Source organism: Megascapheus bottae, chromosome 5, assembly GCF_031878675.1.
Source record: "Megascapheus bottae isolate mThoBot1 chromosome 5, mThoBot2.hap1, whole genome shotgun sequence".
Classification (NCBI taxonomy): Eukaryota; Metazoa; Chordata; class Mammalia; order Rodentia; family Geomyidae; genus Megascapheus; species Megascapheus bottae.
The window spans coordinates 74,587,191-74,652,404 of record NC_143513.1 but is presented as its reverse complement, the minus strand read 5'-3'; the positions used below and the strand labels follow the sequence as shown (position 1 = coordinate 74,652,404).

The following is a 65,214-nucleotide window of genomic DNA, read 5'->3' as shown; positions in this document are numbered from 1 at the left end:
CAACGCCTAGTCCTTGGGGTAGGGCAGTAACCTTGAACTGAAGAGCTCAGGGATGACACCTGGGTCAAATTCAAGCCCCATATCACACACACACACACACACACACACACACACACACACACACACACACAATAATAGAGAAACTTCTGTAGAATCATAGTTTTAAATTTTGTTGTGTTATATGGGAATTTGTTTGCAAGATACAGAGAAGCCACATTTTGAGAGGTTGAATCAGTAATATTTATTAGCAAACTGGCTGGCGACTGCAAGTGGACAAATGTCCCCCAAACCTTGCAGCCCCGAATAGGCTTAACACGATAAGAAAACTGAACTGTGACAAGTGGTGCTGTTGCTCAAAGCCTTGAGCTGTAGATCTCAGGGACAGTGCCCAAACCCAGAGTTCAAGCCCTGTGACCGACAAAGAACACCACTACCACCACCAAACTGATTAGTGAGGTTAGGAAAGTGAAGAGCAGAAAACCTCAACAAACCAAAACCAACTCTTAATGGAGAGCTGAAGAGGTATGCCATCCACGGAGACCTGAGGAAAGTCAGGAGATAGGAGGCACGATGCCAACTGGCAGTAGAGTTGGTTGAGGGTATAAATAGAGTTCATGGTTAGGGGGAAGGGTCACAGGGAGCTTAAGAGGTCAAAGAGTCTTGTGATTCATGGTATAGTCTGGCATGTCCAGGAATGAATTTTCTAGGTCCTCACCCCTGCCTCTAGGAATCTGGGCATGCTGATCACCTCAGGATGGGTCTCTACCTTCAAGTGTTTGGGAAATTTCCTATCGTCCAAGATGCCAAGATGGTGTCAGTTAAACTCAAACTTATTATCATTATTACATAAGCACATATTAATTAGATATTTCTTTCTCCTTCCTCCCTTCCTTCCTTCCTTCCTTCCTTCCTTCCTTCCTTCCTTCCTTCCTTTCTTCCTTCCCTCCTTCCTTTCTTTTTATCCCCGCAGTTCTGAGGCTTGAACTCAGGGCCTGGTCACTGTCCCAGAGCTTCTTTCGCTCAAGGCTAGTACTCTGCCATTTGAGCCACAATGCCAATTCTGGCCTTTTCTTTTCATGTGGTATTGAGGAATTGAACCCAGGGCTTTACACATGCTAGGCAAGCACTCTACCATAAGCCACATTCCCATGCCCTCACTGTGAAATTTCTTTTTTTTAATATATTTTTATTGTAATTAATAAAACGGTTACATGATATTTGCCAGATAGAAGGTGCATTAATTCACATATATTGATACCCTTTCACATGTCTTGGTTCCCATTACCCTCCCCCACCCCGTCTTGGTTTTCCCCCCTTCCCTATCCAATTTCAAATAACCAAATACAAATATATCCAATATATCAGATAACAAAGTGAGATACTGTAACAATATGAGATAACCAAGGGACAGCAAAAGAGATGAGAGATAACATAGTACATTAAGGACAACAATCATTCATTATATGGCTTTTGTTTCAATATCCTGGAGATCTTTTCAATTAGCTTCATACTATATGGCCTTATGTATCAAGGTTTTGCTCTATTGCAAATCTCTGCTAGGAGAGCCCAAGGTTTCTACTGATTATGACAAATGAGGGAAACCATTGAGCCTATGTTCCTTTGAGTCTGGCTTACTTCACTTAATATGATTTTTCTAAGTCTTTCCATTTCCTAACAAATGGGGCAATGTCATTCTTTCTGACAGCAGCATAGAATTCCATTGTGTACAAATACCACATCTCATGCTTTGAGCAATTCATGTTTTGTGCAAACTTACCCCATTCTTACTTTTTAAAAAAATAGTGTAAAGGTGATATACAGAGTGGTTACAGTTACATAAGTCAAGTAATGAACACATTTCTTTTTGGACAGTGTCATTCCTACCATCATTTTCTCCCAGCTTTCCCCTCCTGAACCCCATCTCCCTCAAGATGTATGGTTTATTTACAACATAGTGTCTAGTAAGTATCACTGCTGAATTGGTTCTTCTTTTGTCCCACTGCTGCTGTACTTTCCCTTCCCCTCCCCAAGCAGGTGAACTTACATATAAGACAAAGGGTATGGAAATAAAAAAAAACCAAAACAGCAACAAATGAGAATAAATCAAAGGAACTGTGATCCTCAGATCTCAGCATTCTGAGTAGCTAGGATCATAGTCCTGAGCTACCAGTGTCTTGTCTGGCCCATTACTACTTCTTATTCCCTCCTCTGGCCCATTTGCTTTATAATTTTAATAAATTTCTTTATTTAATTTTCAAGTATATAAAGTACATTTATTATATTCATCCCCATAGCCTTTTCCTCTTCCCTTACACAGTTTCTCCTCCTACCAATATTCTCTCACAAAGTTTTGCTAATTTTCTTTTTAGTTATGCTGAAGGAGTAGGGCAGATGAGATAATATGTCTTAGAAATTCAAACCGGTAGTTAAGTGTGAAGGTATATACCTGTAATCCATAGCTACATAGCGGGATTCTGTATCAGAAAAGAGAAAGAACAGACAGGAAGGAGGAGGGGGAAGAGAATAGGAAAGAGAGAGAGAGGAGGAGGAAGGAAGGAAGGAGAGGGAAGGAAGAAAGAAGGAGGGAAGAAAGGAGAAAAAAATACAAGTATCTGGGAGGGAGTAGGTGGAGGGAAGGTGAGAGAAAAACATGAGAAGAAGTATCAATGTTCAAGAAGTAATGTAGCCACTACCTGATGAATGTAACTGTAACCCCTCTATGTGTTACCCTGATGATAAAATGCAATTAAAAAATACAAGTATCTGTCGTGATTGGTAAATGTCCTGTACTCTTTTAGGTACTCTGGCTTGGCATCCAAAACAAACTTACAACAGATCTAAAAAAGGCCTGCAACTTTATTTCATATAAAAAAAATTGGCATGAGACAGGCAGGAATATATTTCATTGAAGAGAAAACACTCAAGGAAAGGCCCAGGCTTGGAGGCTTTGACACCATTCAGGGAAGGGGATGTATTTAGAGAAATGACAACACCAAGAAAGGGACACTGAGCTTCCAGGGGTGACCTATTGTGGGATGGCAAATAGATGGAAAACGAACATAGGAAATGAAGGGTAGATGAGTGATGTTAGGCAAGTGTATTCATGTAGGGCCCTTTCCTGGTACCATCTTGTCTTGAATGATATAGGTTGTTAATCCCTCCCTATATGGGAAGTGTGGGTTGGGATGCCATTTGCAAGGGGGCTACAGTCTGTCTCTAGGCAGATGGGATGCCAGAGAACTCCTTCTGTGTTTCAATTTCCTTAATTGCTTTCAGCTTGAAATAACCTATATTCTAGCATGGCAAATTTGGGGGTGACATATTGTGATATCCTATATATCTATAGGTAAAATTTGGACATTTTTCTTAAAATAGGAATGTGTAGGAACTGATTGGTTATGTATGGAAATCCTTTCAAGCAAGGTAATAGCTAGAGGGTTATTATGATATCCTCTCCAATTTTGTATTTCTTTGAGCCACTGTAAATGGTTGTGTTGTAAATCCATAGTAGTAAGAATTGGATCAAGAACCTTTTGCATGCTAGCCCAGTGCTCTGCTCTGAGCAATCTATGCTACTGCAAAGGTGGTTATAACCACTGTAACCAAATGCACTGGGTTTAATTCTTAGTTAAAATAAAACTGACAAGCATAACTTGAAGATAAAAGAGTGAAAAAAGATTTATTATTTGGGAATACTAGAGATAATTCCCAAGGCTGTGTTCTCCTCAAAGAAGGAAAATAAAAGCGTTTTGTCTGTCTGGCTCTCTCTCTCTCTTTCTCTCTCTTTCTACTTACCTGCCTACCTACCTATTTCTCACAAAAAAGGTGAGCATGTTTCTATGCAACTTAAGGATTTACATCATAGATTAAGAAATCTGGCATGATTTGGGAATGTGACTTAGTGGTAGAATGCTTGCCTAGCATGCATGAAGCCCTGGGTTTAATTTCTCAGGACTACACAAACAGGAAAATCCAGAAGTGGCACTATGTATCAAGTAATAGAGCACTAATCTTAAGCATGGAGAGGCTCAGGGACAGTGTCCAGACCTTAAGTTCAAGCTCTAGGAGTGGCCAAAAAAATGAGGTTCATGCCTAGCTACTCAGGAGACTGAGATCTGATGATTGCAGTTTGAAGCTAGCCCAAGGAGGAAAGGCCATGAGACTTTTATTCAATTACCTATCATAAAAATTAAAGTGAAGCTGTGGCTCAAGCAAAGTGGTAGAGTGCTAGTTTGAGACCCTGAGTTTAAGCCCCAGGATGAATAAAAACTAAAATTAAGAAAACAACAAAATGGGCCGGGAGTTTGGCCTAGTGGTAAAGTGCTTGCCTAGCATGCAGGAAGACCTATGGTACCACATACATAGAAAAAAGCCAGAAGTGGTGCTTTGGCTCAAGTGGTAGAGCTCTAGCCTTGAGAAAGCCCAAGGACAGTGCTCCATCCCTGAGCTCAAGGCCAGGACTGGCAAAAACAAAACCAAAAACAAAACAACAACTACAACAAAAGACAAATTATTGGGTGCAATGATTTATTTGTATAATCCTAGTTATAGAGGAGGCAGAGATTCGGAAGGATTGCACGTGAAGGCTATTCTAATATAGAAAACTAGGACACACAGGACAGAAGTGAGCAGAGAGCAAGGGCACATAAGATAGGTGTACTTGCTTTGGCAGCACATATTCTAAAATTGGAATGATACAGAGAAGATTAGCATGGCCCTGGAACACACAGGATAACACGCAAATTTGTGAAACAGTCCATTTTTTAAAAAATAGGTGTGAAGTGAGTCATCCTAGAACACCCAGAAATGCCCTAACACATCCTCTTTGTGGTTGTTCTTTTATGGTTGTCTTGATTCTTAAAACACATACAGCTTAGTCCAATGGTGATCCTAAGTACCCTTTTTGATATTCCCCCCCACACTTTTTTTTTTGCCAGTCCTGAGCTTGAGGCTAGAGCTCTACCACTTGAGACTCAGCACCATTTCCGGCTTTTTCCTATGTATGTGGTACTGAGGAATCGAACCTGGGTCTTCGTGCATGCTAGGCAAGCACTCTACCACTAGGCCAAACTCCTGGCCCATTCCCCCTCCCCCCCTTTTCTGAACAGCTCATGAATTTCCCTTACATTTCATGATTCTGATTCAAAATGCATTTGAGCATTTAACATGTGCCCAGTATAGCTTGAGTTATACTTTGACCTGTCAGTCAAAGTCCCTAATTAGCCTAACTATTCCCATTAGGGGAATGTCTCAAAACTCACCCTTCAAGAATAAAAAGAGGGACTAACCAAATCTCAGAGTTCCTGAGTTTCTTGACTACAAGTTTTGACTAATTTTCATGGTTTGCTTTTGCATCAACTCTGTTCCTCCTTGTCTCTCATATAACTTTATTTTTGTCCATCCTGGGGCTTGAACTCAGGGCCTGGGTGCAGTTCCTGAGCTTTTTTTTTTTTTTGAGTTTAGAAGTATAATGCATCTGGATCGATACTACGCCTTTCATCTTTCTCCCCTACCCCTCCCAATCCAGCCCTTCTCTTAAATTTTCCTAATTTCATAAGATATGCATTGAGTTTTATGGCTGCATTCTCCTTTCCCTTCTTTTCTTCATTGTTCTTCCCCTCTTCTTTGACCTCCTTCCCATACCTCAAATGCCAGTTTCCTGGTATTCATTTTGCTGGGCTGCAAACTCATTTCTCTAAGGAATTACACTACTTGAATTCTCCCCTGCATTTACTATACTTCGGTTAATATATATGTAAACACTTGCAAGTGATTCTGTATGTGTTTATTGTATCCATATAAATTAGATCAAACTTCCATCTATGAGAGAAAACATGTGTCCTTGTCTCTCTGGGCTTGGTATACTTTTGTTAATATCATTTTTCCCCCAGGACCATTCATTTCCTGCATATGACACAATATTATTCTCCCTGATAAATAAATAAAACTCCACCATAAATATGCAGTATATATTATATGTATAATACGGATCAATCTATTCATCTATCTATCTAATTTTTTGGTCTGTTCATCCCTTGTAGGGCACCTGGGCTATTTCCATCACTTGGCTATGGTAATAGTGCAACAGTGAACATAGATGTTCAAGTATCTTTACTGTATCCTGACTGTAAGCTTTTGGATAAATGTCAAAGAATGGAATGGCTAGATTCTGTTGAAAATTTTGAGGAATCTCTAAAATGCCTTCCATAGTGGTCATATGTGAGAGCCCACAAACATCGACCTGTGTGACCTGAAATGATTAGGAGGATGGAACCATTCTTCCCAGAATTCTCAGAATGCTGAGAGTCTCCTGAAATGGAGGCTTGGAAGACCTCAGATTCCTATCCTAGGTGTAGGCTAATTCTACATCACACTTTCTGGAAATTTAGAGATAGACAAAAATCTACATTAATCATAAGTCATCTGCTGCTTGAGGCTGTTCCTAAAGTTACAAAAGGTTGCTTATCACTTGAGTGTATCACATGATTGATGTTTGTCACTTCAAGGTACTGTCACCTTACTTTTTCTGCATGTACACCCCTTATCAATAAATACCCAGGACACCTGAAGCTGGAGGACAATTTTAGGCCCCTGGTGCCCTCAACTTCAATTCCATGGTCTGGTGTCTGTTATTGTCTTGTCCTGGGTCACCACAGGTCATCCAGTGGGACGTCCACTAGGGCCAAGAACCTAGAGGGAGGAATGAAAGGGATAGGAGACATGAAGAAGGCAGCAAGACAAGCATTCTGATCAAGCTGCAAATTTTATTTTTCACACAGGGGTTTATATGCCTCTTCAGGAGAGGCAAGTGGGGTTGGGGTACTGCTCGGGGTAGGAGGTCCGATGGTAGGATGTTTGCATATCAACACAAGCAGCCATGCTTTGCTTAGTGACCTAATTACAAAATGTTGCCCTTAGGGCAAGGAACTATGCAGGCACATTCTTATGTTAAGAATTCAGGGAGGGGGAGAATGTTCCCGGCAGAGACAGTTATACCAGTTCACCTTTCCATGAACAGCATAATAGCGTTCCTTTCCCTCCATGTCCCAGGCAACATTTGTTATTGTTCATATTTTTGATGATGCCCTATCTTACTGGGGTGTGATGGAATCTCAGTGTTGTTTTGATTTTCATTTCCTTTATGGCCAGAGAGGTTAGACATGTTTCATTGTTGGCCTCTTTTATTTCTTATAAGTCTCTAGTTAGTTACTTTGTCTATTTATTGATTAGGTGATTAGTTCTTTTTGGGGGGGGCGGGTAGGTGTCAGATGTGAGGTTTGAACTCAGGGCCTGGGTATTGTCTCTGAGCGATTTTTGCTCAAGGCTAGCCCTCTACCACTTTGAGCCACAGCTCCACTTCTGGTTTTCTGATGGTTTATTGGAGATAGGAGTCTCATAGGCTTTCCTTGCCCTGGCTGCCTCTGAACAGAAATTCTAAGATCTCAGAATCCTGATTAGGTAGGATTACAGGTGTGAGCCACCAGCACTTAACTGGGTTATTAAATCTTTGTAGAACAATTTTTTTTTTGCCAGTCCTAGGTCTTGAACTCAGGGCCTGAGCACTGTTCTTCGGCTTTCTCAAGGCTAGAGCTCTTCCACTTGATCCTCAGCACCATTTCTGGCTTTTCCTACGTTTATGTAGTACCGAAGAACCAAACCTGGGTCTTCGTGCATGCTAGGCAAGCACTCTACCACTAAGCCAAATTCCCAGCCCTGTAGAACAATTTTTAAATCTTTTAAGTGTACTGGTTGATAATTGGTATGGCACTTCTTTTTTAACCTACTTCAGAAACTTGTTTAACTTGAGAAATAGATGTTCCCTCCAAAGAATAACCTAACTTTTATTATAAGAATGGGGCTAGAGCTGTGTGAGGTGGCTCATGCCTGTAATACTAGTCAGGAGGCTGAGATCTGAGGATCACGGTTCAAAACCAGCTCGGCCTAAAGTCCATGAGACTCTTATCTCCAATTAACCACCAGAAAATTGGAAGTGGCACTGTGGCTCAAGGGGTAGGGTGGTAACCGTGAGCTGAAGAGCTCAGAGACAGTGCCCAGGCCCAGAGTTCAAGTCCTACAAACTGAGAAAAAAAAGAATGAGGGCTAGGAGTGAGGCTCAAGTGATAAAATGCTTGCCTAGCAGTATCAACCCTGTGTTCAACCTGCAACATTGCTAAAAATAAAACAAACAAATATAACAACAAAAATCCCAACATAATAATAAAACAGTATTATACAAACAACTGAAGACTGTAGTAGTAGCTACTTGGGGCTGAGATCTAAGGATTAATGTTTGAAGGTATCCCAGGCAGACAAATCTATGAGATCCTTATCTCCAATTAACCAACAAAAAGTCCCAAATGGAGGAATGGATCAAAAGACAGCCTGCCAGCCTTGAGGAGAAAATGAACAAAAACAAAACCAAAAAACTAATTTCCATAATTTCCCTAAATGTGAATGGGCTGAACAATCCAATCAAAAGACACAGAGCAGCAGACTGGATTAAGAAACACCACCCATCCATATGTTGCCTCCAAGAGACCCACCTCACCGCCAAAGACAGAAACAAATTCCAAGTGAAAGGATGGGAACGAATTTTCCACTCCAATGCACCATGCAAGAAAGCAGGAGTAGCAATCTTAATCTCTGACAAATTTAACTTCTCAGCAAAATCAGTACATAAAGATAGAGACGGCCATTATATATTAGTAAAGGGTACAATCCATGCCCATAATATTACAGTTATAAACACTTACTCCCCCAACACAGGAGCATCCAAATATGTCAAACAAACTCTCTTAGAATTACAGAACAAGATAGACTCAAACACAATCATAGTGGAAGACCTCAATACACCACTCTCAACAAATGACAGGTCAACTCAACAAAAGTTAGGCAAAGGCACCATCGACTTAAAAAACACCATAGCCCAGCTGGGCTTAACAGATATACACAGAGTCTTCCACCCAACTGTGAAACTTTTTACATTTTTCTCAGCAGCACATGGCACATACTTCAAAATTGATCGTATAATAGTTCATACAGAAAACTTAAGCAGATACAAGAGGACTGATATGATCCCATGCATTCTATCAGACCACAGTGGAGTCAGACTAATTCTGAACAATGCAGTCAAAGTAAAAAAACATTCAATCACTTGGAAACTGAACAACACACTTCTGAATAACTCCTGGGTAACAGATCAGATCAGAAATGAAATTTAAAACTTCCTTGAATGTAATGTGACAATCAAGAAACATCACAAAGGATCTTGTGGGACACAGCAAAGGCAGTTCTAAGAGGCAAATTTATCGCACTAGGAGTGCATATTAAAAAGACAGAAGAAGAGCATGTAAATAACCTAAAAAAAAAAAAACTGAAACACCTAGAGGGGCAAGAAAAACTTAATTCTAAAACAACTAGAAGGACAGAAATAACAAAAATAAAATCAGAACTATCAGAGATTGAAATAAGATCTACTATACACAAAAGTGATAAATCAAAAAGTTGGTTCTTTGAAAGAGTCAACAAAATAGACAGACCCCTGGCAAGATTAATCAAAAAAAGGAAAGGGGGAGACTCAAATAAACAAGATTAGAGACCCCACGGAAACAATCACAACTGATTCCCAAGAAATCCAGTCCATAATGAATAGGTACTACCACGGCCTATATTCAAAGAAACAAGAAAATCTGGTAGAAATGGATGATTTCTTAAATAAATATAGGCTACCCACACTGAACAACGGTGAGGTAAACAAACTGAACAAACCAATCTCTTACAACAAAATTGTGAAAGCAATCAGGGAAATGCCAACCAAAAAGAGCCCAGGTCCAGATGGATTCACTGTGGAATTCTACAAGACATTTAAAGATGAAATAACACCTATACCCTTGAAACTCTACTGAGAAATAGAAACAGAAGGAGCAATACCAAACTCATTTTATGAAGCTAATATTACTCTCATCCCCAAACCAGGGAAAGACCCAACAAAAAAGAAAACTACAGACCTATCTCTCTAATGAACACAGATGCAAAACTCCTCAATAAAATTTTAGCCAACAGAATCCAGAAACAAATTTAAAAAATCATACACTATGATCAAGTAGGCTTCATCCCACAGATGCAAGGCTGGTTTAACATTCGCAAATCAATCAATGTAATACATCACATCAATAGAGCTAAGGATAAGAATCATATGATAATTTCTCTGGATGCAGAGAAGGCATTTGACAAAATACAACATCCATTCATGTTGAAAGCACTAGAAAAAATAGGAATAAGAAGTACATTCCTCAAAATAGTGAAAGCCATATATGAAAAACCTACAGCCAGTATTATACTAAATGGTGAAAGACCGGAACCATTCACCTCAAAATCAGGAACTAGACAGGGATGCCCACTCTCTCCACTTCTCTTCAATATAGTGCTGGAACCCTTAGCCAGAGCAATAAGGCAAGAAAAGGACAGCAAAGGGATCCACATAGGGAAAGAAGAAATTAAACTATCCCTATTCACAGATGACATGATCCTCTACCTGAGTGACCCAACAAACTCCACTCCCAAATTTCTAGAATTAGTAAACTACTTTAGCAAAGGGGCAGGATACAAAATTAACCTTCAGAAGTCAGTAGCCTTCTTGTACACCAACAATACACAAACAGAAGGCAAATCAAGAAAATGATCCCATTTGCAATAGCCCCCAAAAGAATAAAATACCTAGGAATATACTTAACCAAAGATGTAAAGGAATTATTCAATGAAAACTATAAAAGCCTAACAAAAGAAATTAAAGAGGACACTAGGAAATGGAAAGACACCCCATGCTCATGGCTAGGGAGAACCAACATAGTGAAAATGGCTATACTGCCAAAATTGATACACAAATTCAATGCAATCCCCATCAAAATCCCAAAGACATTCTTTACGGAAATAGAAGATATAATCCAAAGATTCATATGGAACAAGAAAAGACCTAGAATAGCCAAAACAATTCTAGGCAAAAAGAGCAATGCTGGTGGTATTACAATACCAGACTTCAAACTCTACTGTAGAGCCATAATAACAAAAACAGAAGATCAGTGGAACAGAATAGAAGACCCAGAAATAGAACCACATACCTATAGGCAACTTGTATTTGACAAAGGAGCCAAAGACATACAGTGGAACAAACAGTCTATTCAATTATTGGTGCTGGCAAAACTGGGCAGCCACTTTCGGAGACATTCTCCTCCTCCCTGAATTCTTAGCATAAGAATGTGCCTGCATAGTTCCTTGCCCTAAGGTCACTAAGCAACTCTTGCCTGCTTGTATTGATATGTAAACATCCTACCACCTGACCTCCTACCCTGAGCAGTACCCCAACCCCCTCTTGCCTCTCCTGAAGAGACATATAAGCCTCTGTGTGAAAAATAAAATTCGCAGCTTGATCAGAACGCTTGTCTTGCTGCCTTCTTCGTGTCTTCTGTCCCTTTCATTCCTCCCTCTAGGTTCTTGGCCCTAGTTGACGTCCCGCCGGACGGGACAAGCCACATGCAGAAAATTAAAAATTGACCCTAGCCTTTCGCCATGCACAAGCATTTACTCAAAGTGGATCAAAGACCTCAACGTCAGACTGGAAACCGTGAAACTGCTGACACCGGAACTCATAGAAATAGGCAAAAGATTCCTGAACAGAATCCCAGGGTCACAACAGATTGGAAAGAGACTCGATAAATGGGACTACCTAAAAATAAAATGTTTCTGCACAGATAAAAACATAGTCGCAAAAGTAGAGAGACAGCCAACCAACTGGGAAAATATATTCACCAACAATACATCTGACCAATGCTTAATATCCAATATCTATAGGGAACTTAAGAAACTAATCCCCCCGAAACCCAATAAACCATTCAGTAAATGGGCAAGGGAACTAAAGAGAGACTTACCAGAAGAAGAGATTAAAATGGCAGAAAAGCATATGAGAAAATGTTCATCATCTATGGTCATAAAGGAAATGCAAATAGAAACAACCCTCAGATACCGCCTTACCCCAAGAAGAATGGCCAAGATTTTGAACTCAGACAATGACAGTTGCTGGCGGGGTTGTGGAGAAAAAGGAACCCTACTACACTGCTGGTGGGAATGTAGACTAGTTCAGCCACTCTGGAAAGCAGAGTGGAGGTTTCTTAAGGAGCTGAAAACAGACCTTCCCTATGATCCCTCCATACCACTTCTGGGCATCTATCCTGAATATCATGACCCAGGATATGATAAGGACACCTGCTCAGATATGTTCATCTCTGCACTATTCACAATAGCCAGGCAATGGAAACAATGCAGATAGATGCCCTACTGCAGATGAATGGATACAGAAAATGTGGTATATATACAAAATGGAATTCTACATAGCCAACAGACAAGATAAAATAATGGCATTCGCAGGGAAGTGGATGAATCTAGAGCGAATCGTGTTGAGTGAGACAAGTCAAGACCTAAGGAACAAAAGGCGCATGGTATCCTTAATATGTGGCTATTAAATCCAAAGAGTACAAGAGCGAGGACTCAATAACTGCATACCCAAAGCTATGGACATGGTAATGGAAATATAAACATAACTATATAGACATAAAATCCTATGACTCTATAGACATAATGTTTTATTTCATAAATTAATATATTTCTACATCATACAAACCCTTAGCCTAATTTTGATTAAGTTTTAAATACTAAGTCCTAGTGATTATAAATAGAGATTCCCCCCTTGAACATTTGATTGTTAAACTTCTCATTTAAAATATGATCTAAAAATCAATGTTAATAAATTCTTTAATAAAAAAAAAAACTAAGCAAGAGACACTGAGTTCAAGCTCCAGTACCAGCACAGGAAAGAAGCCAAAGAATAAAACACCAGACCAAAAAAAAAAAGTGTCCAAAACAACCACAAAAATGGATGTTTTAAAATATTTACCAGATAGTGTCGTTTCTCTTCAGATGGTATAAATCTTTTGCCTTTTTGAATTATTTATCAGCAGTAACTAGCCTGGTTTTAGGGGATATTCAAACATCTGTCTGAGCATAACTAAATTGGGTAAATTTAGAATCAATTCCCTCTGAGCATCACTAGTAGAAAAAACCTCCATGTTTCAGAAAGAGAATAGATCTTTGAGTAGTTATAATGTATGTCTTGCTAAGCAGACCTTGTGTAAATGTGATTCTTGGGCAATCATTAAATCTGTTTCCTTATGTACCTTGAGAAAATGAAATATTTTCCAGCGAAACATTCAGAGATTCTAGTTATTTTAAAAAGATTGCATTTGATGTTTAATTTAGAGTATGAAAGATGTGTTCTGTCCTTCTAAAGCAATTATATGAATCAACTATTAAAATCACAGTTTATGTATCCAAGTGCTTCAAAAATTTTGAACAATTATCAAGATTTTATAGCTGATGAGTAATTAATAAGAGTTTTTTTCAATAAGAGATGCAAAAATGACAAAATCATGGTATTTGTAGTTTTGTTGGGATGCAGAAATTGTATAATTTACTATATGTAATTAATCTTGAGGACAGCTGGGAAGCATAAAACTCATCTAAGAAGGGAATGCATTTTTATTCATACTGGCATACATTTTCCTGGAGAGTGGATTTTTTTTTTTTTTTGTCATTGTGGGATTGTGGGGCTTGTACTCTGGGCCTGGGTGCTGTCCATGAGCAGTTCATCTAAAGGCTATGCTCTATCACTTGAGCCACAGCACCACTTCCGGTTTTCTGGTGGTTAATTAGAGACAGGAGTCTCACAGACTGTAGTGCCTGGGCTGGCTTTGAACCATGATCCTCAGATCTCAGTTTCTTGAGTAGCTTGGATTAATTTTTAATTGTAAATGTATAAGCACTTAACATTGACTGCAGACAATATGATTTTGGATTGTAGGCTTAGCAGTTTGTTAAAATTATTGTACGGTGATGAACAGAGGGATCACAGTTACATAGGTCAGGTAATGAGTACATTTCTTTATGAACAGTGTTACCCCTTCCTCAGTTTCCTCAATTTTTCCCTTCCCGACCCCTTTCCTCTGAGTCATATAGTTAATTTCCAACACAGCGTCTAGTGAGTATTACTGCTGAATTGGTTTACCTCTTTTCTTCCTTACCCAAATCAGGTAAACTTATATATAAGACAAAGGGTACAGAAATCAAAAAGAGTCACAAATAGGAATAAACCAAAGAGGGGAGTGGGTGGGAAAGAAACACAAACAATACCAATAAAAAAACCTCTTGTTGTGGTGGCTCATGCCTGTAATCCTAGCTACTCAGGAGGCTGAGATAAAAGGATGGTGGTTCACAGCTAGCTCAGGCACTAAAGTTTGTAAGACTCATCTCCAGCTAACTACTAGAAAACGGGAAGTGGCACTGTGGCTCCAGGGGTAGGGCCGTAGCCTTGAGCTGAAGTGCTCAGGGACGATGCCCAGGCCCAGAGCTGAAGCCCTAGGACCCACACGCGCGCACACACACACACACACACACACACACACACACACACACGAAAACAAACAAAACTCTTGTTTCCATGGAGTTCATTTTGATAAGCATCATTTCATATGATCATATGCCCATAAATATTTAGCCCTTTTGATCTTCTCCTAAGAATACCTCCTTTGTTCTCACTATGTGAATGTTAGAAGTACTTTTTAATTAATCATGTCCAAGTATAATTTGTCTTTTACTATTCTTTGGATTTACTTGGAGAGTTAGAGACACATTCTAATTATTATAAATGAAGAAACCCTGCAGTCCATGTTTCTTTGAGTCTGGCTTACTTTGCCTAATATATTTTGTCCAAGTCTTTTCCTTTCCTTAGGAATGATGTAATGACATTCTTTCTAATGGAACTATAGAATTGCATTGTGTATATATGCCACATTTCCTTGATTCATTTGTTCCACTGAGGGACATCTGGGTTGATTCCATATCTTAGTTATAGTAAACAATGCTGCAACAAACATGGTTGTGCTGGTGGCTTTAGTACAGCCTGGTTTGTGGTCATTTGGGTAAATGCCCAGGCATGGGGTTGCTATGTCATAGGGAAGCTCTATGTGTAGTCTTCTGAGGATCCTCCAAACTGCTTTTCAGAGTGGTCCAATAAGTTTGCATTCCCACCAACAGTGTAGTAGTGTTCCCTTTTGGCCACATCCCTGCCAGCATTTGTTATTGTCAGTTTTCTTGACAATGGGCATTCTAACTAGGGTATGGCCAGAGATGTTGAATGTCTATTGGACATTCTTATTTTTTTCTTATTAATGGGGTTGTTGTTTCTTTGAGGATTTGCTTTTGGGGGGCTTAATTCTTTGAGCTCTAAGTATATTTTAGATCTTAGGTCCTTGTCTGATGTATAGCTATCAAAAATCTTCTCTCATTCTGTGTGCTTTCAATTTATCTTTCTAGCTATGTCCTTTGCCTCACAGAAACTTCAGTTTGATGCAGTCTCATTTATCCAGTCTTTCTTTAACTTGTTGTGATTCTGGATCTTTACTCAGGAATTTTGACCTGTGCCAAGGAACCCTAATATTTCTTCTATCCCTTTCTGTAATAGTTTCAGGGTATCTGGTCTTATATTGAGGTCTTTGATCCATTTGGGATTGTTTCTGTTAAGGGTGATATATAAGGATAGCTTCAGTTTTCTGCACATATATAGCCAATGCTATACATTAATGCTATACAGCATCATCTATTGAAGAGAGTGTTTTTCTTCTATGTTGTTGTGTTTTTGGCTCTCTTATCAAATATTAGATGGCTATAGGTCTGCAGGTTCAATTCAAGGTTTTTTATTTCATTTGTCCTCAGGCCTGTTCTTGTGACAATGCCAAGCTATTTTTTTTTTAAATCACAATGGCTTAGTAATAGAGTTTGAAGTTTGGTATTGGTATTCCTCCCTCAACATTCTTTTTTTTTTCCAGTCTTGGGCTTGAGCTCAGGGCCCAAGCATTGTCTTTGGACTTTCTCAAGGCTAGAGCTCTACCACTTGAGCTTCAGCACCACTTCCAGCTTTTTTCTATGTATGTGGTACTGAGGAATCGAACCCGGGTATTCATGCATGCTAGGCAAGCACTCTACCACTAGGCCAAACTCCCAGCCCAACATTCTTTTTTTTTTTTTTTAAAGAATTTATTAACATTGATTTTTACATCATATTTCAAATGATGCGTTTAACAAATAAGAATTCAAGAAGGGAATCTCTATATACAATCACTGGCACTTAGATTTTAGAGCATAGTTAAAATTAGGCTGAGGGTTATGTCATAGATACATATTAATCTATATAATAAAACATTCTTTATGCCCCTCTGTCACATGTGTTCCCTGAAAGACTTGGTTTCCATCCTATCCAAACATTCTCCCAATTTTCTAGAAATTCAGGTATTTTGGATTCTTTGGCAAGTAGGAAATGAATTAGTCCAGTGTGCATCTTTTAACATAAAAGCATGCAATACACATAAACTATACATGTAAGCATATACAGGGTCATATACACATATGCACATACATATTAATTAAAATTGGGTCTGTGCAGGAAGGACTGCAATGGTGGAGCTCCTTTAAACAGCTCACAGTTTAACAAAATGAATATAGGAAGTTGGAACATGTGGGGAAAAAATGAGGTCAGGGGAAGTGGAGTGACAATTGTAGAGAGGAAGGGTGGGAGAAAGCAGTCATAAGTTAGTGAAAATTGAGCCATATGTTTGGGTAGAAAAGATGGGGAAGAACCATGAAAAGGGTACATTGATCAAGAATCATCAGGCTGAATTGAAATCCCTGTACAACTACTTAAGGATAATAAAATAATATTTTAAAAAACAGGAAGTTGTAGGTGACAGATATACCGATTTAAGAAATACCTTACTGTTTTACAGGAGCTCAAGCATGCCTAAATATCTATACAGTGTCACATCATAGACCCGGGAGTTATGAGGAAGGAGCATGAATTTTCTTCAATCCCCCAAATACCTGAATATACTTTCTCAAAGAAACATGGCTCTGCCCCGACAGTTGCTCAGTTTCTGCCCATCTGTTCTGGTAATTGCGTTTCCTTCCTCATGGTAGTTTCCAATGTCTGGACAGGCTTATCCTGTTTCCTCCGGATGAGGGCTTTTGTTTGGAGTCAGTTCCTGATTCCTTTTCCTTTTCCTTTGTGTCCACTCCTACATGGCTCAAACATTACAGACTTACACAGTACATTCCAAATGAGATTTCACCACCACCAATCATAATCCTCCCTAACACTTACGTATGGTGAAGCTCTGGAACTTTCATATCATCATTATGTACAATCACATGCACATGCACACACACACACACACACACACACACACACACACACACACACACACACTAACAATTTTATGAGAAGACCTTGATGGGTAGATTAGGGTGACAGAGTTACTGTGTCTGTGTGTGTGGGTATACATATATATATATGTGTGTGTATATATATATATACACACATATATTGTGGTACCTAAGCTTTACAATTATATATAGAAGATGATTGAGAAAATTCTACTTTAAAAAAACACAAAACACTGAGATATGATTTAAAGTATCACAAAAATGAGGTCACAGCATTCTGTGGCTCTGGGGAAACATGAGGCAGGAAATTTCAATCACCTTGGTCATTTGAATCTGGCATAGCAGGTTGCTACAGTCTCATTGATGCTTTAAAGATAGCAAATAGCCCTGGTAAATAAAGACATTCCTAGATGATCAAAACTCATCTCTGGAATGTATAATGTGACTGACAACCAATCAACAACCCATATTGCTCACATTGACTAATGAAATTTCTTATCTTCAAGATAGGACTTCATTATACGGATGAAGCTGGCCTGAAGCTTTCTCTCTACTCCAGGATAACCTGGGACTAAAATCCTCGTGCTTCCAGAGACTGCTGGCATTACAGTGGCCATATATAATCATACCTGACTTGGATCAATGTAATTTGAACATCTGGGAAGTCTTTTCACGTTCTTATTTTTTTAATCTATAAAATTTTAGGCCCATTTTTGGGAGCATAGCCTAGTGGTAGAGTGTTTGCCTAGCATGCAGGAAGCCCTGGATTTGATTCCTTGGAACCACATACAAAGAAAAAGCCAGAAGTAGTGTTGTGGCTCAAGTGGCAGAGCACTAGACTTGAGCAAAAAGTGTCGCAAGATGGTGCCTAGGCCCTGAGTTCAAGCCGTAGGATTGGCAAAAAACGAAAGAATTTAGGCCCATACAGAAAAATGAAACCATGCAGTAAAGTGGATAGAATTGGAAGACATTTAATTGAAGGAGATAAGCCAAACTCATAAAACAAATATTGCATGTTTTCATGCATATGTGGAAACTGAACTTTAAGACATATATGTTTATGTATATATAATATCTCTATATAAAACCATATGCATAATGATATATGCCTGTGGTATCTAACTAAGGGATTATTAGGAGGAGAAGGTGAGTGGGGCAGTGGAGGGTGAATAACTTCCAACTTGATTGGAAATGTATATGAAGACAGGGTGAAGAACTTCAGTGAAAGCTGTTGGCCAGTAGGAGAGTGGGAGGTGGGGAGAGAGAAGGAATTGGGACAAGAGAAGAGAATGGCTAACAAGGAGGATAGAATAAGATGAATACAGATGAAATCAAATGTTTCAGCTATAAAAATAGAAAAACAGGGCTGGGAGTTTGGCCTAGTAGTAGAGTGCTTGCCTAGCATGCACGAAGACCCGGGTACCACATACATAGAAAAAACCTGGAAGTGGTGCTGAGGCTCAAGTGGTAGAGCTCTAGCCTTGAGAAAGTCCAAGGACAGTGCTCAGGCCCTGAGCTCAAGCCCAGGACTGGCAAAAAAAAAATAGAAAAACAAAAACAAAACAATAAGAACCCAGCCCAGTTGGATGCCATTTCGGAACCATTTATCCTGGGTAAATAAAATTTGTGTGTGTGTGTGTGTGTGTGTGTGTGTGTGTGTGTGTGTGTGTGTGTGTTGTGGTGTGTGTGTGTGTGTGTGTGTGTGTGTGTGCGTTTACCTGTTTTGGGGCTTGAACTCAGAGACTGGGCACTGTCCCTTGCCTTTTTTATTCAGGACTGGTGGTTTACCACTTAAGCCACAGAACCACTTCTGGCTTTTTGGTTGTTAACTTGGAAATAAGAGTCTCACAGACTTTCCTGCCCAGGCTGGTTTGGAGTCATAGTCCTCAGACCTCACTCAGCCTCCACAGTAGCTAGGATTACAGGCATGTGCCACTTGCATCCAGCAGTGATGTTATTTCTCCAGCTACTGATGTAACAGTAAATATTCCTTCATTTCTGACACAAGAATCTCATGTCCTCTACTATCATCTGTGAAATTATGGCTGACTAATTAGATGACAGGTTGGGTAGTAGTCTTCTACATGGGAAGTCATTAATAGATTTGTAGCCCATATATTAAGCCAGCTAATGTCTAAGTCTGTATTGTGCTGCCATGATAGAGCACTTGTTTTTCCCCTGTATTTGTTTATTTTTTTTGGAATTTTTCTTTTTTGAGACAAGATTTGCTGAATAGCCCAAACTGGCCTGGAACATTCTACCATCCTGGCTCAGCCTATGGGGTGAGTACCTGCAACTACAGGGGTGTGCTTTTAATCATACTTGGCTCAGACTGGGGAATTCATTTATTTATTTTTTTAAAAAGTTATTGTAAAGATGATGAACTGGGGGATTACAGTTACCTAAGTAAGGTAATGAGTACATTTGTTTTTAAACACTGGGACCCATTCCCTCATTTTCTCCTGTTCACCCCTCCCCACACCTCTCCCCCTCCAAGTTGTAAAGTTCACTTCTAGCATAGTGCCTAGTGAGTATCTTTATTGCATGAGTCATCATCCTTTGTCCTGCTCTTTCCATGCTTCCTTTTCCCTTCCACTGATCAGTTAAACATATATACAAGGCAAAGGATACAGGAAACTAGAACAGAAAGAAAAAAAAAAGAAGTGGGTGGGGTGGTTCATACCTGTAATCCTAGCTATTCAAGAGGCTGAGATATGAGGATCACAGTTCAAAGCCAGCCTGGGCACAAAAAGTCTGTGAGACTCTTATCTCCAATAAACCACCACAAATCAGGAAGTGGAGCTGTGGCTCAACTGGTAGAGCACTAGCTTTGAGCTGAAGAGTTCAGGGACAGCACCCAGGCCCAGAGTTCAAGTCCCACAACTAGCCAAAAAGAAAAATAAAAAGAAAGAAAGGAAGAAAGAAAAAGAGAAAGTAAAAAAAAAAAACTGCACAAATAACGGCACACATGACATAATAAGAAACTTTTGTTTCCAATTCTTGGAGTTCACTTTTATATGATTTATTATATATGGTCCTATGACTTAGTGATTGGGCTGCGAAGGCTATCATAGACACATTCTAGTTATTACGAATGAGGGAAATCATGCAATGTATATTTCTTGCTTTACTTAATATAATTCTTTCCAGGTCTTTCCATTTCCTTAAGAATGGGGCAATGTCATTCTTTCTGATGAAAGCATAGAACTCCATTGTGTATATATACCACAGTATATTGATCCATTCATTTACTGAGGGGCATCTGGGTTGGTTTCATATCTTAGCTATGGTACTGTAATGAACATGGTTGTGCTGGTAACCTTAGTGTGGCCTTGTTTATGGTCATTTGGATAAATAGCCAGGAGTGGGGTTTCTGTGTCATAGGGTTTAGTCTTTTGAGGCTTTCCAGAGTGGTTGAACAAGTTTACATCCCCACCAACAGTGTAGTAGCATTCCCTTTTGGCCACATCCCCTGCAGCATCTGTTGTTATTGGGTTTCTTGATATTGGCCATTCTAACTGAAGAAGTAGAATTTCATTGTTGTTTTGATTTGCATTTATTTAATGGCCAGAGATTTTGAGCATATCTGTCTGTCTATCTGTCTGTCTGTCTGTCTGTCTCTCTCTTTTTCTCTCTCTCTGTCTCTCTGTCTCTCTCTCTCTCTCTAACTCTCCCTTTCCCTCTCCCTTTCTCCCTCGCTCTCTCCCTTTCTCTGTTTCTCTCTTTCTTTATTTTTCAATTGTATTTTATTGTCAGGGTGATGTATAGAGGCGTTAGTTACGTTTGTCAGATAGTTTGTACATTACTTTTTAAACATTGATACCCCATCCCATATTTATCTCCCATTTTCCCCAGCTTGCTTGCTTGCTTGCTTTCTTTCTTTCTTTCTTTCTTTCTTTCTTTCTTTCTTTCTTTCTTTCTTTCTTTTCCTTCCTTCCTTTCTTTTTTCCTCCCTTCCTTCTTTCTTCATTTTATTGTCAGTTGTGGGGCTTGAACTCTGGGCCCGGGCGCTGTCCCTAAACTCTTCAGCTCAAGGATACCACCCTACCCCTGGCCCTGGGCGTTGTCCCTGAGTTCTTCAGCTCAAGGCTATCATCCTGCCATAGCACCACTTCCAGTTTTCTAGTGGTTAATTGGAGGTAAGAGTCTCATGGGCTTCAGTGTCAAGGCTGGCTTTGAATCACAATCCTTAGATCTCAGCTTCCTGAGTAGCTAGGATTACAGGCATGAACCACTGGGCCTGTCTTTTCTTTCTTTCTTTCTTTCTTTCTTTCTTTCTTTCTTTCTTTCTTTCTTTCTTTCTTTCTTTCTTTCTTCCCTTCCTTCCTTCCTTCCTTCCTTCTCTCTCTCTCTCTTTCTCTCTCTCTCTCTCTCTCTCTCTCTCTCTCTCTCTCTCTCTCCCTCCCTCTTTCTTCCTTCCTTCCTTCCTCTCTTTCTTTTTCTTCAGTCATGGGGCTTGAATTCTGGGCCCGGGCACTGTCCCTGAACTCTTCAGCTCAAGGCTAGTGCTCTAACACTTTAAGCCACAGTGCCACTTCCAGTTTTCTGGTGGTTAACTACAGATTAGAGTGTAAGGGACTTTCCTGCCTGGGCCGGCTTTGAACTGTGATCCTCAGATCTTGGCCTCCTGAGTAGCTAGGATTACAGGTTTGAGCCACCAACACCCAGCCTGAGCATTTCTTCATGTGTCTATTGGCCATTCTTATTTCCTCTTCAGAGATGTCTTTAGCTCACTTGTTAATGAGGTGGTTGTTTCTTTGAGGATTTGTTTTTGTAGGATTTAATTTTTACAGCTTTGAGTATATTTTAGATAAAAGGCCCTTGTCAGATGCATAGCTAGTAAAGATGTTCTCCCATTCTGTGGACTTTCTATTGATATTCGTAGCTATGCCCTTTGCCATGCAGAAGCTCTGCAGTTTAATGCAATCCCATTTATCTAGCCTTTCTTTGATTTGTTGTGTTTGTGAGTCTTTAATAAGAAAATTTCGACCTGTGCCAAGGTGCCCTAGTGTTTCCCCTATTCTTTCCTGTAGTATTTTCAGGGTACCTGCTTTTTCCTCCAGGTCTTTGATCCATTTGGAAATGATTCTGATGCAGGGTAATATATAATGATCTTATTTCAGTTTTCTGCATGTATATGTAGTCAATTCTGCCAGTACTGTTTGTTGAAGAGGCTGTCTTTCTTCCATCCTAGGTTTTTACTCCCTTTTCAAAGACTAGATGGTTATAGATTTGTAGGATCATTTCTAGGTCTTCATTTCTATTCCACTGTTCCTCAGGTCTTTTCTTGTGCCAGTACCAAATTGTTTTTATTATTATAATACAGTTTGAAGTTTGATATTGATATTCCTCCGGTACTGTTCTTCCTTCTAAAGATTGTTTTTGCTACTGAGAATCTTTCATTATTCCATATCAATTTTTGGATTTCTGCTTCTATTTCATTGAAGAATAATATTGGAATATTGATGGGTAGTTCATTGAATCTGTAGATAGCTTTTGGCAGTATTGTCAGTTTCATGATGTTAATCCTCCCAATCCAGACTGGGTAATTTATAATGTAAAGAAAACTCTTGTCTCGCAAATCTGAAGGCTGGTAAGTCTGATATTAATGTGCTAACTTCTGGTGAGGTATGTGTGTGTGTGTGTGTGTGTGTGTGTGTGTGTGCCAATACTGGAATTTGAATTCAGTGCCTGGGTGCTATCCCTTAGCTTTTATGCTCATTTCACTACTTGTATCATAGCTCTACTTCCAGCTTTTTGCTAATTAGAGATAAATATCTTATGGATTATCCAGCCCTGGATGACTTCAAACTGAGATCCTCAAGTCTCAGCCTCCTGAGTAGTTAGGATTATAATTGTAAGCCATGGGTGCCCAGCTTGGCGGGGGAGTTTTTATTTGGGCATTACATGGCAGAAGCAAGATAGTGAGCAAAGGATAAAGAAGGATGAAATCATTGTTTTATAATGAACTTAACTATCATGATAATGGCACTGACCCATTCATTAGGGAATCTCCTAACGGATTATTTCTATTTTTCCTTTTCAAGGCAGGGTCTTGCTCTATAGCTCAGTTGGTTGTGAACTGGTGATTTTTATGCCTTAGACTCCCAAGTGCTGGAATAACAAGCAAACAATGCCACACCTGATTCAATTTTCCACCTCTCAATAGCATTTCATTATAATGGCACTCAAATTTTAACATGAGTTTTAGAGTACACTAATATTCAAACCATAATATAGAGTACACTAAGATTCAAAGCACATAGGCACACAATCCAAGGAGATAGAAGTAGAGAGTGGAAATGCCAGATCTGGAGCCAGAAGATTTGTTTTCATAGAGAGCCAAGGAAGAGCTGTTTCTATGAGAGGCTCACAGGACTCTAGGAAAGAGTCAATTCTTTGGGAGTTGGAAATTGGTTGTTGTTTTGCAGTAGCCATGGTGAAAGAAATCAATCTCAGGAGAGAGAGAGAGGGAGAGAGAGAGAGAGAGAGAGACTGAGAGGACGTGAGCACGCTGGGTGGGTCAATTAGCCTTGCAGACTTTCCATGGAGAATTCATTGGCACCACTGTCTTATAGTGTTCCAGAAGTTCTTGACACTTCTGAGGTCAACAATCTTCAAGTCATGTTATAGAGCTTAAGTCTTCAGGTGGTCCCTACATGTTTTTCAAGGAAGAGTGTGAAGCATGGTGCAGATTGCTGAATGTTCATTTTGAATAACAAATATATGGTAAAAATGGACAGGTTATACAATAGAACAGGAAGCAACAACTTTTTTTGTTTTGTTCTTGGTGGCAGTACTGGTGCTTAAACTCAGGGCCTAATAGCTGTCCCTTGGCTTTTTTGCTCAAGGCTGGCTCTCTATCACTTGAACTATACTGCTACTTCTGGATTTTTGGTGGTTAATTAGCGATAAGAGTCAGATGAACTTTTATTTCTGGTCTGGCTTTGAGCTGGAATTCTCAGATCTCAGCCTCCTGAGAAGCTGAGATTATTGGCATGAGTCACCAGTGACTTGCTTAAAATTCTTAATATTGTTGTGCCTACATTTCTACTTTGTCCTGAGTCCATGATCTATTTACCCAGGCCTCATTATCTGTAATAGTTTTTCAATCATATCTGTCAGCCTGAACAAAAACAAATCAACCTGATATTCAGAGAATGAAATTAAGTCTGATGTAAGATAGCAGATATGTGCCAGAGGAAATTCAGAGATAAAATGTTTCTCTGCAAACAATAAGAATCCATCTCTTATTAAGAATATTAGCATCTGTAAACAAAGGATTGGTGTATCTGGAGAGTGCATACATTTGTGGACCACTCTGTCTTACTGAATGTGCAGTATAAATCTGTTTCTGAATTATTCAGCCTGAGAGTATTTCTTGTTTTGATTCCAAGCACACGCAATTTCAGTTATAATATACTTCTTCTAATATGTCTAAGAATTCAGAATTGAGCTTGACAGCAAAGCTAGTCCTTTTGCTCTTCAAATTTCTCATTTGAGCCAAATATTTGTTATAGTTTGCAGGGCCAGCTGGCAGCAAACCAGGGTTTGCAGATTGGGATTCCTGAAATAGGGGCAAGGACTAGGAAAAATTAAAAGAGAGACAAGCAGATGGAGTTCGGGAGGACTACAGCCCAAGTCAGCAGTCCAAGAAGGCTGTGAGCTCCAGACTGCCGCCTAAGACTGTCCTGTTTATTTTAAGTTCCGACCTTAAATACTCTTCTTAAAACTAGGGAACTGCCAGAGGCTACATTCATACAAAATAGTAAACAAGTCACATATAGGATAAATGAGAAAGGATTAACATTGCTTAAAGTCATCCTGATAAGAACTGATTGACATTGCTTAAAGTTATCCTGATAAGAACTGATTGACATTGCTTAAAGTTATCCTGATAAGAGTTACTTCCTTGTGTATACAGTTGTGTAGGTCCAAGATCAGGTCCAAGGTCAGGTCCAAGGTCATTGACCCCACAGTCGGTCCCCAACAATAGTTCATTCAGGTTTCAATTTCAACATGCCTTTTGCTTATAAACAACCTACCTTGTTTACAACAGCAATTCAATTCTATTATAAATCAAGGTGATAGCTGATTTGGTATCTAGAGAAGGCCAACTTTCTCTTTTATTATGGTCTTTCCTTCAAGATTAGATTCTAGTTGACAGAGAAAGGCCTATATATAAACCAATGTGGGGAGTGTTGTAACTCACACATGTAATCCTAGCTCCTTGGGGAAATAGAGGATCAAATTCAAGTCTGGCCAGGATCTCATTTCAACCAATAGGAAACTGAGTGAAGTGGCATGAGTCTGACATTCCAGTTACATGGAAAGTGTGCAAAGCAGTCCAGTTGGGTATCAGTATGATACTCAACTTGAAATATCAACTCAAGGAAAAAAGGGGTTCAGGTGCTTATCAATTGTGAAGTTTTAGTTCAGACCTAATAAAAAGAGAAAAGGAAAAAGAAAGAGGAAGAACAGGGCCGGGAGTTTGGCCTAGTGGTAGAGTGCTTGTCTAGCATGCACAAAGACCCGGGTTTGATTCCTCGGTACCACATACATAGAAAAAAAGCCAGAAGTGGTGCTGTGGTTCAAGTGGTAGAGCTCTAGCCTTGAGAAAGTCCAAGGACAGTGCTCAGGCCCTGAGCTCAAGCCCAGGACTGGCAAAAAAACAAAAAACAAAAAACAAAAACAAAAAAAACCAGAGGAAGGACAAAGGAAAAAGAGGAAAGCGAGGGAAAAAAAATCAGAAACAAAACCAAACATTAATAAATTTTACAAGACAAATTTAGCAAAAATAAAAAACAATATTGATAAATTTGTGGATATCAAAGCATTTTCATGTTAATAAAACTACTGTTAAAGTTAGCTTGGGAGTGTAGCACAGAAGCAGAGGACATCCCTGGTATGGGTGAGGTACTTGGCTCAATCTTTGTACCAGAAAGAAAAGAAAATTAAAAAAAGCAAAAAATTGTCCACGAAGAAAAAATCTTTAACTTTATCCTTTTCTTTTTCTGATGACATGTGAATTAAACTAACAAGAGACAAGTTAACAGGAGAAAAAAATACAGTTTTATCAATACATGTGTGTTCATTTGAATTCCTAAAGTAATGAAACTCAAAAAAGTGGTTAGATTTAGGAAGTTTACATTCCCTTTCAACAATGGGAAGGGGGGTAGTGTTTGAAGGATGATAATTTGTGAGAAGACTAAGAAATTTCAGTTAATTAACCAAATAGTATATTAATTTAAATTAAATGAATTCTTTTTGAATCAAGGGCTTATTATGTAGCTCAGCCTAGGCTAGAAATTTTCCCTTGGCTTCTTGGAGTTGATAAGACAAAAAACGATTGCCCTGTTAAAAGATGCTTAGAGTAGTCAGTCAGGTGTTGTTGGCTCATGCCTATAATTCTAGCTATGCAGGAAGCTAAGATCTGAGTACTGATGTTCAAAACCAGCCCAGGAAGAAAAGGCTGTGAGATTCTTATCTCTAATTAAGCAGTATAAAGCAGAAAATGAAGCTGTGGTTCAAGTGGTAGAAGCCTGATTTCAAGAACAACAATCACTCATTATATGGCTTTTGTTTCTATATCCTGGAGGTCCTTACATTTAGTGTCATTCTATATGGCCTTTTGTATCATCATTTTGTTCTATTGTAAATCCCTACTAGGAGAGCCCAAGGTTTCTACTGATTAGGACAAATGAGGGAAACCATTGAGCCTATGTTCCTTTGAGTCTGGCTTACTTCACTTAATAAGATTTTTTCTAAGTCTTTCCATTTCCTTACAAATGGGGCAATGTCATTCTTTCTGATGGCAGCATAGAATTCCATTGTGTATAAATACCACATCTTGTTGATCCACTCATCAACTGAGGGACATCTGGGTTGGTTCCATATCTTTGCTATGGTAAATAGTGCTGCAATGAACACCATTGTGCTAGTGGATTTAGTATGTCCTTGTTTCTGAACCAATGGATAAATGCCAAGTAGTGGACTTGCTGGGTCATAGGGGAGCTCTATGTTTAGTCCTTTGAGGAACTCCATACTGCTTTCCATAGTGGTTGAACGAGTTTGCACTCCTACCAACAGTGTAGTAGTGATCCCTCCTGGCCACATCCCCTCCAGCATCTGTTGTTATTAGTTTTCTTGATCCTGGCCATTCTAACTGGAGTGAGGTGGAATCTTAGTTGTTTTGATTTGCATTTCTCTAATGGCCAGAGATGTGGAGCATTTCTTCATGTGTCTATAGGCCATTCTTATTTCTTCAGAGAAGACTCTCTTTAAGTCTTTGGCCCATGTTTTAATGGGATAGTTGTTTCTTTGGAGATTAGTTTTGGAGTGATTCAATTTTTTGAGCTGTTGATATATTTTAGATATGAGGCCTTTGTCCATTGTATGGTTAGTGAAGATCTTCTCCCACTCTGTAGGCTTTCTAGTTAATTTGCTTGCTATGCTCTTTGCCATACAGAAACTCTGCAGTTTAATGCAGTCCCACTTATCCAGACTTTCTCTGGGTCCTTATTAAGAAAGTTTCGACCTGTGCCAAAGAGACCTAATATATCTCCTATTCTTTCTTGTAAAGTTTTTAGTGTACCTGCTTTTTCGAGGTCTTTGATCCATTTGGAGTTAATCCTGGTGCAGGGTGACAAAGAAGGATCCAACTTTAGTTTTCTGCAGGTGTTTAACCAGTTCTGCCAGCACCACTTGTTGAAGAGGCTGTCTCTCTTCCATTCTATTTTTTTTGGCTTCCTTATCAAAGATTAGGTGGCCATAGGTCTGTGGGTTAATATTTGGGTCCTCTCTAAGATAAATTTTGTTGGACTTACTCAAGCAAGAATGCTAACTCCTTCCTAGAATGAAATTATGAAAAGAAGAAAATCTGTTTAGAACCAGCCTTGGGAATTTAAAAAATTGATTTATCTTTTATTCTCTTCTTTTCATTAAGCTTACTCAAAACAAACAAAAAAATCTACTTATACCCAACCAGAAGTTACCTATTAGAAAAATCCATCACACTGTAGTGAGATTTCTCTAGCACTGTTTGAAGACATAAAAGAAAAAAACTCCCCTGTATTAGTTATCTCTCTTGCTCAATTGTTTTCATATAAAACATCAGGAAGCCCTTCCCATCTGTGCAAATTCTTGAAATAGGTCCCTTAGAAACTTTCCTAAGGAAACAACATCCAAAGCCCAGCCAAGCAAAAACCAACTAGCAACATTGCCCATGTAATGAGAGAAAATGGGAAAATGAGTGCCTGTGGGTAATTAATAAACTTATCTATTAAATGTCACCTAAATAAATCATAAGAGGAAGGCAATGATTGTTGAAGAACATGGAAAATTTATATTCAATATTCCCTTTGACCTTAGACACATCAAGTAGATCATAGTTATAGGTTAAAATGCTAGGAATAGCTGGGCACAGTGGCTCACGCCTGTAATCTTAGCTACTCAGGAGACTATTTTTTTTTACTTATTTTTTCGGTCATCGGGCTTGAACTCTGGGCCTGGGCATTGCCTCTGAGCTCTTGAGCTCAAGGCTGCCACTATATCCCTGAGCCTGGATGCTGTCCCCGAGCTCTTCAGTTCAAGGCTACAAACCTACCCCTAGAGCCATAGCCCCACTTCTAGTTTTCTAGTGATTAATTGGAGATAAGAGTCTTTAGTACCTGGAATGGCTTTGAACCATGATCCTCAGATCTCAGCCTCCTGAGTAGCTAGGATTACAGGCATGAGTCACCGTACCTGGCTTCTTTTTTACTTTTTTTTTTTTTTTTTGCCAGTCCTGGGCTTGAGCTCAGGGCCTGAGCACTATCCTTGGACTTTCTCAAGGCTAGAGCTCTACCAGTTGAGCCTCAGCACCACTTCCAGCTTTTTTCTACATATGTGGTACCAAGGAATCGAACCCGGATCTTTGTGCATGCAAAGCAAGCACTTTAACCACTAGGCCAAATTCCCAGCCCCTCTTTTTTACTTTATATACTCTGTTTATTGATTATCATTCAGTTCAGCTATAAGCAGTAGAAATATTTCCAAAAATATTGACTTAACAATATCCAAGATTCTATTTTTTTGAACATAGAAATCTAAAAGAAGACAATACAAGGTTAAAATGGCATCTCTATACAAAATCCTCAGTGACAAAGGCAACTTCCTGCCTTACTAGTGTTGTACCTGCCTTACTAGTAGAATTCCTAAGACCCCGAAAGAACCACCAGAGGTCGAGGTCAAAGCAAAGAGGCAAGGGTCGTTTATCATGAGTTCGAACTCGGATCTCTGTGTACCCGTAGCCAGCAACGCTAAGAGGCACCGAACAAAGGTTTTACACAGCTTTTATACAAACAAGTTTAAGGGGAATTCCATAGTTACAATCACCTGATTGGCTATTTGGTAACTTTGAACCACTGGTCGCTTCAGGATTGGTCAGAGCTCAGGTGTTAACTGCTGGGCATTGGGCTGTTGCCACCTGGGGTTCAAGTCCGGGTTAGTTCTGGGAACATGTGTTTTTGATTCCTAGAACATGGGCCCTGGGTAAGGGTTGGGGGTCATTCCCAGAACATGGGAAAATCTTGGCACATCATTCCCCTCTTTCCCATGATACTTTTAGTGCCAATATTGGATCTATCTTTACATTAATACCATAAGCTGGACAGTATGAATCCTGTCCTTAACAAAAGTAACTAACTTATTAACCACACAAGGGCCTAAGGGTCCAGCTAAGGCAGAAAACAGGGTTGTTATTCAAGGGGAAAAAATTAAACCATGACTCAAAGCATCCTTCACTTTGCTCCCTTTCCTGTTTCAACACGATTAGGTGGATGGAAATGCACAACTGTGAGTATTTGCCCACACAGAGTCCCTGTCCAGACACTGCTCATACCTGTTGTTACTACCTGCACTAGGAACGGTTATTGGTTTTGGCGGCACAACTTAATTTTTAGTGGGCTGCTTTTGGTCCGATCGATCTTCCAAGTTGTTTTGGCTGAGGATTCTATGAGGTCTGGAAACGGGTCCACTGGCTTGGCGTGGGTATAATGGATCCAAGAAGCTACTCCATCTACCTTGAGGGCTGTGGGTGTTGTCAAGATGACCTGGAAGGGTCCTTTCCATCGTGGCTCCAGATTTTCTTGCTGGTGGCTTTTCATGAGTACCCAATCACCCGGTCTATAGCCATGAGGCAGCAGAGGTGGTTCTGTCTTGTACAGGTCCCTCAGCTTGGGCTAGACTTCTTGGTGAGCCCTTTGCAGGGCTTGGAGTGAAAACAAAAGTTCAAAATAACCATCCTCTTCTTTTTTTAAACAAGATTTTCCTTAAGATTGGGTATTATAGGAGGTAGTTTACCAAACATTATTTCATAAGGGGTAAGTCCTAGTTTAAAAGGGGAGTTTCGAACCCTGAACAGAACATAGGGGAGAAGAGCTACCCAGTTTGCACCAGTCTCCATGGTCAATTTAGTTCGTGTCTCTTTTAACGTTCTATTCATTCTCTCTACCTATCCTGAACTTTGGAAATTACATTGTGCCTAGAGACCCCAATCTGCCCCAAGTATGGAAGCCAACCCTTGACTTACCTTCGAGACAAATGCAGGTCCATTGTCCGAACCTATCATTACTGGATACCTGGGTAAGATGTCCTCAAGTATCTTCTTGACCACTATCTGTGCAGTTTCCCCTTTTGGGGGGAAGGCCTCGACCCATCCTGAGAAAGTATCTACAAAAACTAGCAAATACTTATATCCATACTTCCCTGGTCTTATTTCAGTAAAATCAACCTCCCAATAGGCTCCTGGCTTGTCCCCTTGCTGCCCTGCCCCTGGATTTTGCTGATTTCTCCCTGCATTGTTTAGCTGACATACTCTGCAACCTGAGATAATCCGATCGATTTTGACGGCTGCCTCCTTAATTCATAGTCCGGTTTGTCTTAATAAATCTTGCATTTTTCTGGCTCCCAGATGAGTACTAAGGTGAATTTTTTGTAGCACCTTTGTCCCTAATTTTTCCAGGAGTACTATGTGACTCCTGGAATCTTTCCACCATCCATGAAGGAGCTATGCCATAGGTAGTTTCTCAATCCATTGCAAGTCTTCCTCTGTGTACCCTAGGATCGGTGGTAAGGCTCTGGGTCCTGGGTCTGGGAGCTGGAGGGCTAGAGCTGGGGCTGGAGATAAGGCCACCTCCTGGGCAGACTGGTCAGCCAGATGATTGCCCCTGGACACAAGATCTACAGGTTTCTGGTGTCCTGGGTAATGGACTATTGCCAGTTTCTTTGGTTCCCAAAGAGCATCCAGGAGTGCCAATATTTCCTCCTTATTTTTGATAGTCTTTCCTGCTGTGAGGAAGCCCCTCTCTCTGTATATTGCCCCATGTATGTGGGCAATGGCAAAGACATACTATCAGTATAAACTGTCAGTTTTTTATCCTTAATTAGTCTTAGAGCTTGGGTTAAAGCGACCAGTTCCGCTCTTTGTGCTGACATTCCTGCAGGCCGGGACTCAGCCCAGATTACTTTAGTCTCTGAAACTATTGCAGCCCCCGCATACCTCTGGCCTTGGTGCATAAGCTGCTTCGATCGATGAACCAGACAATCTCCACATCTGGCAGAGGCTCATCTTGCAAATCCTCACTTACTCTGTGCACTTGGGCCAAGACCTCGGCACAGTCATGGAGTGGGGCTTCCAGGTCTGGATCAGGCAGTAGCGAGGCCGTGTTAAGGGCAGTTGGAGGCTGGAAGAGAATCTTGAGAGGGTTTAACAATAGTCCCTGATAATGGGTGAGTCAGGAGTTACTGAGCCATCGGTCTGGGGGCTGTTTAAGAATGCCCTCTATAGCGTGAGGTGTTGTGACCTGTAACTCCTGCCCCAGGGTCAACTTATTTGCATCCTTTACCATCAGTGCCGTGGCCGCAATCATTCAGAGGTAGGGAGACCATCTGGCAGCCACGGAGTCAAGATTTTTAAGCAATGGGTCATCTCCAGGGACCCAGGTGTTGAGTCAGAACTCCTTTACTCTCATCCACAAATAACTGGAAGGGTTTGGAAACATCCAGGAGTCCCAAGGCTGGGGCAGATAGTAAAGCTGTCTTTCATTTGTTGGAAAGCCTGTTCAGCTTCCTCTGTCCAGCAAAAGGGTTGCTGATCCTTAGTGGCCAAGTACAGGGGCTTGGCCAGTTCCGCAAACCCAGGAATCCACAGCTGGCAGAAACCTGCTGTCCCCCAAAATTCCTGCACCTGTCATTGTGATTGCAGTCTAGGGATGTGGAGCACTGTCTCTTTGCGGGCAGCAGTTAGCCACCTTTGCCCCACTCTCAGTAGGTACCCTAAATAGGTTACCTCAGTCTTGCAGATCTGTGCTTTCTTAGCCAAGGCTCGGTAGCCCAGCTTTCCTAAAGTCTGTAGGAGGTCCTCCATCCCTTGGTTGCACCCTTTGAGAGTCTGTGCCAGTATTAGAAGATCATTGACGTACTGCAGGAGGACCAAGTTGGGGTGTTTTTGTCTGTACTCACTTAGATCCTCATGGAGGGCCTTGTCAAACAGTGTGGGTGAGTTTTTAAATCCTTGTGGCAGTCAGGTCCAGGTCAGTTGCCCATTAATGCCCTTCTCTGGGTCGGTCCACTTGAATGCGAAAAGTTCTTGGCTTTTAGGGGCCAAAGGCAAACTGAAGTAGGCATCTTTTAAATCCAGGACCGTATACCACTGTTTTTCAGGGTCAAGAGTACTCAGGAGGTTATAAGGATTAGGCACAGTTGGGTGTATGTCCATAACCCGCTTGTTAACCTCTCTTAAGTCCTGTACCGGCCAGTATTCTCCGGTGTGAGGTTTGCATACCGGTAGTAATGGAGTGTTCCAGGCTGATTGACAGGGTTGTAGCACTCCCTGCTCTAGGAGGTGGCCAATGTCAGGGGTTATTCCCACCTGAGCCTCCAGGGACATAGGGTACTGTCGGCCCCAGGTTTTGTTTCTATGTAGAGTGCAGGCTGGTGCTTAGCTAATCCCATCCCTCCAGTTTCCACCCATGCTTCTGGAAACTGTTTAAGCCAGACATCGATTCCCGGATCGGGGGGGGGGGGGTTCTGTTGCTGATGAAGGCGATACTCATCTTCTAGTGCTAAGGTCAGTATTGACAGTGGTCCGCCCTGGGAGTTTGTCACCTTGGGTCCGCCTGGCAAGAAGTAAATCTGAACCCCTAACTTGGTTAATAAATCTCTCCCCAATAAGGGCTGGAGGCTTTCAGGAATGACCAGGAAGGGATGTGACACCTTACCAGCTCCCAGGTCCACCGTCCTTTGAGTTGTCCAGGGGTATTTCTTTATTCCTATAGCCCCCTGCACCCACGATGTGGCTGTGGAGAGTTTTCCCTGGGCTTAGTAAGAACTGAATACTGAGTTCCTGTGTCCACTAAAAACTGAACAGGAGTCCCCTCCACCTGCAAAGTTACCCTAGGTTCGGGGAGGGGATCCGAACCCCATCTCCCCTAGTCCTCTGCATCATGAGTGACTAACACAGAAGGTTTCCATTGCCACTGGTCCGACCTGTTCTTTTTCTTTTTCGGGCATTCCCTAGCCCAGTGACCAGACTCTTTACAGTAGGCACATTGATCTTTGCTCAAATTTCGACCTGGGGGTCTTGAAGGTTGTGGGCCATGTGAACCTCTTTGTGGTGGTCTTCCTTGTTGAACTATGGCAGCCAGTACTTTAGTCATTCTCTCTGTTGCTCTCAGCTGTTTCTCCTCTGGGACATCCCTATTACTAAAAACTCTCTGAGCAATCCTAAGTAAATCTTGGATACTTTTTCCTTCTAGGTCCTCTAATTTCTGTAGCTTCCTTTTAATATCCGGAGCCGCCTGGTTAACAAAGGACATGACCACAGCTGCCTGATTCTCAGGGGCCTCGGGGTCCTTTGGGGTGAACTGTCTAAAGGCTTCCATTAGTCTCTTTAAATACCCAGAGGGAGTTTCTGCTTTACCTTGAAGAACTGAATACACCTTAGCCAAAAAGTGGGCTTGCAAGCAGCAGCCCGGAGACCCGCCATTAGAGTCTGGCGATACACCATAGCCTCCCCTACCTTCTGCCCTGTTGTAGTCCCATTTATCCTGGGGAGGTCTAGTTAAGGGAAAAGTATCATTAATCAAATCTGGATTAACAGTGGGCTGCCCATCCCGTCACCAGGGACCAGTTTCCTGGCCTCCACTTGGATCCTTTCCCTCTCCTCCGTGGTGAACAGGATTCGGAGGAGCTGCTGACAATCATCCCAGGTGGGTTATGAGTGGGTTATGAGTGTATATAACACTGTCTAGAAGGGAGATCAGATCTTTCGGGTTATCAGAAAAACGGGCATTCTGGGTTTTCTGGTTGTAGAGGTCACTGGTGGAGAAAGGCCAATACTGGAACCTAGGGTTCCCAGTGTCATCTGGAAAACCTATTTCATGCAGTGGGAGGGCCACTGTGGAATCTGGAAAGCGCTGGCTCACCCCTTGTTGGGTACATCCCTGCGACCTGCCTCTGGGTCTCCCCCTCATCCGGGGAAGGCGCCTCTGCTCCTCCTGCTGACATTGAAGGAAGTTGTGGATTGAAAGGAGGAGGAAGGTATGGGGGGAGTTCAAGGAGAAGGGGGTCTGTGCTGTCGGCCAGGACCGGGTAAAGGGGAGCTGAGGGCTTGGGTGGTCAGGGGGCATCAGCCTGGTGCAGGGCCAAGATATGACTGGTTCCTGGTGGGGGAAGAAAGGGAGATAAACAGACAGGGGATCCTCTACCAGGTTCTGCCAAACAGGAATGTAAGGAATCTGGTAAAAAGATCTTTTCCCTTACCTCCTGTATTATGGGGAGGCTGAAAGTACCCTTTGGGGGCCATCCAACATCAAAAGTCGGCCACTCCGAATTACAAAGGGTAATTAGTTTGCCTTTCTTGACTTCCACACTCAAAACCCCTGCCTCTAACATCCTTAAAATTTGTCATTGGCGAGTAAGCTGAGTAGTATGTGTTTGACCCATCTCAGAGGGAAATGCCCAAATCAAAAGAGAGACAGACTCGCCGTCATCTCGGGTTGGAGATGACAGTGCAGGATTGACCAGCAACCTGCAAATCTGGCGGGGGTGGGGGTGGGGGCAGAATATCCAAGTCCTCAGGCAGGAACGGGACTGGTCCTTCTTTTTATTCCAGCGTCATTGAAATCTAGAAGTGAAACTGTTACAAACAGAAATACGTGGAGCAGACACAAACACAGACCACAAGCGCGCGTCAGGCTAAGTCCTGCCTGACCAGATGGTCTATCATTCCTTAATACAGATAGCCCAAGATGGGGTCCGGGGGATGTCTCCCACCGGCCCCACCGACAGTCCTATAGCGTGTCCACCAGGACTCTTCATCGGCCCAGATGCAGAACCTGCAGGCAACCTAGATTAACAGATGAACAAACAATACCCAGAGACAAACGAAGCCGGCCTATTTACCATGGTTTTTCCTTGACCCATTCACTAGGCATCTGGGTGGGCTTGGGGGTTTCCGGCCAATGCACCAAATGTTGTATCCAAATTCCTAGGACCCCAAAAGAACCACTGGAGGCTGAGGTCAAAGCAAAGAGGCAAGGGTCGTTTATAACGAGTTCGAACTCAGACCTCGTAGCGGGCAATGCTAAGGGGCACCAGACAAAGGCTTTACACAGCTTTTATACAAACAAGTTTTAGGGGAGTTCCATGTTTGGTAACTTCGAACCACTGGTCGCTTCAGGATTGGTCAGAGCTCAGGTGTCTAACCACTGAGCATTGGGCTGTTGCCACCTGGGGTTCAAGTCCGGGTTAGTTCTGGGAACATGTGTTTTTGATTCCTAGAACATGGGCCCTGGGCAAGGGGTGGGGGTCATTCCCAGAACAAGGGACAATCTTGCCACATCACTAGATCTAAGGGGTGACTGAACTTACAATTGAATATGGAACTTATCATCCATCCAGTCATCCATCCTTCATCTTCTTGGCAGCAGAGTAGAGGAGAGGAAGAATGAGTAAAAGACAAGTGGCATCTATCTTTTTTTTTGAGGGGATTTAAAAGCTTTATTTCATGTTTTGAATTCACATGTATGTTAAGTACTATATGAACTATTCCGTTAGGGTATCCAGTATTTATCTGGAGAAAATACACAACTTAGGTGTTTTGCTTTATCAAAGTATCAAATTAGCCAGGCACTGGTGGTTCACACCTGTAGTCCTAATTACTTGGGAGGCTGAGATCTGAGGATGGCAGTTCAAAGCCAGCCTAGGCAAGAAAATCTATAACATTTTCATTTCTAAGCACCAAAAAAAAAAAAAAAAGCCAGAAGTGGAGCTGTGGCTCAAGTGGTAAGAGTGCTAGACTTAAGCAAAAGCAGCTCAGGCACAGCACCCATATCCTGAGTTCAAGCCCCAAGACTGCCTTTCCTCCCCCCAACCCCCCAAAAAAAGTCAAATTAGAAAAACAGGACATTTGGGCCAGGAGTGTGGACTAGTGTGGTAGAAAGTTTGCCTAGCATGCATGAAGCCCTGGGTTCAATTCTTCTGTACCACATACACAGGAAAACCCAGAACTGGTGCTGTGGCTCAAGTGGTAGAATGCTAGCCTTGAGCAAAAAGTGTCCAAGGACAGTGCCCAGGCCCGAGTTCAAGCTCCAGAACTGGCAAGAAAAAACATTGTCTTGTAAATTGGCCCACATAAGTGGTAAAAACACATTATTGGGTTTCATCTTTTACATTAGCCTCTTATTCCCACCCCTTTGTTATACCTAGTCCTGATTGAAAAAAAATATTTATGTATTGAAAGTCACTAGGATCAGGTACAAGAATTGGTGAAAGCCAAAATGAATCTTTGGGTTTAAAATTGAGGTGGGAGGATCCTGTACTGCATTTTACATCTCTCAAAAATAGAAGTGTTTAGCAGCTTAAAACTTCAGTATAATATAATTACACTAGGGTTTACTTTGTAGTATACAACCAAATCAATTTTGAATACACAGCACTTAGCACAAGGGCAAACTAAAAACACAGGGACCTTTAAAATTAGGCCATAGCATAAAAACAGTCCATGATCTTACAGTCTGTAAATTCATACTAAAAATAAGTATTTTGTAGGATAAAAGCCAAGAAAAGTTGACATATGCTACAGGCTTATTACATGTATTTACATGGCTCTTTCTTCCCTCAGTACTTAAAATTTTCACATTATATAATTCCCTACTAATCTAGCTTTGCAGGGATGTGAGGCCAGGTCACTGTGAGAATAGCATGTACAGTGCTATGATATAAACATAAACATGTTCTTCAAAACTACTATGTGGCTTGAAGCTGGTGGCTCACACCTGTAATCCCAACTACTCAGGAGGTTTAGGATTTTACAATCTCATTTCAAAGCCAGCCTAGGCAGGAAAACCCATGACTATCTCCTATCAACCACCAAAAAAGCCAGAAGCAGAGCTGTGGCTCAAATGGTAGAGCACTAGCCCTGAGTTAAAGGCCCAGGACAGACAATTAAAAAAACAAACAAACCTGGTGCATCTATTGGCATACACCTATCTACTATATTTAAGAAATCAGACTACTGGGGTCTACTGTGCTCATTCTAATAAACCCCAAGTATCAGTATACATTTACTGCTGTACAATTCAGTAAAATGTTGCTACTATTAAGGAAAATTCACATGGCAGTGCGTTAAGCTATTGGCATTAAGCTTTCAAATGTCTTCAATCTTTGTACATCTTTACAAGTAAACCTGACCTACACAACTTAAATTGCTATCTCTCCCAATAGAAAGATGAATAATTTCTTTAACATTCCTCCCATATCTAAACTTCAGTGGTCTAACTTAAAAAGTTACTCAGTTGAGAACGCTTACTCCCAAGTACAATCATTTAGTTATCTGAAGTTTCACTGGTACTATTACACAGTGCACATAAAAACATGATATAGCCTATACTTTTACATCATTAACAGTTTTGCACAAATAGATTCATTCTCTAATGAAATGTGAGACAGGTCAAGCACCATTTACAATTGTGGCTAAATTTAAACAGTAATCTTCACCTGTACTTTAAGTAAGGTTTTCAGTTGAAAAGTCATTGTTTCCTTATCTGAAGGATTCAAGGACACAGGAACCCAGTGGCTGGGTGGCTTTGGGAGAACACTTGGAGATGGTGTCACACTGAATTTGGCCCCAGCACAGTTCTGGTTAGTTTGAGATTTAAAAAGTAAGCTAGGACTCGTTAAGTCAGAGTTCCAACCTGGATTATTTGAGACGTTTTTGGTCTTCCCCCCATTTTGCATGGCTTGCTGCAGCTGCGGGAGAGTTATAATCCTGTCCTCTTTCTTTTTTCATATGAACAGTCTTCATCTGGGAATCCTGATTCTTGGTCTTCTGTCTGTTGAGCTGTGGTTGGTTCTTACTAACATTTCTAGATGGAGGGTCTGGAATGTCCTACCTTCTCTCCACCACCCATCTTCAGCTTCTGTGTCACCTTTCAGTCTGCTTTTCAGATTGCTGGGTTTCCACCTGGACTCTTCTTTGCAGCCAAGCCCAGGATAATAGGTGTTGCTTTCTACAGGATCCTTTCCTTTGTCTCAAAACAGAAGTTTTCATAGGCCAATCTGCCGAGTTTTAGCCTAAGAACTGAGGCCAACACCTGAGTCTCCTCAGCACACAAGCTTGAGTCCTGGCGACTTCGACCTCTCGAGACGGCAGTGGCTGCCTTCTGAGGTCCAGGCCTCCTCCCTTTCAGGGGGAAACGGAGGCTCGGATGGGGAGTGTGGCTGGCTGAGGACAGCCTGCTCCTCCCACCCGACTCCTGCTGCCCCTGCCTACCGGCATCTATCTTTTAAAGGAAGTTCTTAATACTATGTTATCTCTCATCTCCTTTGCTGTCCCTTGGGTATCTCATATTGTTACAGTATCTCACTTTGTTATCTGATATATTGAATTTATTTGTATTTGGTTATTTGAAATTTGATAGGGAAGGGGGTGGAGGGGGAGGGTAATGGGTACCAAGACATGTGAAAGGGTATCAATGTATATGAATTAATGCACCTTCTATCTGGAAAATATCATGTAACCCTTTTATTAATTACAATAAAAAATAAAAATAAAAACAACAAAAAAATAAAGGAAGTTCTTAGACATTACCATATGATGCTTGAATTTATATATCTAGTGGGATCACATTTAGTTGAACAGAATCACCAAAACATAAATTCTTTTTCATGTATTAGTGGCACTGTGTCCAGGTAAAGATGTATTACTTTAAGAAAAAAAAAAAAAGCTCGTGTTTGAGTGGCAGCCAGAAGCCAATGTCTGCCACAGCCAATTGCACATACCTTCTTGGGACCCAGTTAAATCTCAGCATGTTTGCACAAAATTGATTGCTTTGATTAACTGCCTAAATAAAGATAGTTCAAAGAGAGAAAGATGAGGATACATTCTCAAATTCTATGAAGAAGTAAATCCAAATTCTTGCCTGTTATAGTGGATGGTGCAGTATGGGAAGATTGGGGAAGGCTAGTTTTAATCTAGCCGTACCCAATACTAGTTGAAATTCATGCTTAGATTTGTAGAGCCTATTTGATGCCAAGAATAAAGGAAACATTTATAGGTTGTTTAATTACACTAGTCGAGTTTGGCTATGATCATATAAAATCATGTGCTTGTGGCTGGAACTATGGCTCAAGAGAGAGACCCAAGTTTTTCAGGGATGTTCAGAAATCCACTAGGTCAGTTAATAGATAATCATTAGTATTCTTTTCAGAGTAACTTCAAAGACTAGGAAAGGAGGGGGACTCACCTCAAAGGTCTTAAGAGAGAGAAAGAGCTAGTTATTCAAGCTGGTTGCTAGGACAACCTCAGGACTGAGAGAGAACAATCATATATTGTAGATCTGGCTTGGCCTGGCTGTGATTTTTCCTTTTGTAATACATTGTCCTTTTGGGGGGGGCAGGGTGGGGTTTGGCTCTAAAGAACAGTCTTAAAATGGTTCTTTAAGAGTGTAATTTTGAGCTATAGGGCCACATGATGCTAAAAGTATTTTGAGTGGCAAGAGAAGGAAAATGGTCTGAACATTGATTGGAAAAGAGCCAGTTGAAGTGACAAACAATCATTTGGAAGGTTCCTAATAAGCAGGCAGAAGGTGGTATTCAGGGAGATTTGGGACTCTAGACCACACAGGGGCTCATTTATGGGACTCTAAGAACGGAGATCAAAGACAATTTTCCTCCCAGGTACAGAAAGTGTATGATTAATTAAGAAAGAAATTATTTCTAAAATGATTTTATTTTCCTAAATATTTATACAGTTATAAATAGTTAATATTTCAGTATTTAAATTTCAAATAGTGGAATTTTGTCAAAAAATTACTAGATGTCTGGTTAAATGATTTCTATGTATTTAATTCCTAGGAGAGAGGAAAACAGATTTGTCTACATTTTAGACTGTGTGTGTGTGTGTGTGTGTGTGTGTGTGTGTGCCAGTACCTTTTGACTTTTTTGGTGATTTATTGGAGAGAAGAGTCTCATGGACTAGACTGGCTTCTGACATGATCATCACATCTCAGCTTCATGAGTAGCTAGGATTACAGGCATGAGCCACCAGTGCCTGGCACACGTGAGGCTTTTTGTTGGTTAAATGAAGATGAAGCTCAAGAACTATTTTTGCTTGGGCTGGCTATAAGCTGTGATCTTCAGATTTCAGTCATTATAGGCATGAGCCACCAATGCCTGGCTAAAATTTTGAAGCTTCTTTGAGACAAGGTCTTACTATGTAAACCAGGCTCACTGAGAGTTTGCATCCTTCTGCCTGAGCTTCCTGCATACTGAGATTATGGGAGTAGACCACTACTGTTACTGGATTTTTTTTTTTTCCATGAAGTGTTGGTGGATTGAATGGTTTCTTTAAGCAATATAACGAAGGATAATATTTAATAATTAATAGCTTTTTGAAAATATTTGAAAATTATTCCTCATAACAACTTTAATATGCAAAATTAAGCTAGGTGCTGGTGGCTCAGGCCTATAATCCTAGCTCCTCAAGAAGCTGAGATCTGAGGATTGTGGTTTAAAGCCAGAAAAGGCAGGAAAATCTGGAAGAGTCATATCTCCAATAGCCACCAGAAAACTGGAAGTGGAGCTGTGGTTCAAAGTGGTAGAATACTAGCCTTGAGCAAAAGGGCTCAGGGCCAGAACCTAGGCCCTGGGTTCAAGCCCCATGACCAACAAAAAACCCCCAAAAAACAAAAACAAAAACAAAAGCAATAAAAAGGGAAGAAAGAGAAGAAAAGTAAATGGTGACAACATGGCAAATGTTTAAGGCTCTAAAATACCTTTTATGATAAACAATAGAGTATAATAGAGTATAATCATAGACATTGACAAAATACATTGCCTAATGTTAGTTGCACTGCCAACGCAAGGGATAAGGAGAATCCTCAGTAAGAGAGAGATGGAGGAAATCTTCAACTCATCTTCCCAATTTCTATGCAAATCTCAGGATTATAAAATCTGTGAGGAAAAGCATTTTGAGGAGCTTCATCAGAAAGGAAAATTATGGGTGGAAGTTTAGAGAGAGAATTTATTTGGTAATTCAGGATAGAATACAGAAAAACCGAAGAGAGTGGCAAGCAGAAAAAGGAATTGGGAAAGGAGAGACTCAAAATGGCAGCTCTTATCTTTTTTTTTTTTTTTTTTTTTTGCCAGTCCTGGGCTTGAGCTCAGGGCTTGAGCACTGTCCTTGGACTTTCTCAAGGCTAGCACTCTACTACTTGAGTCCCAGCACCACTTCCGGCTTTTTGCTATGTATGTGGGGTACTGAGGAATCGAACCCGGGTCTTCATGCATGCTAGGCAAGCACTCTACCACTAGGCCAAACTCCTGGCCCCCGGCAGCCTTTATCTTATAAGTATTTGTAATTTTTGGATTAAGATAGGGAGAATATGGTTTACATTTTTCCTGGAGAAGTGGTAAACCTAAATCATTTTGCTGAGTTCTTCTTTGGTATTATCACCCAAACATGGAGACAATGGGTCATGGGTTGACTTTAACTACTGCTCAACTGGGTTTAGTGTCATAGACATCTGGTCAAAGAATTAATTCACCTTCTGATCTGGTATTCAACTGATCTGGTCTAGTATTCAACTAAGGAGATGGCAACTTATTTACATCTGAAAGAAATAGGTGACAGTGGAAAATGGGGATAAAAACCATGAGAAGGGGTATCAATGTGTGAGAAGCAATGTAACTGCTACCTGGCAAATATAACTGTAACCCCTCTATACATTACCCGACAATAAAAAAAGAAAGGGATACAGTTCATCTCGTTCCTTCCTCTCTTCCTTCATTCCTCCCTCCCTTCCTCCCTTCCTCCCTCCCTTCCTCCCTTCCTTCCTTCCTTCCTTCCTTCCTTCCTTCCTTCCTTCCTTCCTTCCTTCCTTCCTTCCCTCCTCCTTCTTCTTCTTCTTCTTCTTCTTCTTCTTCTTCTTCTTCTTCTTCTTCTTCTTCTTCTTCTTCTTCTTCTTCTCCTCCTCCTCCTCCTCCTCCTCCCCCCTCCCTCCCTCCCTCCCTCCCTCCCTCCCTCCCTCCCTCCCTCCCTCCCTCCCTCCCTCCCTCTCTCTCTCTCTCTCTCTCTCTCTCTCTCTCTCTCTCTCTCTCTCTCTCTCTCTCTCTCTCTCTCTCTCCCTCTCTCTCTCTCTCTCTCTCTCTCTCTCTCTCTCTCTCTCTCTCTCTCTCTCTCTCTCTCTCTCTCTCTCTCTCTCTCTCTCTCTCTCTTTCCCAGTAATCCTGGGGTTTGAGTCCCTGGGGTACTGTCTCTGAGCTTTTTTTTTTTTTTTTTGCTCAATGCTAGTTACAGGTGTGAATCACTGCCCCTGGCTGAATAATCTTATATACAAGACACAAGGTATAGAAAACTAAGAGAAACAACAACAACAACAAAACCCCCTACATATAGGATATAATAAAACCCTCTTGTTTCCACATCTTAGAATTCATGTTATTATGCTTATTATATATGGTTCTAAGCACTGAGCAACTGGGTTATTGGGGTACTCTATTAAGATTATAGACATATGCTAGTTCTTACAAATGAGGGAGATCATGCAATCTACTTTTCTTTCAGTCTGGCTTTCCAGCTCTTTCCATTTCCATATGAATGGGGCAATGACATTCTTTCTGTGGAAGCATAGAATTCCATCGTATATATATGCCACAGCTTATTGATCCATTCATTTACTGAGGGGCGTCTGTGTTGGTTCCGTATCTTATCTATGGTAACTAAAACTGCAATGAACATGGTTGGGCTGGTTGCCTTAGTGTGGCCTTGTTTGTGGTCATTTGGGTAAATGCCCAGGAGGTGTTGCTGGATCATAGGGGAGCTCTATGTTCATTCTTTTTTTGTTGTTGTTGTTATCCTGGGGCTTGAACTCTGGGCCCCAGGCACTGACCCTAAGCTTTTCAGCTTAAGATAGCACCCTTCCCCTGGGCCTGGGCATTGTCCCTGAGCTCTTTAGCTCAAGGCTCTCCCCTACTCTGGAGCCACGGTGCCACTGGTTTTCTAGTGGTTAATTGGAGATAAGAATTTCATGGACTTTAGTACCTGGGCTGGCTTTGAACCAAGATCCTCAGATCTCAGCCTCCTTAGTAGCTAGGATTACAAGCATGAGCTGCTTTGTCCGGCTATGTTTAGTCTTTTGAGGAACCTCCACACTGCTTTCCAGAGTGGTTGAACAAGTTTACACTCCCACCAACAGTGTAGTAGCATTTTCTTTTGGCTACATTCCCACTAGTATCTGCTGTTATTAGTTTTCTTGATAATGGCTGTTCTAACTGGTGTAAGGTAGAATCTCAGTGTGGTTTCGAATGCTACTTTCAACTCAGCTAAGGAAAGCTAGCAAAGAAAATTCTAGATGGTTAGAGCAAGGGTCGTAGATTAATTGTCTCATAGTAAGAGCCTAATACAGTCAGTCTATATACTAAAGTGCATCTCTAGTTTATTCCCTTTTTGAATGGAAAATTTTAAATATAATATTTATCTATTCCATATGTGTCCACCATTGTATATTGAGTGTACAAAGAATGGGCATTATGTATTTTATTGATTGATTGATTGTGTGTGTGTGTGTGTGTGTGTGTGTGTATAGGTACAAACTTGAGACCTATGTGTTGTTCAAGTGCTCTACTACTTGAGTCACAATTTTGCCTCCAGCATTTTGTTGTTAATTGGAGGTAAGATTCTCATGGGCTTTCCCAGTCCAGGCTAGCTTCAACTGTGATTCTCATATCTCAGAATCCTAGGTATAAAGGATGACAGGCTTGAGCCACTAAATATTAATTTTAGTTAATTTGTTTTGGTGAAAGTTCTGAGGCTTGAACTCAGGACCTTGGTACTGTCCCTTAGCTTTTTCACTCAAGATTGGCTCTCTGTCACCTGAGCCACAGACCTGCTTGTGGCTTTTTGGTAGTTTCATAGAGATAGGAGTTTTTACAAATTCTCCTACCTGGGCTGTTCTTAGATCTCATCTTTCAAAATGTGGGTTAAGCCACCAAGGAGAGTCACAGAATACAGCCAATAGAATGTCTTCATTTCTGACCAGAACTGTACTGGGCAGTCAAGTGCCCAAAGTGCAGTCTGAAGCCTGGTCTCACGGTCCTTTTAAAGCAGAAAATCCACCCACTTGTTTGCTCATGGTGGAAAGTCCCTAAAAGCCCTTTCCTGCAGGTGCATGCCAATCCTGAAGTTACAGAAGCTAAATAATGCTGCAAGCGAGCATTGAATGAGAGCAGCATGACCTGTTCTATGATTTGTCTCTATGAATGTAATTGGAACCATGGATACAAATATCTTCAAATGTCCAACCATAAGGAACTAGTCTCACAAGTGAGGGTGCAGTCTTTTCTTCAAGATGGAGTCACAAAACCAAAATGGAGTGAGAGAAGCTAAGAGCAAACTCAAAGACAGTGAAGTTCAATAAGCCCTATTACAAGATTAGCTATTATTACAGGCATGAATCACTGGTGCTCTGCTCCAACTCTTTATCTTTAGTATATGACTTCACACCATAAGACCAACCAATCCATAAGGCAACACAGTTGTAAACAGTCTGTTTCCTGGTCAGATCTTGCTTCTGGCAAGATCAAATTCTTCTTTACTCCAGTAAGAGAAAGGTGTCTTTCCTTGATCAACAATAAAAAAATGCCTAGATCAACATGATTTCCTAGATAACAGGAATTTTAAGGAACAAGAGGATTGTGGGATAGCACTAAGTATTATTGTGTTAGGAAACTTTTGCTTATTTGAGAAAAAAGACATTTTATTACTTTAATTTTAAACTTAGGCTGTGCTGAAGCTTGAACATATTTTAAGTGTTCAGTATTCCTTCTCTGAAATTCAGCTAGGCTGGTTCTTTCCTGTCATGCTAGCGATGTAGGAGGCTGAGATCTGAGGATCCTGGTTAGGAGCTAGCTCACGTAGAAGTCTACTCCTATTAGTCAACCAAAAGCCAGAAGTGAAGCTGACTCAAGTGATATTATGCTAGCCTTGAGCACAAAAGCTCAGGAACAGTGCCTAGGTCCAAGGATTAGCAAAGCAAAACAAAACAAAGCAAACAGAAAACCCCACCTAAAAACAAAACCTGAAATTCAAGTCCAATATTATGTTCTACCGTAAAATCTTGTGGAATTAGAAATACCTTGAATAGTCTAATTACAAGTTCCCCATTCCTCTGCTGTGGTTGGCCATGTCCCCTGGACAAGGAGACTCTCCGAACTAAAGAACAACGTAAAGTTCCTGAACATGCTTGGGTCACATGTTTCAGTTTTCTAGTGGTGTGAAGAATTATTTAAGCAAGTCTTACAACCTACCAGGAACCAGGGACAGTGGTTTCTAAACACCAACCTGCTCTGTGGGACTTCTGGTCATTTCTTCTCCTTCTGAATACAAGTCCTAGGGGGCACTGATGGGCAGGTGACGGCCTCTGCTCCTAAGCTGTGATTACCTGTCACCAGTGAATTGCTGTTTATCCTGCATGCCCCATGTCATATGTTCATTAATACATCATGCACTGTGGCTGTGGCTGAGATTCCCCCAGAGAACACGACAGACCTGTTGTCTACCTGCATAGACCTTCCAACTGAGTGAGGAAGGTAACTTAAAAAAAAATGGCCACAATGCGATGTTTAATAAAATGATGTTTCATACTAGGAAGGAAGAATTGGGGTGGTTTTTTGAATTATTTATTTATAGCTTGTGAACATTTATCTATCAGATTCTTTGTTCTTGTCTGTTGATTTGTTGTTGCTGTTTTTGAGGCAGAGACTGGCCACATACCCCAAAGCTGGCCTCAAATCATGATGCTCTAACCTCTGCTTCCCATGTGCTGGGATTACAGGCATTTGTTAGTAGGCACAGTTCCATAAGTGATTTTTGTTTTGTTTGGTTTGGTTTTTATTTTTTCCTGTGCTGAAAACTCAACCTAAAGCCTTAACTAAACAAATGATTTTTCTACTGAGCTACATCCCCACCCGAGTTTTAATTTTGCTTATGCTACATAATAATGCAACATGATGATATGAGCCAATGATATTACTTGATATAGGCTTTATTTTGTTATTAATCCAGGAATCAACCTTAGGTTTTCATGCATGTTAGGTAAGTATTCTACCTCTGAACCACATTTCTAGTCCAAGACATAAATTCTTTGCACATACTTTTCTCTGTATGCATATTAATTTCTGTATTTTTGAAGTATATAGACTTTAAACAACAAAGAAGCTCTTGTCTCCCTCCTTTTTTCACTTTATGATATATCTAGGCTATCTGTCTAGTATGTATATTTAGGACTATTTAAAATAGCTGTGGAATTTTTCTCTGAATATCTCGAGGAGATAAACAACTATGTGTCTAGTCTACTGTGCTACATGACATGCTGTACTGCATACTTCTATAGATATTTTTGTTCATGTGCAAGAATATCAACAGTTAAGATGCAAGGTCAAAGTAATTACTTTATTAAGAAATAGAATATTTTGCCAAATATGTTCTACTCATTTCCATTAGTTATTTATTTGTGATTCTCTTGGCAGTACAGAAAATTTAAATGTTTAGATAACATAATTTGTATACCTTTTCCTTTGTAGCTTCTGTGACTTGCATATTGTTTAGATACAAACCAAGATTAATTATTGTGCTTTACTACTATTTCTAAAATTTCATTTTAACATTTCAGTTTTTAAGTCACATGAAATTACTTTTGGCAAAAGGAATAAGTTAGGAAGCCAAATTCATTTCTTTTCCAGATGGCTTCACAGCATCCCAACACCATTTATTACAAATTAATTTCCCCCTACTGTTTTGATATGTGTCTTTTATCCTTAGAACTTCTTCTCTATGTTTGGATCTATTTCTGCCATTTATATTTTGATTCATTGACTTGTGTGCTTATTCATACCTTAGTACCAAACTTTCTAATTATTTTTTAAAATACATTCCATAGATTTTTTTATCCCCTCTGGAATCAATTTTGGCATGTGAAACTTTAAATGTCAACTAAATTCTTGTGGTAGACATACAGAAGTTAGCCAGGCACCAGTAGCTCATGGCTACAATCCCAGTTACTCAGGAAGCTGAGATTTGAGGGTTATGGTTTGAAGCCAGCTGGGGAAGGACAGTGTGAAACTCATATCTCCAATAAACAATCAAACAAAAAAAAACTATAGCCAGATGTGGTGGCTCACACTTGTAATCCTAGCTATTCAGGAGGCTAAGATCTGAGGATCAAGGTTCAAGGCCAGCCCAGGCACTAAAGTCCATGAGATTTTAATTCCAAGTAACCACTAGAGGGGAAGTGGCGCTATGGCTCCAGGGGTAGGGCGGTAGCCTTGAGTGGAAGAGCTCAGGGACAACACTCAAGCTGAGAGTTCAAGCCCCATGACCCACAAAAAAAAAACTGGAAGTGGAACTGTGGCTAAAGTAGTAGAGTGAAAAAACTAGAAGAAGGAAAGAAAAAAGAGAAAAGAAGAAAAGAAAGAAAGAGAGGAAGGAAGGAAGGAAGGAAAGAAGGAAGGAAGGAAGAAAGGGAGAAAGGCAGACAGGCAAGAAAGAAGGCAGGAAGAAAGAGGGAAAGAAAGAAAAGAAGGAAGGAATGAAGGAAGAGAGAAGAAAAAAGAGAAAAGAAGAAAAAAACCCAGAAAAATGAAGAAAGCAGTTAGTTGAACACTGGTAGCTCATCCCTCTAATCCTAGTTGCACAGTAGTCTAAGATTTGAGGATTGCGGTTTGAAGCCAACCAAATTTATGAGATGCTCACCTCCAATTAACCACTAAAGAAGCTGAAAATGGAGGTGGACCTTAAGTGGTAATGAATTCACTTTGAGTAAAAAAGCTAAAGGACAGTGTTCAGTGTTGGTGCATGCATGCATGCACATACAAACACTCACCCAAAAAGTTAAATAGTACGTAGGTGGTAGGCCTGGTTCTGGCATTATATTCTTCCTGAAGGTGGGAAGAGAGAAAGGCTAGCTTACAGTTATAGTACTCTATCATTTTATTACTAAAATGCATCATGCAATTTATTATTATTAAAATACAATGAATCAGTATTTGTTATCAAATAACCATTTTGATCACTGCTTCCTGTCCTTATAGTTGTTTGCAATTGTTAACACTTTTGACTACCAGAATTAATTACAAGCAAGACACTACAATATCAGGACCCCTCTTTACACTTCTCTTTTCTTGTTTTTATAAATTTTATAAATAAACATTAATTACAGAACCTAATATTTGAATTTTCCATAGAGCTCCAACAAAAAACAGTATTATAAGACAAAATTGTGTGGGGCTAAGCCAGGTATGGTGGCTCACACCTATAATCCTAGCTACTCAGGATTCTGAGATCTGAGGATCAAGGTTCAAAGCCAGCCTGGGCACAAAAGGACCTGAGACTCTTATCTCCAATTAACCTCTAGAAAATGGGAAGTGGAGCTTGGCTCAAGGGTAGGGCAGTAGCCTTGAGCTGAAGAGCTCAGGGACAGTGCCCAGGCCCACGAAAAGGAAAAAAAATGAAAGATGGAAAGAAAGAAAGAAAGAAAGAAAGAAAGAAAGAAAGAAAGAAAGAAAGAAAGAAAGAAAGGAAGAAAGAAGGAAAGAAAGAAGGAAAGAAAGAAGGAAAGGAAAAAAGAACTGTGTGGAGCTGAGTTCTGGAATCCTTGACCAAGAAATGAAACTTTCTGGTAATTTTAAATACTAGTGTCTTTTTCTTCAGTAAAACATAACATGAATCACATCTGTAAAGGAAAAAAGCTTCCAGCACTAGAATTTAAATGTAAGTCTACAAAAGAAAATGATAACAGATTGCCTCTTCCTGTATGGATGTCTCAGAAAGAGAGTTAATTTCCCCAAGGAACACAACTGTTTGTGGTTGATTGCAGCTGCCATTTTGCGGTACACACAATTCTTGATGGCTTCCACCATGAGACTGGGAAAAATGAAATACTGACTTTATGAATCTCACTTGTAGTCTGTTCTGGCTGATGATAACAAACTGAAAGGATTATTAGTATATACTAGAAAAACTTTTTTATGATAAAAGAGATGGTTGTGGCTGATACTCCTCTACTCCCCCACCTTTTTTCACTTGAAAGCAGACTTGATATCTAGAATTCTAGCAGCTATTTTTTATTTTTTAAAATTTTATTGGAAAGGTGATATCCAGAGTGGTGAGTTACATAAGTCAGGTATTGAGTACATTTCCTTCTGAACAGTGTTACCTCTCCCTTATTTTCTCCCAGTTTTCCCCCTCCCAACTCCCCTGCCCCCAAGTTGGATAGTTCATTTTCAACATAATGTCACTGCTGGTTCATGCTTTGTCCTAACATTTCTATGCTTCACATTCCCCTCTCCAAATGAGATAAATTTATTATATAACAAATCGACTAAGAGGAAACAACAACAACAACAACAACCCAATAAACTTGCAAAGAGTGCAATGAAAAAACCCTCATTTCCATTTCTTGGAGTTCATTTGATATGCATCATTTTATATGATCATATGCAAATAACTATTGAGCCCTTGTGATCTTCTCCTAAGAATATCCTCCTTCGTTCTCACTGCGTGAATAGTAGAAATGCTGGTTAATTAATCAAGCCCAAGTATAATTATTTGTCTTTTACTACCCATGGGTTTATTATAGATTTATAGGCACATTCTAATTATTACACAAGAGAGAAATCATGCAGCCTATGTTTCTTTGGGTCTGACTTACTTTGTTTAATATAATTTTTTCCAAGTCTTTCCATTCCCTTACAAAGGAGGCAATTCCATTCTTTCTGATGGAAGCATAGAATTACATTGTGTATATATACTACATTTTCTTTATCCAACTGTCCACTGAGGTGCATCTGGGTTGATTCCTTATCTTAGCTATGGTAAACAACTCTGTAATGAACTTGGCTGTCTCATGTCTAGCAGCTATTTTTGAAATTATTATCTTCAAATAGTTGTACAAGTGGGTCTCAATTTAACATAACCATTTATATGTACAATGTATCTCAATCAATGTCACCCCTCCATCATTCTCCAGCCCCCATCTTTCCCTTCTGCCACCTATCACCTCAAGTTTCCTGATTCCGTTTTCACATATGTACATTGACTATAATGGCTATATTTCCCATCATTTCTCCCTCCATTTCTCTACTTCTTTCATTTTAGTCCACCCCCCACTCTAAGTTCAAACCCATTTAAGCTCCTGGTATTTATTTTGTCAAATTGTTTGTTATTCAAATGCATTACACCATGAAATCTTATTCCTGCTTGTCCTATTGTAAATCGATGCATATAGCCCCTTGTTTATATATATGTTTATGTTAGGCACAACACTCACATGAGAGAGAAATCATGTGCCTGTTGTCTTTCTGATCCTAACCTACTTCACTAAACATGATTTGTTCCATCCATTTCCTGGCAAAAGACATGACTTTATTCTTCCTGAAGAAGGAATCACATTTTATATATCACATTATTTATTTATTTATTTTTATTAAAGAATTTATTAACGCTGATTTTTACATCATATTAAATAACAAGTTTAACAAACAAGTGTTCAAGGAGGGAATCTCTATTTACAATCTCTGGGACTTAGCATTTAGAACTTAATCAAAATTAGGCTAAGGGTTTGTATGTCATAGAAACATATCAATTTATGAAGTAAAACATTATGTCTATAGAGTCATAGGATTTTATGTCTATATAATTATGTTTGTATTTCCATTACCATGTCCATAGCTTTGGGTATGCAGTTATTGAGTCCTTGCTCTTGTACTCTTTGGATTTAATAGCCACATATTAAGGATACCATGTGCCTTTTGTTCCTTAGGTCTTGACTGGTCACACTCAAGATTCATCCACTTCCCTGCGAATGCCATTATTTTATCTTGTCTGTTGGCTATGTAGAATTCCATTGTGTATATATACCACATTTTCTGTATCCATTCATCTGCAGTAGGGCATCTATCTGCATTGTTTCCATTGCCTGGCTATTGTGAATAGTGCAGAGATGAACATATCTGAGCAGGTGTCCTTATCATATCCTGGGTCATGATATTCAGGATAGATGCCCAGAAGTGGTATGGGGGGATCTTGGAAAGGTCTATTTTCAGTTCTTTAAGAAACCTCCACACTGCTTTCCAGAGTGGCTGAACTAGTCTACATTCCCACCAGCAGTGTAGTAGGGTTCCTTTTTCTCCACAACCCCGCCAGCAACTGTCATTGTCTGAGTTCAAAATCTTGGCCATTCTTGTTGGGGTAAGGTGGTATCTTAGGGTTGTTTTTATTTGCATTTCCTTTATGACCATAGATGATGAACATTTTCTCATATGCTTTTCTGCCATTTTAATCTCTTCTTCTGATAGGAATCTCTTTAGTTCCCTTGCCCATTTACTGAATGGTTTATTGGGTTTGGGGGGGGATTAGTTTCTTGAGTTCCCTGTAGATACTGGATATTAAGCATTTGTCAGATGTATTGTTGGTGAATATCTTTTCCCAGTTGGTTGGCTGTCTCTCTACTTTTGTGACTATGTTTTTATCTGTGCAGAAACATTTTATTTTTAGGTAGTCCCATTTATCGAGTCTTTCTCCAATCTGTTGTGACCCTGGGATTCTGTTCAGGAATCTTTTGCCTGTTTCTATGAGTTCCAGGGTCTCTCCTACTTTATCATGTAGCAGTTTTGCGGTTTCCGGTCTGACGTTGAGGTCTTTGATCCACTTTGAGTAAATGCTTTTGCATGGCGAAAGGCTAGGGTCAATTTTTAATTTTCTGCATGTGGTTGCCCAGTTTTGCCAGCACCAATAATTGAATAGACTGTGTTTGTTCCATTGTATATCTTTGGTCCTTTGTCAAATACAAGTTGCCTATAGGTATGTGGTTCTATTTCTGGGTCTTCTATTCTGTTCCACTGATCTTCTGGTCTGTTTTTGTGCCAATACCAAGCAGTTTTTGTTATTATGGCTCTATAGTAGAGTTTGAGGTCTGGTATTGTAATACCACCAACATTGCTCTTTTTGCCTAGAATTGTTTTGGCTATTCTAGGTCTTTTCTTGTTCCATATGAATCTTTGGATTATATCTTCTATTTCCATAAAGAATGTCTTTGGGATTTTGATGGGGATTGCATTGAATTTGTATATCAATTTTGGCAGTATAGCCAGTTTCACTATGTTGGTTCTTCCTAGCCATGAGCATGGGATGTCTTTCCATTTCCTAGTGTCTTCTTTAATTTCTTTTGTTAGGCTTTTATAGTTTTCATTGAATAATTCCTTTACATCTTTGGTTAGGTATATTCCTAAGTATTTTATTCTTTTGGGGGCTATTACAAATGGGATCATTTTCTTGATTTGCCTTCTGTTTGTGTATTGTTGGTGTACAAGAAGCCTACTGGCTTCTGAAAGTTAATTTTGTATCCTGCCACTTTGCTAAAGTAGTTTATTAATTCTAGAAGTTGGGGAGTGGAGTTTGTTGGGTCACTCAGGTAGAGGATTATGTCGTCTGCGAATAGGGATAGTTTAATTTCTTCTTTCCCTATGTGGATCCCTTTGATGTCCTTTTCTTGCCTTATTGCTCTGGCTAAGGGTTCCAGCACGATATTGAAGAGGAGTGGAGAGAGTGGGCATCCCTGTCTAGTTCCTGATTTTGAGGTGAATGGTTCCGGTCTTTCACCATTTAGTATAATACTGGCTGTAGGTTTTTCATGTATGGCTTTCACTATTTTGAGGAATGTACTTCTTATTTCTATTTTTTCTAGTGCTTTCAACATGAATGGATGTGTACTTTGTCAAATGCCTTCTCTGCATCCAGAGAAATTATCATATGATTCTTATCCTTAGCTCTATTGATGTGATGTATTACATTGATTGATTTGCGAATGTTAAACGAGCCTTGCATCTGTGGGATGAAGCCTACTTGATCATAGTGTATGATTTTTTAAATTTGTTTCTGGATTCTGTTGGCTAAAAATTTATTGAGGAGTTTTGCATCTGTGTTCATTAGAGAGATAGGTCTGTAGTTTTCTTTTTTGTTGGGTCTTTCCCTGGTTTGGGGATGAGAGTAATATTAGCTTCATAAAATGAGTTTGGTATTGCTCCTTCTGTTTCTATTTCTTGGAAGAGTTTCAAGAGTATAGGTGTTATTTCATCTTTAAATGTCTTGTAGAATTCCACAGTGAATCCATCTGGACCTGGGCTCTTTTTGGTTGGCATTTCCCTGATTGCTTCTACAATTTCATTGTTAGAGATTGGTTTGTTCAATTTGTTTACCTCATTGTTGTTCAGTGTGGGTAGCCTATATTTATTTAAGAAATCATCTATTTCGGGGCCGGGAGTTTGGCCTAGTGGTTAAAGTGCTTGCCTAGCATGCATGAAGACCTGGGTTCGATTCCTCGGTACCACATATAGAAAAAAAGCCAGAAGTGGTGCTGAGGCTCAAGTGGTAGAGCTCTAGCCTTGAGAAAGTCCAAGGACAGTGCTCAGGCCCTGAGCTCAAGCCCAGGACTGGCAAAAAAAAAAAAGAAAGAAATCATCCATTTCTACTAGTTTTTCTTGTTTCTTTGAATATAGGCCCTGGTAGTACCTATTCATTATGGACTGGATTTCTTGGGAATCAGTTGTGATTGTTTCCGTGGGGTCTCTAATCTTGTTTATTTGAGTCTCCCCCTTTCCTTTTTTTGATTAATCTTGCCAGGGGTCTGTCTATTTTGTTGACTCTTTCAAAGAACCAACTTTTTGATTTATCAATTTTGTGTATAGTAGATCTTATTTCAATCTCTGGTATTTCTGATTTTATTTTTGTTATTTCTGTCCTTCTAGTTGTTTTAGAATTAACTTTTTCTTGCTCCTCTAGGTGTTTCAGTTTTTTTTTTAGGTTATTTACATGCTCTTCTTCTGTCTTTTTAATATGCACTCCTAGTGCGATAAATTTGCCTCTTAGAACTGCCTTTGCTGTGTCCCACAAGATCCTTTGTGATGTTTCTTGATTGTCATTACATTCAAGGAAGTTTTAAATTTCATTTCTGATCTGATCTATTACCCAGGAGTTATTCAGAAGTGTGTTGTTCAGTTTCCAAGTGATTGAATGTTTTTTTACTTTGACTGCATTGTTCAGAATTAGTCTGACTCCACTGTGGTCTGATAGAATGCATGGGATCATATCAGTCCTCTTGTATCTGCTTAAGTTTTCTGTTTGAACTATTATATGATCTGTTTTGGAGTGTGTTCCATGTGCTGTTGAGAAAAATGTAAAAAGTTTCACTGTTGGGTGGAAGACTCTGTGTATATCTGTTAAGCCCAGCTGGGCTATGGTGTTTTTTAAGTCGATGCTGTCTTTGCCTAACTTTTGTTGAGTTGACCTGTCATTTGTTGAGAGTGGTGTATTGAGGTCTCCCACTATGATTGTGTTTGAGTCTATCTTGTTCTGTAATTCTAAGAGTTTTTTTGACGTATGTGGATGCTCTTGTGTTGGGGCAGTAAATGTTTATAACTGTAATATTATGGGCATGGATTGTACCCTTTACTAATATGTAATGGCCGTCTTTATCTTTATGTACTGATTTTGCTGAGAAGTTAAATTTGTCGGAGATTAAGATTGCTACTCCTGCTTTTTTGCATGGTGCATTGGAGTGGAAAATTCGTTTCCATCCTTTTACTTGGAATTTGTTTCTGTCTTTGGTGGTGAGGTGGGTCTCTTGGAGGCAACATATGGATGGGTGGTGTTTCTTAATCCAGTCTGCTGCTCTGTGTCTTTTGATTGGATTGTTCAGCCCGTTTACATTTAGGGAAATTATAGAGAAGTGGTCAGTGTGTATTGTCATTATTTATTTTTACTTCTAAGTTTCTTTCTCTCTCTTCCCCCCCCTTTTGTGTTTACTGAATTATAGATATTTGCTTCTTGATGGGGGTTCTATATCACATTTTTTGGATCCATTCATTGGCTGTAAGGCATCTGGCTCTTTTTGTAGTGTGGCTATTACAAATAATTGGGAGCTATTTATCAAACATGAAATGTATTGTATTTAGCAGTCAAGAGTCCAATGTATATCCTACAAATTAAGAACAGTAAGGTAATCTATATATAGGGGAGAGATGGGTGAGAATATTGAAAGCGGTGATGTTGTTCAAGAAATATTATATTCATAAACTGCTTTGTTAAGTGGCAATGTCTTTGTACAACTACTTAAACATAAAAACAATAGCCACAGTAGTAGTAATAATAATAATAATAACAACAATAATAATAAATGTATTCAAAGAACCTCTTATATGGCTCTCCTTGACTTCAGTGCTAGCATTTCTTATCTCTAAACTTCTTATTGGATTAAAAAATACTCACCGTTAATCTTTGTAACTAAATATTAAGTGTTAAGCTAAGAATCATAAATAACTAGTAGAAATAGTATAGTAGTGTATAAAGTCATAATTATACGAGTACAAAGTGAGTCTTAACTGGTCTTCTTGCCTATGTTCTTTCAATGAAGTGATGTGAGAGATTTTTTCCCCCAAAAGCTGTTTACTAGAGTTGATAGTCTATGAGAAGGAGAATATAGTGTTATTGAATTTCATTTCAAGATTTTTATTAAAACTTTTCTTGAATGATATAGATTACATTTTCTTGAGTGAAATGAGAAAAAATATTACGAGATTACTTAGCTAAAAGCAATTTCAAGAAATGCTGTTTAAGCCAGGTGCTGGTGGCTCATGCCTATAATCTTAGTTACTCAGGGGGCTGAGATCTAAGGATTATGATTCAAAGCCAGCCTGGGCACGAAAGTCCCTAAGCCTATTATCTCCATTTAACCGCTGGAAAACCAGAAGCACTGCTGTGGTTCTAAGTGGTAGAGCTTGAAGCTGAAGATTTCAGTGACGGTGCCCAGGCCCAGAGTCCAAGCCCTGCTACCCAGATGGAGTGGCGGGGAAGGAAAGAAAAAAAAAAAAGAAATGTTCTGTTTGGACACCCATTTGCTGTTAGGGAAATGAAAGGTATTTGTAGGGGGATCTACGTGCATGTTTTTGTATGCATATGTGTGTTCGTGTATGCACCTGTACTGGTGGTTGAACTCAGGGCCTCATACTTTTGCTTGGCTTTTTTACTCAAGATTGTTACTCTGCCACTTGAGCCACACCTCCACTTTAACTTATTGGTGATTAATTAGAAATAGGAGTATCACAATCTTTTCTTAAAGGTGCGATTTGAGCAGCAATCCTCAGATCTCAGCCTCCTAAATAGGTAGGATTACAGGTATAAGAATGGTGCTTCACTTTTCCTTTTTAAAAAATTATTTTTCATCCAACCATTTTAACATGTTTAAAATCCTTTCTTTCTTGCTTGCTTGCAAGCTTTTTTTTTTTTTTTTCTGCCTCTGGAGCCTTATTTGTTTTCTTACTTAGCTCGCTTGCTGAGCTGGGACTCTACCACTTGAATCATTTCTCTAGCCCATGCATGGGCTAAGTTTTCACTGGAGAGAAAGAAGAAAGAAAGAGGCAGAATCAACGTGGTGTTATGGGTTGAATGTGGCCCTCCAGAATTCAGATTGCCAATGTGATGAATTGAAAGACAGAGTGTTTAAGATAGGATTAAGTTAGAGTGCTGCTAATTTGTGACTGAGATTAAAATACTTATCAAGGAGACTTTATGCAGCTTTCAACCTCTCATTGTCTTTGTTCCTTCTACAATGGTCTTCTGCCTCCACCTGTCTTTGTGTATCTGAAATCTCACTAGTATGTCTTTATATACTTGATTTACATACTAACATCAAATATTTGCCAATATGAATCTTTTTAATCTTTGCCAAACTCAGAGGTGAGCAATGTATGAAAAATATTTTGCTATGTATTTTTTGGATGTATATGGAAAAAAACAACATTTGGGCTGTTTTCATTGTTTGAGTGCCCTCTTTGACTATTTTTCTTTGATGAGCTCGTCCTTTTATTATTTATAATTTAAATAATTTATTACTGTAAAAGCCATAATACTACACATGTCATAAACTGTAAGAAATTATAATGAAAAGTAGATTTGAGTTTCCTTCCTTGAGTGACACTCTAATTCCTCTTGGATAATTTTCTTTTTCTATTCATTTATTTATCTTCATAGTGATGTATAGAGGGGTTACAGTTACATTTGTAAGGTAGTGGGTACATTATTCTTTTTTGCATATTTTTATTATAATTAATAGAGGGGTAACAGTTATATTTGCCAGATAGAAGGTGCCTTACTTCACACACATTGTATCCCTTCTCATGTTTTTGTCCCCATTTCCCCCTCCACCTCCTCCCCTCATCTTGTTTTCCTCCTTCCCTTTCCTATTTCAAATAAATAAATAAATAAGCACATATACAATATACCAGATTACAAGGTAAGATTTTGTAACAATATGAGAATAACCAAGTGACAACAAAAGAGATGAGAGTAACAGTATATTAAGAACAACATTCACTCCTTATATAGCTCTTGTTTCCATATCCTGAAAGTCCTTTCATTTAGCCTCATCTTATATGGCCTTATGTGTATAGGTTTTGCCCTATTGTAATCCTCTGTTAGGAGAGTTCAAGATTTGTAATTATTATTACAAATGAGGGAAACCATTGAGCCTATGTTCCTTTGGGTCTGGCTTACTTCACTTAAAATGATTTTTTCTAAGTCTTTCCATTTCCTTACAAATGAGGCAATGTCATTCTTTCTGACATCAGCATAGAATTCCATTGTGTATAAATACCACATCTTATTGATCCAATCATCTACTGAGGGGCATCTGGGTTGGTTCCATATTTTTGCTATGGTAAATAGTGCTGCAATGAACATCATTGTGCTAGTGGATTTAGTTATGTCTTTGTCTCTGGATGATTGGGTAAATGCCAAGTAGTGGAATTGCTGGGTCATAGGGGAGCTCTGTGTTTAGTCTTTTGAGGAACCGCCATACTGCTTTCTATAGTGGTTGAATGAGTTACACTCCCACCAACTGTGTAGCAGTGATCCCTCCTGGCTGCATCCCTACCAGCATCTGTTGTTATTAGATTTCTTGATCCTGGCCATTTTAACTGGAGTGAGGTGGAATCTCTGAGGTTGTTTTGAGTTGCATTTCCTTTATGGCCAGGGGTACATTATTTCTTAAACATTGTTACCCCTCCCCATTTTTTCTTCCACTTCCCCCTTGCCCCTTCCAAGTTGTAGAGTTAATTTCCAACACATTGTCTTGTACATTTTCTGTTACACTGATTCCTCCTTTGTCCTTTGACTCATCATCTTGTTTTCCCCTTCCCTTCCCTGATTCAAATAAGCAAATAAATGTATACACCATATAGGATTTTCCTAGCAGAGGAGCACAATAGCTCAAAAGCTATGTGCTTGTGGCCATATAGGAGGAGGTCAGTACAATGAACTCCAGGATAGGGAAACAAAAGATTTAACCTTGTGGTTATTGTTGTTGTTTTTGAATTAGAATCTCAGGGACTTTCCTGCTCTGGCTGGCTTCCACCCCTGATTCTCAGATCTCAGATTCCAAAGCAAGAATTACAGATGTGAGCCACCAGTGCCCTCCCTGACTCTCTATTATTTTCCTGTGACATCGGCTTCTCCATGACTTCAGGAAGGAACAAGTCATTGGGCCCACATTGAACTGGAAAGGAGCTCTGAGGAAGTTTTCAGACATCAGTGACATTCAGTTTCTCTGCTGCTAAAGAGCTGACATTGTCCCCATAGTATGCTCCTATGGCTACGCTACACAAGTATGCATATGTGAGTGGTGTACACACACACACACACACACACACACACACACACACACACACACACGCCTGAACAGGCACAGCTGCCTGAAAGCCTGCTGTTTCATGTGATAGCACAACTGGGCCTTTTGTTTTATTTGCCAGTTTTGAGGCTTGAACTCAGGGCCTGGACACTATCCTTGAGCTTTCTCAAACAGCACTCTCCCATTCGAGCCACAGCACCATTTACTGCTTTTTCTGTGTATGTAGTACTGAAAAATTGAACCTAGGGCTTTGTTCATGCCAGGCAAGCACTCCACCATTAGGCCACACTTCTGGCCACAGCTGGGCTTTTAATGACTGTGGCTAAGCACATTTTCTGCCTTCTTCTTCTGATTGTTGATTCCTGCCTACTACCAGGGACATAGGGATTATATAACAGCTTCTTTTTTTTTTTGCCAGTCCTGGGACTTGAACTCAGGGACTGAGTACTGTTCTTGGTCTTTCTCAAGGCTAGAGCTCTACCACTTGAGCCACAGCACCACTTCCAGCTTTTTTCTATGTATGTGGTACTGCGGAATTGAACCCAGGTCTTTGTGCATGCTAGGCAAGCACTCTATCACTAGGCCAAACTCCCAGCCCTGGATTATATACAGCTTCGGTATCCCTTGGCTATGGAAAATATATTCTTTCACAAAGGCAGTTTGTGTAAGAATACAACAACATTTAAATATTTCCCTTTTAGGTGTGTGACCTCAAAAGTAGAAGGTATTTGTAATTTTTTTTTTTTGAGATCTGAAAAGGAGCCCCATGTTTGGCTAGGAGGCCAAGTATTCTGCTTGCCACAATTCACAGGCTTTGCCGACTCTCTGTGGGGCTTATGCTGATCTCACCGAGAGTGGTTGTTGTCTTCAATGTTCTGTGTGAAGATATTTCTTTACTCTTTTTTCCCCTTATGGTTTATCCTCTGTTGTTGCTGTATCTGACTTTGGTACATGGGATCATGTTCATAATACCTTCTTGTATGTGTATGCTTTTTTAAGTTTCTAAAGAACTAAAAAAGAATTGTCTTTTTCTCCCATAAGGTCCCATTCCAAACCACTCTCTTTATCTTTGTTTTCATTTCCCCTTCCTCCAAGACATGCATCTTAGACATCTTTCCTTACAGCACAAGGCCTACCACTTGCTTAGCTTTTTTGCTCACGTTTGGTGCTCTACCACTTGATCCATTCTTTCAGCCTAGTTTTTTGCTGATTATTTGGTATAAGAGCCTCAAAGATTTATCTGCCTAGGCTTGTTTTTGAACTTGGATCTCCCAAGTCTTAGCATCTTGATTACAAGTTTAGCTAGGATTACAGATGAGAGCTACTGTGCCTGACTTGTCCTCAGGTTTTTATTATCACAAAGTTGTAAGAAATTCTGTGTGAAGGTAGTTTTTGTGTGTATTAATGCCTGTCTGTAGAGAAAATTACTAGAGACAGAACTGCTGGGATCCAGGTAAAATCTGAGAGATGTTACCAATCTCATCTGAGAACAATGATATGTTTAATAGTATATAGCATGTATTAATTCTATGTTTCTATGAACTACTCCTGATTGAAGCAACTTAAAGAAGAAAGGATTTAATCTCAACCCTTAGTTTCAGAGATCTTAAGTCAACTGGCTCCATTGCTTTTAAGCTGTGGTGAGGCGGGCTTCTTGGTGATGATAGAGCTGCTCACCTCATGGTGGACAGGAAGCAAAGAGCATGACAGAACAGGGTCAAAGACAGGATGCTTTTCCTGGGCATGATCCCTAGTGAACAACTTCCTTCAGCCCTATCACCTCCCAATATGCTATCAAATTATGGATCAGTCATTGAATCCATCCATCGCTAAAGCTGCAGGTCTTATGATCCAATCAGCTATTCAGGACCATGCCATCACTTAGAGACCAAGCATTAAAAGTTTAAATATGAAGTACTTAAATACAAGTAACACAGGTTTTATGTATGAAGTCAAATCGTTAAGGTCCATTTTTCTGAAATGTCTGTCTTTACCTCTATCACATTTTTTTTTCGTGAGGTTGTTTAGCTTTATTCTTCTCAATTTGTAGGAGCCCTTTATGTTTCAAGGATATTTACCCATTGCTTGTCACATAGATTGCAAATGTTTTATCCTTGTTTTTGTGACATAGATTGCAAGTGTTTTATCCTGTGTGTAATTGGTTTATTGTGCCATTGACATATATGAACTTAATTTTTTTTTGATAACCAATGGTTGGACTATACAGTTTTGAACTGGTTTCAAGTATAAAGCATTTTTTTAAATTCCAAGATTATATTAAAGGTTTGCTGCACTTATTTGTTTTTATAGTTTCATTGTCTAAGTTTAACAATTTAATCTGACCAAAGGTTTTGTTACTCTTATTTTTCTTTGTTTGTTTATTTGTGGTGCTGGGGATGGTTAGTGTCTTTTACTCAACCAGTCTATCTTTTTCTGACACTTCGATGGATCTTTTGTTATTGTTCCTCATGTTCCTGTAGCTCTGTGTTTCTTTCCATAGACATTTTTCCTGTTTGACATTCCAGTTGAGGACATGCTGCAGGTTTGTGCATTTGTGCATGTTATTTTATTCTATTTTCTCAATTCCAGTCCTATCAAATGAGCTTTATTTCCATTATCATGTTTTTCAGTTCTATCAGGTTATCAAGGTTAGCCTGACTGTACTTCTTTGTCCTTGACATGACCCATATGCACTGTCCACCCACCCTGTGCCTTCCTCATTGTTTAGGATAGCAGCTGCATGCCACCATGAGAACCCATTGATTGAAATGGAGTCTCATGAACTTTTCCCTCCTCAGCCTCAAACCCTACTCTGCATTTCTGATTTCTGCCTCCCAAATAACTTGGATTATAGGTATAAGCCACCATGCAGAAGGTATCATTTCCATTCTGTAAGCTTATATTTCTTTTCTCATATGTTGCAGCCTGCTGAGTGCTCCTTAATCTGTCATGAGCAGGAGCAAGGCAATAATGGAGAACAGACTGGAATGGATGTTTGGGGCACCAGGGGACCTGTAGCCTTCTGCTACTTGCAGATCCTGAGGTTCAATTCATCAAGGTTTTGATTGGTCATGTGTAAGGAAGTAAGGAACAAAGCTCAACACATGACAATATATTGTATACAAATGGTAGATAACCTCCTTTTTTCTGGGAAGGAGAGATAAACAGAACACAGCTGACAATTTGCATAAACCTAAGTCTACCCTAAGCTCCCACACAGTTTAGGATGGAGTTAGCCTATACTCAGGATAGAAATCTGAATTAGTGTGAAACCAGAACTTCTTGACCTTCCCAGTAAGCTCTCAGCATTCTTAGTATGTTGTGGGAAGGCATTTCAAGCTCCTACGTCTTGGAGTTTTTACTTTTTTAAATTATTATAAGAAAAATTGTTTGTTTGATAATTTATTATTTTTTTTATCTGTCCTAGAACTTCATTCAAAGTAAGCTAATGCTCCACCACTGAGCAATGCCTCCAGCCCTCTTTTTCTTTTCTTTTTTTTTTTGCCAGTCCTATGCTTAAGCTCAGGGCCTGAGTACTGTCCTTGGGTTTTCTCAAGGCTAGAGCTCTACCACTTGAGCCTCAGCACCACTTCCAGCTTTTTTCTATGTATGTGGTACCGAGGAATCGAACCTGGGTCTTCATGCATCCTAGGCAAGCACTTTAACGACTAGGCCAAACTCCCAGCCCCATCCAGCCCTCTTTTTCTAAGGAAATGTATAACTGCTTGTCATGGCATTTAAAAATGGTTTTGGCTTAAAATTCCTCGTTATTTCAAGAAATTGTATTATAACCTAGATGATTAAATCTAGGCATTTTAGAAATGACATTAAGAGCCTGAATCAGATTTAAAGGATCTGTTTGAGTGGGTATTTCACCATTTAGGTTTAGGGTGCAGGTCCTTAGTTTCCTTTGCTGGGCTGTGGTTCCACCAGAGAGCTACAGAGCTCCTCTAGTTTTCAGAGCCCCTTCATTGCTATTCTGGGCTGTTCTGTTTACCCATAGCTGCTGGTAGCATAGTTCTCAGAGGTTTTTACTCTTCTGGGGATAGCATCATGGGCTTGCCAGATTCTCCTTAGTCCCTAATGGGGACTAAGAGAGCACTCGCCATAGTGAAAGGTACTCCTTGGGCCTTCTGGTGCCACTAAATGGGGGCTAGGGACTGCCAGGCCTCATATTCTACAGATAATCTGCTAGCTTCCCACTTGCTGCCCTATCCCTGCCTCCAGGGTGGGGAAGAGTTTTTCTGAATCACCCTGTGCTGTGAGAGGAAGGAGGTCAACTGCAAGGCAAAAATAAGGTACTCTGCTTAGTCCTCTTCATATGTCTGCTTGGGTAGAGGCTAACCTGTCTGCTGTCCCCCTTCTTTGGTCTGTATATGGCACTATCGCTTGGGCCACATTCCCAGCTCTTCTGATTTGTTTTTGCAATAGGGTCTTGGTTACTTCTCCCAGGCTAGCAGTGAGCTCATAATCTTCCCATATCTACCTCCTGGGTAGCTATCTGCTACCATTCAGGGGTGTGTCACCATGCCTGGCTGACATGCGTTTTTTTTTTTTAAATTTTTTATTGTAATTAGTAAAAGGGTTACATGATACTTGCCAGATAGAAGGTGCATTAATTCACATACATTGATACCCTTTCACATGTCTTGGTACCCATTACCCTCCCCCCACCCCCCCACCTGTCTTGGTTTTCCCCCCTTCCCTATCAAATTTCAAATAACCAAATACAAATAAATTCAATATATCAGATAACAAAGTGAGATACTGTAACAATATGAGATAACCAAGGGACAGCAAAGGAGATGAGAGACAATATAGTACATTAAGGACAACAATCATTCCTTATATGGCTTTTGTTTCAATATCCTGGAGGTCCTTTCAATTAGCTTCATACTATATGGCCTTATGTATCAAGATTTTGCTCTATTGCAGATCTCTGCTAGTAGAGCCCAAGGTTTCTACTGATTATGTCGAATGAGGGAAACCATTGAGCCTAAGTTCCTTTGAGTCTGGCTTACTTCACTTAATATGATTTTTTGTAAGTCTTTCCATTTCCTAACAAATGGGGAGATGTTGTTCTTTCTGACAGCACCATAGAATTCCATTGTGTACAAATACCACATCTTGTTGATCCATTCATCAACTGAGGGACATCTAGGTTGGTTCCATATCTTTGCTATGGTGAATAGTGCTGCAATGAACATTGTTGTGCTAGTGGATTTAGTATGCACTTGTTTCTGGATGGTTGGGTAAATGCCAAGTAGTGGAATTGCTGGGTCATAGGGGAGTTCTATGTTTAGCCTTTTGAGGCACTGCCACACTGCTTTCCATAGTGGTTGAACGAGTTTGCACTCCCACCAACAGTGTAGTAGTGATCCCTCCTGGCCACATCCCCTCCAGCATCTGTTATTATTCGTTTTCCTGATCCTGGCCATTGTAACTGGAGTGAGGTGGAATCTTAGAGTTGTTTTGATTTGCATTTCTTTTATGACCAGAGATGTTGAGCATTTCTTCATGTGTCTGTAGGCCATTTTTGTTTCTTCTTCAGAGAAGACTCTGTTTAATTCTTTGCCCATTTTTTAATGGGATGGTTGTTACTTTGGAGATTAGTTTT

At 40.0% G+C, this 65,214-nt stretch overlaps 1 non-coding gene and 1 pseudogene across 1 annotated transcript; one reads left to right on the top strand and one right to left on the bottom strand.

The window, feature by feature from the left end:
* Positions 1–4,656: 4,656 nt before the first annotated feature.
* Positions 4,657–4,766, top strand: LOC150063635 (U6 spliceosomal RNA). Its single transcript, XR_016535746.1, has one exon. It is a non-coding gene; the product is annotated as a U6 spliceosomal RNA (small nuclear RNA).
* Positions 4,767–38,263: 33,497 nt separating this feature from the next.
* LOC150063634 (proline-rich nuclear receptor coactivator 2-like) lies at positions 38,264–39,142 on the bottom strand (annotated as a pseudogene).
* Positions 39,143–65,214: the final 26,072 nt, after the last annotated feature.